At 46.8% G+C, this 71,774-nt stretch overlaps 1 long non-coding RNA gene and 12 other non-coding genes across 13 annotated transcripts; all 13 read right to left on the bottom strand.

The window, feature by feature from the left end:
- Positions 1-5,622: 5,622 nt before the first annotated feature.
- On the bottom strand, positions 5,623-10,870 carry LOC125942504 (uncharacterized). Its single transcript, XR_007465164.1, has 3 exons — positions 10,379-10,870; positions 9,511-9,614; positions 5,623-7,492 (listed from the first exon to the last, which is right to left on the bottom strand). It is a non-coding gene; the product is annotated as an uncharacterized LOC125942504 (long non-coding RNA).
- A 6,407-nt stretch (positions 10,871-17,277) lies between these two features.
- Trnam-cau (transfer RNA methionine (anticodon CAU)) lies at positions 17,278-17,349 on the bottom strand. Its single transcript has one exon. It is a non-coding gene; the product is annotated as a tRNA-Met (tRNA).
- A 17,266-nt stretch (positions 17,350-34,615) lies between these two features.
- Positions 34,616-34,687, bottom strand: Trnai-uau (transfer RNA isoleucine (anticodon UAU)). Its single transcript has one exon. It is a non-coding gene; the product is annotated as a tRNA-Ile (tRNA).
- A 177-nt stretch (positions 34,688-34,864) lies between these two features.
- On the bottom strand, positions 34,865-34,936 carry Trnam-cau (transfer RNA methionine (anticodon CAU)). The gene has a single exon. It is a non-coding gene; the product is annotated as a tRNA-Met (tRNA).
- A 177-nt stretch (positions 34,937-35,113) lies between these two features.
- On the bottom strand, positions 35,114-35,185 carry Trnam-cau (transfer RNA methionine (anticodon CAU)). The gene has a single exon. It is a non-coding gene; the product is annotated as a tRNA-Met (tRNA).
- Positions 35,186-35,362: 177 nt separating this feature from the next.
- Trnam-cau (transfer RNA methionine (anticodon CAU)) lies at positions 35,363-35,434 on the bottom strand. Its single transcript has one exon. It is a non-coding gene; the product is annotated as a tRNA-Met (tRNA).
- A 5,684-nt stretch (positions 35,435-41,118) lies between these two features.
- Trnam-cau (transfer RNA methionine (anticodon CAU)) lies at positions 41,119-41,190 on the bottom strand. The gene has a single exon. It is a non-coding gene; the product is annotated as a tRNA-Met (tRNA).
- Positions 41,191-46,252: 5,062 nt separating this feature from the next.
- Trnam-cau (transfer RNA methionine (anticodon CAU)) lies at positions 46,253-46,324 on the bottom strand. Its single transcript has one exon. It is a non-coding gene; the product is annotated as a tRNA-Met (tRNA).
- Positions 46,325-46,501: 177 nt separating this feature from the next.
- On the bottom strand, positions 46,502-46,573 carry Trnam-cau (transfer RNA methionine (anticodon CAU)). The gene has a single exon. It is a non-coding gene; the product is annotated as a tRNA-Met (tRNA).
- Positions 46,574-46,750: 177 nt separating this feature from the next.
- Trnam-cau (transfer RNA methionine (anticodon CAU)) lies at positions 46,751-46,822 on the bottom strand. The gene has a single exon. It is a non-coding gene; the product is annotated as a tRNA-Met (tRNA).
- A 177-nt stretch (positions 46,823-46,999) lies between these two features.
- Trnam-cau (transfer RNA methionine (anticodon CAU)) lies at positions 47,000-47,071 on the bottom strand. Its single transcript has one exon. It is a non-coding gene; the product is annotated as a tRNA-Met (tRNA).
- A 12,306-nt stretch (positions 47,072-59,377) lies between these two features.
- Positions 59,378-59,449, bottom strand: Trnam-cau (transfer RNA methionine (anticodon CAU)). The gene has a single exon. It is a non-coding gene; the product is annotated as a tRNA-Met (tRNA).
- A 177-nt stretch (positions 59,450-59,626) lies between these two features.
- Trnam-cau (transfer RNA methionine (anticodon CAU)) lies at positions 59,627-59,698 on the bottom strand. The gene has a single exon. It is a non-coding gene; the product is annotated as a tRNA-Met (tRNA).
- Positions 59,699-71,774: the final 12,076 nt, after the last annotated feature.

Genomic DNA, 71,774 nt, shown 5'->3' with positions numbered 1-71,774 from the left:
TTGCCAGACACATTGCTTCGATATATATAGCAAACAGAAGCGGACTGAGGGGGCAGCCTTGGCGCACTGAACGCATGATGTTAATGGGGGCCCCCAGTGACTTATTAACAATTAATCTTGTTGTGCAGTTCTGGTACGCCAAGGCCACGCCCTCAGTGATGATGGAACCGACGTTAACATGATCTAAGATGGCAAACAAAATAACATGAGCGACACAATCGAACGCTTTCTCGAGATCGAGCTGAAGAACTGCAACGCCGCGATAGGTGATGTCAGAGCACTCGAGAACACACCGCATCTTATGGATGTTCGAAAAGATAGTTCGCCCCTTGATACCGCAAGTTTGGTGGTCTGCTACTATATCCTTGATTACGCCTTGAAGTCTGCTTGCTAAAACCTTCATTAATATCTTGTAATCGACGTTTGTTAGTGAGATTGGTCTATATGATGTCACGAACCTCAGTTTATCTGTTTGATCGCTCTTAGGGATTAGTATGGTGTGCGCTTTTCCAAAGGAAGGTGGCAAGGATTTCTGTTCATATGCGTCATTAAAGACGTCTGCTATCAAAGGGGCCAGTTCGCTTTTAAAAGCCTTGTCCCACGCCGCGCTGAGACCATCAGGTCCCGGCGACTTGCCCATGTTCAAATCGTCGATTGCTTTCTCGACTTCCCTCTGGGTTATTTTGCCTTCCAGTCGCTCTTTGGTGTCTTCACCCAATCGCGGCATGCGGTGGAGAAAGTCAGCTTTAAAAGCCTCTACATTTGCTTCCTGAAACGCAAAGAGCGACTGGTAGTAGTCGAAAAAGGCGCGACCTATGCTTTCGTTGTCTTCAACCACAGTGCCATTTATTGAAATCTTATCAACATGGCTTTGTCGTCCATGCGTCTTCTCTAGACTAAGCGCCCTTTTAGTGGGCGTCTCCCCTGCCGCTAGCGCTTCTGCTCGTGCGCGCACAATGGCACCTTGATAACGCTCCTTGTCGAACAGTTCGAGCTTTTCTTTGACGTTTCGCACGTCATCTTGTACGCACCGGGATCTCGACATTCAAGCGTTATCAGCTGCTTAAGCAGTGTCCTCAACCCTTTTTCTTTCATTCCCCTCTCAAATTTTAGGCAGCTCGATCGTTCTAAGGCTTTCATTTTAACCTTTTGTTTAAAACATTCCCACTCATCTGCGATTGTTTCAGCTGTACCTTCGCGTAGTTCAGTAACCATACTGAGTACTGCCTGTACAAATGGCTCATCGTTTAGTAATAACGCATTCATTTTCCACCTATCCCAACCGAAAGCATTTCGCCTTTTTTCTATACCTACATGGCATTTGACTAGGCAGTGGTCGGAAAACGACACTGGTAAAACGCAATAACCATGGCATGTTGGAATCATATCCAACGAGATATACATGCGATCCAGTCACGCATGGCTACTGCCCTGAAAACGCGTAAAGGTCACTTGGCGCCCATCTTCCAGACACTCAAATACATCTTCAAGTTCATTTTCACAGATAAGATTTGATAGCACGTCACTACTTCTGTCACGCATACCGGTATTGCCGACTCTATCTTTAGCGCTCAACACACAATTGAAATCACCTAGCAGGATTACGCGCTTATCACAACGTACACACTGTACAAGGTTCGAAAAAAAAAGTGCACGCTCATCCACTGAATTCGGCGCGTATATGCATATGACGCGGAACTTAGCTTCACACATAACAACATCGCAAAAAACTATCCTGCCAGACTGACAAGAATAAACACTTTCAATCACTAGATTAGGCAATTTTTTCACAAAAAGTATGCACCCGCCCGATGTGCCTATCGCATGGCTAACCACCGCGAAATATCTATTCGTGAACCGCCGCACCATGCTCCCGGTCTTCTCCTCTCCGTCCACCTTAGTCTCCTGGACGGCTAGTACGTCAATGTCTTGTTCAGTGACCAACCGTAGGAGCTGACTCTGCCTACGACTAGCCGCCAACCCTCTCACATTTAATGTAGCAATACTAAGGGACGGAATTTCAGCCATCTTGGACTAAAGAAAAGGTAGGCCCGGAGCATGGTGCTTACCGTTCACGACTAGCCCTTGGCTAGCCGCCTCCGGGTCCTTGCGGCTTCCCGGCGTTGTTCGTCGGTGGCGCATTGTCCCCAGGCTTTTTCTCGGTCGGGACATTCGGCTTAGGCTTGAAGCCCATGCGTCTCCCAAGAGGCGTCTTCGTCGGCGGCCCCTCGCTGGTGCTTCCTGCACCCTCGTCCCGGTTAGTTTCGTCGTGCGGGCGCTTGACTGGGCCACCGGGAGTCGCTGGCCGGTCACCGTCGTTGACGGCCTCGTCCTGCTGCATGGCCACGGTGTTGTCGTCGGGGGCGCCTTCACTACCGCCTCCCGTCACCTGGCCTTCGGCGGTCTCGACCTGTACGCGCTCTCTTGGCTTCTCGGCAGCATCAGCCACCTTGTCTTCCGCACCTCCGGTCGATGTGCCACTGCTTGTCGCGGTGGTCACCAAGCTTCCTGCTCCTTCAGCGGCGTCCTCCGCCTCAACCACGTCCATGACATGCTCTGCCACGACGTCGGTAACTGCTGGACCTGTCGCGGCGGCATACAACTTGACGCAGTCATCGTCAACGTGGCCGAAACGCCTACACCGGGAGCATCGGGGGACCTTGCACTCACGGCGAACGTGTCCCGTGCCCTGGCAGCGCAGGCACTGCATGGGCCTACCAGGAACAACCACCAGTGCCAATATCCCGCCGACGCGGACCTGATGCGGAAGGTCCTCCACCTTGACGCCGCTCTTGAGCTTCAGGAGGACGGTCCGTGTGGTTGATGTTTTGTCCCCCATGCCGTGGACCCGCCACCTCTCCCGGCTCACCTCCTCCACCTTGCCAAAAGCCGCGAACGCCGTCCGGACGTCCTCGTCGGCAACACCGTACAGCAGCCAGTGAAGTCTAAGCTTCACCTGCTGGTCCTGCGGGTCGACGATGACGCACCGTCGTCCCTTCACCTGCAATTCTTTGAGGTCCACCAGCCGTTTCGTAGCGGTCGCATCCTTGAGGGTCACCGCCCAGACGTGATTTATCTGGTACGCCCCTATGCATGCCACGTCAGGTAGCAAGCCCGTCGGCAGTAGGGCGTCCCTGAAATCCTCTACCTTGTAGGGTCTAGCACGCACATCACCGTGCAAAAACACGGTATTAATAGCCACTCGTCCTTTAGGCAGTTGAGGCAGAATAAACGGATATTCTTTGGCATCGTCATTGGTCCTGTTTCCGCGGCCAGAAGTGACCGCTGTCGCTGCCCCGGAAGAGGCGATGATCCTACAACCGTTCAGCTCGGAAGCCGGAAGCAGAATGCGCCACTCTGCTTTACTGTTAATGCGTGTAAATTCGCTCACATTTGTAATAAACGATTCAAGCTTCTTAAAGTGCGGAAAGGAGGCGTCTTGCATGAGTGCGATTCACGGCATACAATATTGCACGCGGACATGAAAAAATTGCACGCGGACATAAAATTACGCGCTGATTAGAAATTTCTGTAAAATGTGAGAAAAATAAAAATATATGTAGCAGAGCGTGGTTTCGATCCACGGACCTCTGGGTTATGGGCCCAGCACGCTTCCATTGCGCCACTCTGCTTTTTTTTTTCTTTATTGCCGGTTATTCAACAACAAAACACGTAGCACACATCACAAATGAGACGTCAAAACAAGGTTACAATAAAGGTTGGTATTGTTGTGCACATAATGCCGTCAGTCACGTGGTGACTGGCGATGTCAATTAAAATTCTTTTAGTGTAACCAAGGGTTCCACACTGGCAATCCAGGGGGAAACACCTTCTTTTGCTTTTTCTACTTCTATTAAACGAGCCATGCTCTCTCGAAAGTACAGCCTTGCCGGTCTTCTATCTGGTTCACAGTAGAAGCCAGCCATTCGTGAGCGCCATATACTGTGCAGGCCAGTCAACATAATCAGATCAAAAGGTACTTCTTCGCTGTCTATTGCAAGGTACCTGATGCCGTGCGTATCTAGCGGGAATTCTTTTTTCATTGTCCGCTGCAACACATCCCAAAAAAAGACCCCCTCCCAACAGTGAAGAAAAACGTGATCGATGGTTTCCGGTTGTTTGCAAATAAAACAGTGAGAACCCCAGGGCATATAAAACCCACGCTCCTCCAGAAAAGTTCTCACTGGTAGCGTCCCGGTATGCAGTTTGAAAAAGAATGATTTTACACTTGGCGCTACTTGCATTCTTTTAACTCTTTTCAGGACATTCTGACCCTGGCCGGCACTGTATATGTCTGTACAAGGGAATTGGCAACACTATGTCACATATGTCTTTATACAATTTTCTTTTTGTAACAGAATACAAATAATCATTGGAAAACCGAACGCACAGAAATCGCACACTTGACACTACTTCCCGAAAGTAACCCTGCACCGTACCCGACATGACATGGGTGCTAATAACATAGTCGGGTAACAGTCGCCCTAACCTTGCCTGGCACACCGTTTGCAGGAATGGGTCGCTTACCTCGCGAAAAAAGAAAAACCGGTTCACTAACTGTTTGAGAAAGAGATGTGCCAGTCCAAGCCCCCCACACTTTACTCTCCTGAACAAGTTTGTGCGACTGCACCTTTCCCAGGTAGATCCCCACACAAAGATCGCAAAAACCCTATGCAATTTTTGCACATTTACCCTAGAACAGTACATAACTTGCATCACATACCATAATTTAGCCACAAAAAACATGTTACACACGGTAGCCCTCGCAAACATGGAGAGATAATTAGCCCTCCAAGCATTCGCCTTTTCACGTAAGAAGTCTGCTTGTTGCTGCCAGTAGTCATTATTATTTTTGTAGTACTGAAGTGGCACACCGAGGTACTTCACAGGCATCCTCTGCCACACGACGTTGGCAAAAATGTCCGGCGTCGACGGCCACACTCCGTGCCAAAATCCCAGGCACTTTCCCCAGTTTACCCGACTTCCTGTAACGTCGCTGAAAATTTTGACAGCTCTAATAGATTCTTCGATGCTTTCGTAATCAATACAACAGACTGCAACATCATCGGCATACCCTTACAAAAATTTTTAATGTGTTTTTTTAGAGAATCTTTTGAACTTGTTCGATAGAATTCTATTGTGTTTATTTTGACTGCTTATAGAATTTTCCTATAGAGTTCCAACAGTTATTTGGCCACCGCATTCTTATAGGAACTCTGAAGACACAATTCTATAGAACATTCCTACGGAGTTCCTTTTAAGATCCTAAAGACAAATTTCTATAGAACATCTCTACGGAGTTCCTTTTAAGATCCTAAAGACAAATTTCTATAGAACATTTCTATGGAGTTCCTTTTAAGATTGTAAAGACGAATTTCTATAAAACATCTCTACGGAGTTCCATTTAAGATCCTAAAGACAAATTTCTATAGAACATTTCTATTGAGTTCCTTTCAAGATTGTAAAGACAAATTTCTACAGAACGTTTCTACAGGAGTTCTTTTAAAGATCCTAAAGACAAATTTCTATAGAACATTTCTATTGAGTTCCTTTCAAGATTGTAAAGACAAATTTCTTTAGAACATTTCTCTGCAGTTGCTTTACAGACTCGAAAGACAAATCTCTATAAAACCTATGTCGATGTTTGTAATGTGCTTGTACTTTGCCGAGGTTCTAGAGAACTGTACTGTAGGCATTAACGATTACAGTAAATGCAGTGGCAAAAATAATTGGCACTACAACCACAAAGTGATCTGTTTTAAACGTTTATTGCACTTCAGACTAGATACATGCATCATACATACTACATACACACTTTAGAACAGTCAGCATACATGCTTCAGCCTAGAACTTGCAACACACAAACTGTAGCTGCCAATGCGCTTCACGGATCAAGCTGGTGGTGCTAACATACGAAACAGGAAAACATTTGTGGCACACTCGACTGGAGTTGACATCTGAGAAAAGCAGGCTTGTCTAAGACAAGAAAGCTTCGCATTAAAACTGCAGAAGGACCTGCTGTTCCAGCAATGCACATTAAACGGTTGGATACTAAAGCCTGAAAGTAGATTCATATCAATGTGCACAGATATATGTGCATTGCAATGTTTTGCGTCAGCTCCACAAAACCACACTAAACTTATAAAACACAGCATTCTGGCCTATTTTGAAGTGTAAAAAGAACACTGGCAGTCCTTGTAAAAATGCAGCAAACAGTGGTACTCCTGGAGAAGTGCATCATATATTGTACAAAGCTTAATAAGCTTGAATGTTGTTATAAGGCAAATTTTGAGATCAGGCTCAATATTCCAAAATTATGCTGGGAAATACAAGCATGACTGACGCACACCAATACCTAAGAAAACGATTTAGCTCAGGAGCTCCTATGCATGTGAATAGTGAAATCGTTTTTCTTGGCAACCACAGGACTGAACTTGATGTTTGTTATTTAAAACATTTTTAATTGGTGTTATTTACATTTAGACGAATTTTTATTAAGAATGGTTGAAAATTGCACAATTAAAAAAAACTTATGTTTAGAACTACAATTCACAAAAAAAAAAACTAGCAAGCACAATTCTGTTCTGCAAATCGGAATTGGCCTCGAGCTTTAGCTAAGGACCAACTCCGATGTCCCTCCTTAAATACGTGTGAAATTCCTAAATGGTTTTGAGACAGCCACGAGGCTATTTTGAATTAAATTTGTAGCATTTGAGAAAGTTAAGGTCTACCGGTTGTTGGAAGAATTTCAATTCAGAGCCTAAAGTAAAAATGATTAAAAATAGGCAGGTTTAAAGAAAAGTAAAAGCATGAAGTTTAATAATCCCCAACTCTGCAATAAAAACACATATCGCAGTTCTGCAGACTGGATCAGCTATGTCTTAAGTCAAGGAATTTGATATATGAATTTACAGCTTGCGTGAAATGTTCCAATGTTTATAAGCATTTTGCACGTCCTACTCACAAATTAATGATTGTATTTTAGAGCAGTATATGATACGTCAATTTCGCCAACTTTAGTTATGGATTAGGTGCAACTAATAGAACGGTGATATCACTGTTTTTTTAGTAAGAGTTGTTAACTTAATAGCTTCGTTTCTTGGAATTTTCGTGGATTTGTATGAAACGTCACTTGAATAAAAAATGTTACATCATGCTTGTGCTATGCGAATGATGCTTTTTTGAATGTGTTTACTTTGATTTAATAATGCTTTCCCATTTTACCTAATTCCTTCCTAGAGGCATGTGAGGCTTTAGTGAGGTATAAACAAATAAATGTAAATTATTTAATACTTAAATAAATAAATAATGTGGTTTGTCTCAGCATTCCAGTTTTTACCACCAGCATGACCTGTATGAAGCTTTGGCTACTGCTCACATGTTGCAAGTTCATTCTTACATGATCGCCCATTACTTCACTTCCTGGAAAGCAGCGAGGAAAGGCTAGCTTTTAACCTCGTTGGTTCCGCCTGGTACTCTGCCACGGTGAAGCCTGCAAAATACAATTGAAAATCATTTTAAAAAGGTGTAATGAACATTTAGCCATGATGTACAGGCAGGCGCAAACATGTCACAAATATATATATCTACAAATGTGGTATAAATATTTATATGTATATAGTTGTAGCACTACACTGTTTCATTTAAGTATTTCAGAAAAAAAATTATAACAAGAAAGTAGCAGAAGTATCTCCGTGAAGAGGGACAGTTCTCAGGCAATCACTTTTGAGAATATTTTCCCTTCCCAAGATTTTGTGACACTAGAACTAGGCCAATGCACCGACACTAGAATGCCATTGCTAGTGACAAAAATAAAGTGTTTCCAAAAGACAGCAGCCCAGTTGCACATTAACGTCATCTTGTAATGACAACACATTTTAAGTTTAACATATGTAAGCAAGCAGGAACACCCATGAACTAAGGCTCCTATATAGACATCGCGCTACGCATAGCAAACAAATTTTTGGAAGAAAAAGAGAATGATCTACTGGCTTCCATTGTTCAGCGGGTGAAACAATATTACATCTGCCGGTCGCCATAGTTCGTATGTGCTATGCGTAATATGGCAGTATTCAATTTCTCACGTGGAGCTTGAGATTTTGAGCAATCATGATAACAATGCATTTAACTATCTGTTGCATGGGGACCAATCAGACTTTTTTAGGGTTGTTTGCAATGAAAAGTTTGCAATGCCAAGTTTGGACTGCTGTCCTCAATTTCGCATTGCTTTCACAGGCAGAGGAAAAAATTGGCTTTATCGCTCAACCCCTGGTCCGTATAATTTTCTCTCCTAGGCGCATGTTGAGGCACCGGCCAGTCTGCGCCATGTACATTTGACCAAATATGCATATGATCACAGAAATAGCACTACCCCTGACAGACACAAGACAAATTTAATAGTATCTTTAATAAAGCAAGTCTCCCTGGCCAGGGTGCCTTTCTTAGTTCACTTGTACACTGCTATGCACATGTATTTCTAGCGAAAAATAAAGCAGGCAGGATATGCATGGCAGCCCGCAAGCGAATTGAGAAAGGCAAGCAGGCAAGGGAGGCTTGCGTCAGTGAGAAATACCACCAAATTTGTCCATTACGTGTCACAGGTAGTGTACTGTACTCCTTTCACATGTGGTCAAACTTACATAGGGCAAACTGGCCGGTGCCTAAACATGTGCCTAAGAGATGACCATATTTCACTCAAAAGACCAGTATGCTTGTCCTACTTGGCCATGCATTGTCACAATAGGGCATAATGTAGGATTAAGATTGTTCATCTGTGTTCACCCACACTGAAAAATTAACTAGAGAAATCAGTGAGGCATACCACATAAATAAGAAGACATGTGTGAGCGAGCTTTCATTAATAATGCACGAAAAAAAGATATCCTTTCTCGATGACAAGGGATCGAAATCAGTCTGCCTATTTATTACTGAAGTAACTTGAGCAGAGCGAATACTGACCTTCATATTTATTTTCAGCAAATTCAAGCTAATCAAATGTGCATTTGCCAGACACAGTTTTTCTGGGAACAGGACAGAAATAACTGGGAAGATATTAATGATAAACAATGGTGTGCACACTACGTGCTTAGACTTGTGACATATGTGGCAAACTACACTACAAATTCTTAGATGCACAGGTAACTGCATGAGCTTGCAGCACAAACAGGAAAAATATGGAAATAAATGCAACAGCATAGGAAACAGTTTTAAGACAATAAAACCAAACTAAAAAGCGATAAACATACTGTGTACTAAACAAAAATAAAATTTATGTTGCAGCCAAACAATTTATGCAGGAAAAAATACTAAACATCAGGACATGTTAGGTCTAGTTTTATACAGAACATGATAATGTGTGCATAAACTTTACGCACACATGTAAGTAAGTTGAATACAGTTGCATAAATATTTATCCTCTTTAGTAAACTGCATAAACTAATGTGTCACTAAACTGAACCATGAATGATACCAAGATCCAACTTTTTTGGAACATGTACACTTCATACATACCTGACATGAGCATCCAGCCATGCTGCTGCAGGCACTCGTATGGGGTCTGCATTTCTGGGGGCTCCTCCTTTTAGTGGACACTGTTGCAGTCCAAGGCCTCGCCACTACAAAATGAGTTGTGTTAGCTTATAGCAGTGGAGCAATAAAGCTGTCATATCGTAAACACATGCAAGGAGCACCTAAAATAGTCAAGAAAACAATGTCTGCCCTAGTACATGATGGCAAGAGAGCAAAAGGTTGAAATTATTGAATGGCTTGATAATATGGACCTCTTCATCAAAGTAAATTTTTGGGCACGTCGCAACTGCACATTACAATGTATTTTAAAATTTTTTTAGAGAGTCGTTTTTTTTATTACTTAGATTAAGCAACTTTCCCCTACCATGTTTATTTATGTGAAAGTTACGTCAGCACAGCTTGTCATGAAAACAAGGCTATACTAGCAAGTAGCAAGCTGTGATTGGCTTACATTTTTTTCCTGCTGCTCGTAAGCCTAAAACCTCGTAAGCAGAGATTACCCACAACGTCGAAGCATTTATAAGCAAGGAAACATCATTGAAAGAATCGGTGAAGAGGCAGGTGGATCGTTACTATGCAACTGCAGCAGAAAAACGGGAGCTCACGAACAGGTGCACAAGATGATTTCCGAACGTAATCTATCTCAGCGGAAGAAAACGCTTATCAGAATTATCAATTCCGCATTGTGGCAACAAATTTGCGTAACTAAATTCTGACAACCAGTGCGCCGCAAGCATCAGCACAGATTTCACTGTTGCCGTGGGTGTTCTATTTCCTACGTCCGCAAGGCACTCTATGCACACGATAAGCACGCACAACACACGTGTAGTTAGCAACTACGATTGCTTACCTTTTGAACAGTACGATGAGATCGAAAAGAGCTCTCCGAGTTGCCAGTGCTGCGTCGACGATGTTGATCCAGCATACATGCCGTTGCGTAATGGACGAGCTGAGGCACGCTAATAATACGCATTATTTCATCGCGACGTCCACAAAACTTTTCACGACCACCCAAGACAAAGGGAACACACTCCACGGCATGAAAATCGTTGGTCCACATTTGCCTGGCGCGCCACGCATACGGCGAGTTTGCAGCGAGACGCAGGCTACCTTCCGGCACTTTCGTGCACACGAACTACACCACATTTCATTACGGCAAACCTAAAAACACACGATCAAACAAAAACATCGAAGCAGCGTGCACTACCGACCGGCACATTCAAGACGGAGGAATAACAACACGACTTATTTTACCGGCCGCGTGGGACCGGCGCCGCCAGCGCCGTCTGTATACTTGTGAGGCTGTTATGACCTCCGTGATGCCAGCAATAATAACCACTACAGCACGTTTTTGTGCCATTTTGTGCCCAATTACGTATATATATATATATATATATATATATATATATATATATATATATATATATGTTGCTAGACAAAAGGAACCATCGACCAGTCTATATTGCACACTACAATTTAGCGCAGGAAGAAATTCCATGACCAATTCTTGCTTTTGAATCACTTATGCCGCAAGTAGCCAACAAAGCATGGCCTTCGAGATCCGGTTATGTGATCCTGAGAAATTCGTGGCTGGGGCGTGATTTGAACGATTTGAACTCCGATCACCTGCCTTAAAGCGCCTAAATGACATTTCCCGCAGCCGTTAGCTGCGCTACTTGGGCCGTAACTTCGTTTTAAGTAGCTTCCTGCTGTCTTCAACATTGAATGTAGCCCAGAAATTTTTGACACAATCTCGGAGGTACACATGGCAGTGTGCGATGTTTCCGTGTACTTTGTAATTGTCCGTCGCAAAGCAACAAATATGCGATGGTTCTTAATTTTGCTCGTGTGGCGCAGGTTATACCCATGTCGTCCGTATCTTGCTTTCGTGTCGGTGTGTTTATCGTGCGCGGATTGCACTCATGTCGTTCGTGCCTTCTCTGTGTATCGTGCGACCTACGAAGATTCCTCGAAAAAAAACGCATGTCTCTGCAGCGTGCATGCGTCGCATTTTAGTGACGTAGGCCAAAATGTGCGGCGGCGTTCTGTGTGTTTGCTGCCAAGTGCTGCAGTCACTGCGTTCCAGCAGATAGACGCGGCTGCTTACGCGTAGTTTTGTTTAGTGTTCCTCGGTCATCTTTGTGATTCACCTGCATGGGCGATAGAAACCACAATGCGCTTCCTTGACGTTACTTTGTGTAATTTCGCTTTTTGTTTTGTTCGCCTTCTTCAGTGATTATAAAGATGCTCTTGCTTGATAGTAAAAACCCATGAAACGGGTTTGAAATAATCAGGCTTTTTATTCCTTGGAAATTGGCGCGAGTGGTAATTTTACAAGAGCTTAGCAACAGCTCTGTACATCGAGCTAAAAAGCAAAATATCTAAACGTGTTACAGTACGTGAATCTTACTATTATGTGTCAATATCTCAGTACGTTCTCTGCTGAGAACGATTGTCCAATTCGCTCTGAACTAGCGTATATAATTTTTTTTCATATCATTTGTTGCAAGTACAAAAATTTGCATGGTTGCACTGTTGTCTTTTTGAGTTAAAAAGACACTTTGAGATATTATTCAGCAGTATTCGACACCTTCTATTGAAACGTTTATAGAGTGCAAATATAGAGCCATTCTATAGAAAGGCCGCACGGTAGCTTCTTTAAGCGTCCTATAAACGTTCCTCTATAGAATTCAGTGCATATGTGAATACACACACTATATAGAACGCTTATAGAGTGGGAATGGAGGGCCAGTCTATAGGCAGCCACAATACAAGTGCTACAAACATTCCATAACATTCTTCTATAGAATTTAATACATATGATGTCAATACACCCTCCATACACGGTGTTTCACGTAACTTGAGCCAAACATTAAAAATATGCAAATGCCACGTTGCTGGACCGAACTATCCAAACCAAGGTAATGTTGTTAGCCGTCGCTTGGAGATACTCACATAATTTTTTGCATTCCCCCTAATTAGATAATTAGTCTTAAATAATTAATCAACTTCTGAAATATTGCCGCGCGACTGGCCGTTCGAGGCACTTTGCGTGTATTCGCGGGATTCTTTCACACTCGTAACAACACTTTTATGCAGCGTGTATTGAGCAACAGAAATATGTGTCGCGAGTATTTCATGTTGCGCTGCAATTTTCTCATTGATAATTTTTATCTAATTATAATACTTGAGAAGTTCAATAATTAATTAAGACTAATTATTGAATTAGGCGGAATGTAAAAATAATCTGAGCATCTGAGGGCGACGGCAAACATTACCTTGGTTCTCTCCAGCTACGTTGCATTTGCATATTTTTTTATGTTTGGCACAAGGTAAGTGAAACACCCTGAAGAATGCTTAAAGAGCGCGAATAGAGAGCCGCTCTATAGACAGACCACATTAGAACTGCTAGAAATTTTCTATAAACATTCTTCTATAGAATTTAGTACATACGATGTAAATGCAACCTCTATAGAACTTTTACAGAGGGCGAATGGAGAGCCAGTCTATAGACAGGCAGCATTAGAAGTGTTAAAAACGTTCTATAAGCATTCTTCTATAGAATTTAGTACATATGATATCGACACACCCTCTATAGAACGTTTATAGAGAGCGAATGGAGAGCTTGTCTATAGACAGGTCACATTAGAAGTGCAAAAAACTTTCTATAAACGTTCTTCTATAGAATTGAGTACGTAAGATATCAATACACCCTCTATAGAACATTTGTAGAGGGCTAATTGAGAGCCAGTCTATAGACAGGCCGCATTAGAAGTGCTAAAAACGCTCTATAAACGTTCCTCTATAGAATTTAGTACATAAGATATCAATACACCCTCTATAGAGCATTTATAGAAAGCCAATGGAGAGCCATTCTATAGAGAGGTCACGTTAGAAGTTCTAAAGACGTTCTTTAAAGAATACTTTATAGAATTCAGTACATATAACGGCAATACACCCTCTATTGCACTTTTATTGTGTGTGAAATGACATGTTTCTATAGACAGGTTGCTTTAGACTTCGTATAGAGATTCAATGCAGACAACTCTATAGAGCGCGAGTTTCTATAGAGTTCCTTTTGACTTCATAGGAACTCATTAGGAGTTCTAAAGGAACTCTAAATTCATTTTCGTAAGGGTACGCAAGCAATTTCACCTCTGACGAATGTAAACGAAAACCGTTAATAGCATTATTTTCAAGTATTGACAGACATAACGTTTCAATGTAAATGCAGAACAAAAGTGGACTGATGGGGCAGCCCTGGCGAACGGAACGCTGGATTTTTATGGGGGCCCCCAATGCCTTGTTAATAATTAGTCTGGTAGAGCAATTCTGATACGCCAGAGCTACACCGTCCATGATGATGGACCCGACATTAATGTGTTCTAATATGGTAAACAAAATAACATGCGCTACACAATCAAATGCCTTCTCCAGGTCCAACTGGAGTATGGCCACACATGCTGCCAGGGAATCGCAACACTCTAGAACGGACCGCATCTTGTAAACATTCGTAGCTATAGTGCGACCCTTAATTCCACATGTTTGGTGCGGACCGACTATGTCTTTAATAACTGTCTGAAGTCTGGCAGCTAGAACTTTCATTAAAACCTTGTAGTCCACATTTGTGAGTGCTATTGGTCTATATGATGTTACTTGCTTCAGCTTGTCCTCATCCTCTGACTTCGGAATCAGCACCGTGTGGGATTCACTGAACGACGGTGGTAATACCTTTCCTTCGTACGCTTCGTTGAAAACTGCTACGAGCACTTCTGACAATTCCTTTTTAAATCGCTTGTACCACGCAGCGCAAAGCCCATCAGGGCCAGGCGATTTGCTGGGATTCAAGTTATCAATCGCGCGTTCCACTTCAAAAACAGTTATCGGTGCTTCTAATGCAGCTTTCGTTTCATCACTCAGTTGGGGCATGCGTGCTAAAAACTTCGTTTTAAAGCGTTCCAGGTCTACCTGCCTATGTGCAAATAGATTCTCATAGTGCTGAAAGAACACACGTGCTATGCTATCGGTACCTGTGACTTCGTGACCGCCCGCTTCGATCACGTCAATCTGATTGCGTCGTGCGTGCGCCTTTTCCAGTCCAAGCGCCTTTTTGTGGGTGTCTCCCCAGAGTAAAGGACTCGGCTCTAGCACGAACAATCGCGCCGCGATAACGCTCCTCGTCATGCAGTTCAAGTTGCTGTTTGATATTCCGTATATCACTTTTGAATGCTCCCGGCTCTTGGCACTCCAGTTCTGTTAACTTTTCCAAGGTTGTTCTTAGTTCTTTTTCTTTCTTTTTTGCTTCATGATTTAGTGTGATGGTACGATCGATGGCTTTCATTTTAATCCGCTGTTTAAACTCTTCCCATCGCTCTGCAAATTTACCGTCTCCGTTCACAAGAGTTTCTGCGATGCACTCCAACACCTCTGCTACGAAACTTTCATCAGTGGTCAGTTTCGAATTCATTTTCCACAGTTCCCAAGAGAATCTGCAACCTTGTGTCTTTCTTCCTATGTCACATTTAACTAGACAATGATCGGTGAAGGAAATAGGACAGACATTGTAACTGTTGCACATCGGTATTGCTGCAAGCGACACGTAAATGCGATCTAAACGCGCATGGCTGTTTCCCTGAAAGTGCGTGAAACGCACATCTCGCGTCCCCATCATGCAGTCAGCCACGTCCTCCAATTCCCATTCAGTAATTATCTCGGCCAAAATGTCCCGACCTTTATCGCTCTTTAGGCCTCGATTTGACCTATCTCTGGCATTGAGAACACAATTAAAATCACCTAACAGTACCATATGCTTATCAGAAGACATGTGCTCATTTAACTTTGAGAAAAAAAGCGACCGATCTTCTGACACATTTGGCGCATAAATACACACCACACGCCATTCAAGTCCACTCAATACAAAATCGCACGAAACTAACCGGCCGGATGAACATGAAAAAATACGTTGCACCGCGAGACCCGATAATTTCTTGACAAACAATAGGCAACCCGCCGACGCCCCTATGGCGTGGCTCACTATCGCGTAATACCGCGACGTAAACCGCTGCACCATGCTCCGTGTCTCCTCGTCACCATCCACTTTTGTCTCTTGCACTGCTAACACGTCAAGGTCATGGTCCACCAGGAGCCTGAACACTTGGCTCTGCTTTCGCTTGGCGGCCAGACCTCGAACGTTTAGCGTCGCCAATCTAAGCGTCGGGTTGGTAGCCATGGCTGTCTAGTGAAATGAGATTGGGCCCGGAGCATGGTGCTTACCTTAGCGTCTAGCTCTCCGCTAGACGCCTCCAGGTCCACCCGGTGGACCGGTGCCACTGGAGAGTGGTGGTGGCTTGTTGTCAGTCTTTTTTTCCGCTGTATTAATGTTGGGACGTGGCTTGTAGCTGCTGCGCCTGCGCACAGATGTCATTGAAGGCGGCCCGTCCTCGCTACTCCCTTGGTTCGCTGCGTTGCTGCCTGCAGGCTGTTCAAGAGGACGTTTGACAGAGGCTCCGACGTTGCTGCCCGTTGCGTCGTTCTTTTCCGACGGGTCTTCCACTGTCTGCATTGGCACACATGCTTCCGCTGAGTTGCTTGTGCTTTCTTCCGTAGTCTTGTCCGTTGTATCTTCTGCCCCTCCATCGGTAGCCTTGTTGTCCACTGGTGCCACCGCCTCGACAGCCGGTGCAAGCGAACAGGCTGCCGCACTTGGGGTTGCCTGGTCTCCTGCCCCTTTTGCCGCGTCCTCGGCCTCGGCCACATCCATCAGCAACTGCGCGGCGTCGTCACCCTCGGCCGGCCCGGTCGCAGAAGCGTACGTGCATATGCACTGGTCTTCCGAGTGGCCAAACCTGCGGCATTGCGAGCACCGAGGGACCTTGCACTCCCGACGTACATGACCAGAGCCTTGGCAGCGCAAGCACTGCATTGGGCGGCCAGGCACGACAACAAGTGCCAGTTCACCTGCGACCCTGCTTTGGTGCGGGAGGTCTTCCAGCTTCACGCCGCTCTTGAGCAACACGGAGCGGGTAGTCGTCCCCTTGTCGCTGATTCCTTGTACCCGCCATCGCTCTCGGGTGACCTGAACGACCTTTCCAAAGGCCGCCAGCGCCGTTCTTACGTCTTCATCAGCCACACCATCTATTAGCCAATGAAGACGCAGCCGTACCTGCTGGTCTTGGGGGTCAACCACGATGCAGCGCCGCCCCTTTACCTTGAGCTCCTTGACGTCCAGCAGCCGTTTCGTGGCGTCGGCGTTGTTCATGGTCACCGCCCAGACGTGGTTGATCTGGTAAGCCCCAAGCGCAAGCACCTCCGGCAGCAGTCCTGTTGGGCCGAGAGCGTCCCGAAAATCCTCAGCTCTGTATGGTCTGGCTCGCACGTCACCGTGCAAAAATACGGTGTTCAACACCACGCGTCCTTTTGGCAGGGGAGGCAAAATAATCTGATAGCCTGTGTCGTCTTCGCAGTTCACCCTGTTTCCGCGGCCAACTAGGGCCGCTGTCGCCGCTCCATTGGAGCCCATGACTCTGCTGACCGTTCAGCTCGGCTGCCGGAAGCAGAATGCTGCGCCACTCTGCTTTACTGTTAATGCGTGTAAATTCGCTCACATTTGTAATAAACGATTTAAGCTTCTTAAAGCGCGGAAAGGAGGCGTCGTGCATGAGTGCGATTCACGGCATACAATATTGCACGCGGACATGAATAACGCGCTGATTAGAATTTCTGTAAAATGTGAGAAAAATAAAATATATGTAGCAGAGCGTGGTTTCGATCCACGGACCTCTGGGTTATGGGCCCAGCACGCTTCCACTGCGCCACTCTGCTTTACTATTAATGCGTGTAAATTCGCTCACAATTGTAATAAACGATTTAAGCTTCTTAAAGCGCGGAAAGGTGGCGTCGTGCATGAGTGCGATTCACGGCATACAATATTGCACGCGGACATAGAATAACGCGTAGATTAGACGTTTCTGTAAAATGTTAGAAAAATATCTGTAGCAGAGCGTGGTTTCGATCCACGGATCCTCTGGGTTATGGGCCCAGCACGCTTCCACTGCGCCACTCTGCTTTACTAATAATGCGTGTAAATTTGCTCACATTTGTAAGAAACGATTTAAGCTTCTTAAAGCGCGGAAAGGTGGCGTCGTGCATGAGTGCGATTCACGGCATACAATATTGCACGCGGACATAGAATAACGCGTAGATTAGAAGTTTCTGTAAAATGTTAGAAAAATATCTGTAGCAGAGCGTGGTTTCGATGCACGGATCCTCTGGGTTATGGGCCCAGCACGCTTCCACTGCGCCACTCTGCTTTACTAATAATGCGTGTAAATTTGCTCACATTTGTAAGAAACGATTTAAGCTTCTTAAAGCGCGGAAAGGTGGCGTCGTGCATGAGTGCGATTCACGGCATACAATATTGCACGCGGACATAGAATAACGCGTAGATTAGATGTTTCTGTAAAATGTTAGAAAAATATCTGTAGCAGAGCGTGGTTTCGATGCACGGATCTCTGGGTTATGGACCCAGCACGCTTCCACTGCGCCACTCTGCTTTACTAATAATGCGTGTAAATTTGCTCACATTTGTAAGAAACGATTTAAGCTTCTTAAAGCGCGGAAAGGTGGCGTCGTGCATGAGTGCGATTCACGGCATACAATATTGCACGCGGACATAGAATAACGCGTAGATTAGATGTTTCTGTAAAATGTTAGAAAAATATCTGTAGCAGAGCGTGGTTTCGATGCACGGATCTCTGGGTTATGGACCCAGCACGCTTCCACTGCGCCACTCTGCTTTACTAATAATGCGTGTAAATTTGCTCACATTTGTAAGAAACGATTTAAGCTTCTTAAAGCGCGGAAAGGTGGCGTCGTGCATGAGTGCGATTCACGGCATACAATATTGCACGCGGACATAGAATAACGCGTAGATTAGATGTTTCTGTAAAATGTTAGAAAAATATCTGTAGCAGAGCGTGGTTTCGATGCACGGATCTCTGGGTTATGGACCCAGCACACTTCCACTGCGCCACTCTGCTTTACTAATAATGCGTGTAAATTTGCTCACATTTGTAAGAAACGATTTAAGCTTCTTAAAGCGCGGAAAGGTGGCGTCGTGCATGAGTGCGATTCACGGCATACAATATTGCACGCGGACATAGAATAACGCGTAGATTAGACTGTTTCTGTAAAATGTTAGAAAAATATCTGTAGCAGAGCGTGGTTTCGATGCACGGATCTCTGGGTTATGGGCCCAGCACGCTTCCACTGCGCCACTCTGCTTTACTAATAATGCGTGTAAATTTGCTCACATTTGTAAGAAACGATTTAAGCTTCTTAAAGCGCGGAAAGGTGGCGTCGTGCATGAGTGCGATTCACGGCATACAATATTGCACGCGGACATAGAATAACGCGTAGATTAGACGTTTCTGTAAAATGTTAGAAAAATATCTGTAGCAGAGCGTGGTTTCGATGCACGGATCTCTGGGTTATGGGCCCAGCACGCTTCCACTGCGCCACTCTGCTTTACTAATAATGCGTGTAAATTTGCTCACATTTGTAAGAAACGATTTAAGCTTCTTAAAGCGCGGAAAGGTGGCGTCGTGCATGAGTGCGATTCACGGCATACAATATTGCACGCGGACATAGAATAACGCGTAGATTAGACGTTTCTGTAAAATGTTAGAAAAATATCTGTAGCAGAGCGTGGTTTCGATGCACGGATCTCTGGGTTATGGACCCAGCACGCTTCCACTGCGCCACTCTGCTTTACTAATAATGCGTGTAAATTTGCTCACATTTGTAAGAAACGATTTAAGCTTCTTAAAGCGCGGAAAGGTGGCGTCGTGCATGAGTGCGATTCACGGCATACAATATTGCACGCGGACATAGAATAACGCGTAGATTAGATGCTTCTGTAAAATGTTAGAAAAATATCTGTAGCAGAGCGTGGTTTCGATGCACGGATCTCTGGGTTATGGACCCAGCACGCTTCCACTGCGCCACTCTGCTTTACTAATAATGCGTGTAAATTTGCTCACATTTGTAAGAAACGATTTAAGCTTCTTAAAGCGCGGAAAGGTGGCGTCGTGCATGAGTGCGATTCACGGCATACAATATTGCACGCGGACATAGAATAACGCGTAGATTAGACGTTTCTGTAAAATGTTAGAAAAATATCTGTAGCAGAGCGTGGTTTCGATGCACGGATCTCTGGGTTATGGGCCCGAGCACGCTTCCACTGCGCCACTCTGCTTTACTAATAATGCGTGTAAATTTGCTCACATTTGTAAGAAACGATTTAAGCTTCTTAAAGCGCGGAAAGGTGGCGTCGTGCATGAGTGCGATTCACGGCATACAATATTGCACGCGGACATAGAATAACGCGTAGATTAGATGTTTCTGTAAAATGTTAGAAAAATATCTGTAGCAGAGCGTGGTTTCGATGCACGGATCTCTGGGTTATGGGCCCAGCACAGCTTCCACTGCGCCACTCTGCTTTACTAATAATGCGTGTAAATTTGCTCACATTTGTAAGAAACGATTTAAGCTTCTTAAAGCGCGGAAAGGTGGCGTCGTGCATGAGTGCGATTCACGGCATACAATATTGCACGCGGACATAGAATAACGCGTAGATTAGACGTTTCTGTAAAATGTTAGAAAAATATCTGTAGCAGAGCGTGGTTTCGATGCACGGATCTCTGGGTTATGGGCCCAGCACACTTCCACTGCGCCACTCTGCTTTACTAATAATGCGTGTAAATTTGCTCACATTTGTAAGAAACGATTTAAGCTTCTTAAAGCGCGGAAAGGTGGCGTCGTGCATGAGTGCGATTCACGGCATACAATATTGCACGCGGACATGGAATAACGCGTAGATTAGATGTTTCTGTAAAATGTTAGAAAAATATCTGTAGCAGAGCGTGGTTTCGATCCACGGATCTCTGGGTTATGGGCCCAGCACGCTTCCACTGCGCCACTCTGCTTTACTAATAATGCGTGTAAATTTGCTCACATTTGTAAGAAACGATTTAAGCTTCTTAAAGCGCGGAAAGGTGGCGTCGTGCATGAGTGCGATTCACGGCATACAATATTGCACGCGGACATAGAATAACGCGTAGATTAGACTTTTCTGTAAAATGTTAGAAAAATATCTGTAGCAGAGCGTGGTTTCGATCCACGGATCCTCTGGGTTATGGGCCCAGCACACTTCCACTGCGCCACTCTGCTTTACTAATAATGCGTGTAAATTTGCTCACATTTGTAAGAAACGATTTAAGCTTCTTAAAGCGCGGAAAGGTGGCGTCGTGCATGAGTGCGATTCACGGCATACAATATTGCACGCGGACATAGAATAACGCGTAGATTAGACGTTTCTGTAAAATGTTAGAAAAATATCTGTAGCAGAGCGTGGTTTCGATGCACGGATCTCTGGGTTATGGACCCAGCACGCTTCCACTGCGCCACTCTGCTTTACTAATAATGCGTGTAAATTTGCTCACATTTGTAAGAAACGATTTAAGCTTCTTAAAGCGCGGAAAGGTGGCGTCGTGCATGAGTGCGATTCACGGCATACAATATTGCACGCGGACATAGAATAACGCGTAGATTAGATGTTTCTGTAAAATGTTAGAAAAATATCTGTAGCAGAGCGTGGTTTCGATGCACGGATCTCTGGGTTATGGACCCAGCACGCTTCCACTGCGCCACTCTGCTTTACTAATAATGCGTGTAAATTTGCTCACATTTGTAAGAAACGATTTAAGCTTCTTAAAGCGCGGAAAGGTGGCGTCGTGCATGAGTGCGATTCACGGCATACAATATTGCACGCGGACATAGAATAACGCGTAGATTAGATGCTTCTGTAAAATGTTAGAAAAATATCTGTAGCAGAGCGTGGTTTCGATCCACGGATCTCTGGGTTATGGGCCGAGCACGCTTCCACTGCGCCACTCTGCTTTACTAATAATGCGTGTAAATTTGCTCACATTTGTAAGAAACGATTTAAGCTTCTTAAAGCGCGGAAAGGTGGCGTCGTGCATGAGTGCGATTCACGGCATACAATATTGCACGCGGACATAGAATAACGCGTAGATTAGATGTTTCTGTAAAATGTTAGAAAAATATCTGTAGCAGAGCGTGGTTTCGATGCACGGATCTCTGGGTTATGGGCCCAGCACACTTCCACTGCGCCACTCTGCTTTACTAATAATGCGTGTAAATTTGCTCACATTTGTAAGAAACGATTTAAGCTTCTTAAAGCGCGGAAAGGTGGCGTCGTGCATGAGTGCGATTCACGGCATACAATATTGCACGCGGACATAGAATAACGCGTAGATTAGACGTTTCTGTAAAATGTTAGAAAAATATCTGTAGCAGAGCGTGGTTTCGATGCACGGATCTCTGGGTTATGGGCCCAGCACACTTCCACTGCGCCACTCTGCTTTACTAATAATGCGTGTAAATTTGCTCACATTTGTAAGAAACGATTTAAGCTTCTTAAAGCGCGGAAAGGTGGCGTCGTGCATGAGTGCGATTCACGGCATACAATATTGCACGCGGACATGGAATAACGCGTAGATTAGACGTTTCTGTAAAATGTTAGAAAAATATCTGTAGCAGAGCGTGGTTTCGATGCACGGATCTCTGGGTTATGGGCCCAGCACGCTTCCACTGCGCCACTCTGCTTTACTAATAATGCGTGTAAATTTGCTCACATTTGTAAGAAACGATTTAAGCTTCTTAAAGCGCGGAAAGGTGGCGTCGTGCATGAGTGCGATTCACGGCATACAATATTGCACGCGGACATAGAATAACGCGTAGATTAGACGTTTCTGTAAAATGTTAGAAAAATATCTGTAGCAGAGCGTGGTTTCGATCCACGGATCTCTGGGTTATGGGCCCAGCACACTTCCACTGCGCCACTCTGCTTTACTAATAATGCGTGTAAATTTGCTCACATTTGTAAGAAACGATTTAAGCTTCTTAAAGCGCGGAAAGGTGGCGTCGTGCATGAGTGCGATTCACGGCATACAATATTGCACGCGGACATAGAATAACGCGTAGATTAGACGTTTCTGTAAAATGTTAGAAAAATATCTGTAGCAGAGCGTGGTTTCGATGCACGGATCTCTGGGTTATGGGCCCAGCACACTTCCACTGCGCCACTCTGCTTTACTAATAATGCGTGTAAATTTGCTCACATTTGTAAGAAACGATTTAAGCTTCTTAAAGCGCGGAAAGGTGGCGTCGTGCATGAGTGCGATTCACGGCATACAATATTGCACGCGGACATAGAATAACGCGTAGATTAGACGTTTCTGTAAAATGTTAGAAAAATATCTGTAGCAGAGCGTGGTTTCGATCCACGGATCTCTGGGTTATGGGCCCAGCACACTTCCACTGCGCCACTCTGCTTTACTAATAATGCGTGTAAATTTGCTCACATTTGTAAGAAACGATTTAAGCTTCTTAAAGCGCGGAAAGGTGGCGTCGTGCATGAGTGCGATTCACGGCATACAATATTGCACGCGGACATGGAATAACGCGTAGATTAGACGTTTCTGTAAAATGTTAGAAAAATATCTGTAGCAGAGCGTGGTTTCGATCCACGGATCTCTGGGTTATGGGCCCAGCACACTTCCACTGCGCCACTCTGCTTTACTAATAATGCGTGTAAATTTGCTCACATTTGTAAGAAACGATTTAAGCTTCTTAAAGCGCGGAAAGGTGGCGTCGTGCATGAGTGCGATTCACGGCATACAATATTGCACGCGGACATGGAATAACGCGTAGATTAGATGTTTCTGTAAAATGTTAGAAAATGAAATATCTGCTAGCAGAGCGTGGTTTCGATCCACGGACCTCTCGGGTTATGGGCCCAGCACGCTTCCACTGCGCCACTCTGCTTTACTATTAATGCGCTGTAAATTCGCTCACATTTGTAATAAACGATTTAAGCTTCTTAAAGCGCGGAAAGGAGGCGTCGTGCATGAGTGCCGATTCACGGCATACAATATTGCACGCCGGACATAGAATAACGCGCTAGATTAGACGTTTCTGTAAAATGTTAGAAAATAAATATCTCTAGAGAGCGTGGTTTCGATCCACGGACCTCTGGGTTATGGGCCCAGCACACTTCCACTGTGCCACTCTGCTTTTTTTTTTTCTTTATTGCCGTCTTCGACGTACAAACTCATAGGTTACAAAGGATAAAACGTGCCAGCCACACTTTGGCTAGCACAGCACTAAAATCTTTTCAGTGACACCAGTTCATCCAGTACAGACATCCATTGTGGTGGATCAGGCAGTGATTTGTAAGCGTCTCTCACGTAAACAACACTCTCAATGAAGTGTTCTCGCACCGGTATTACAACCAAGTCTGCATGTTCAAATTGCATGCGAGTTTTCCACATAGCGTGGAGGCCCAGGACCATAATGAGGTCGTACGGTACTTGCTCTGAGGTATCTATTGGCAAAAAGCGTATCCCATACGGGTCCAGGGGTAACTGCTTCTTCAGCGTTCTCTGCAGAACGTCCCAGTGAAAGATCGGGTCCCAGCAATCTAGGAAAACATGTTCTATTGTTTCTGGTTTTTTACATAAAAAGCAGTTGGTGTTCCAGGGGATGAAAATACCCTTGCTATGAAGCCAGGTCTTAACGGGAAGTGTGTTTGAATGTAATTGGAAGAAGAAGGACTTAGTCGATGGCCGTACTGGCATTTTCTTAACTCTTTTTAGCACGTCCTGTCCGGGGCCTCCACGGTGTGGCGAGCGGTACAAAGGTACGGGGAGCATCGTGTCCACAAGATCTCTGTACAATTTTTTCTTTGTAACGGTGGACAGATACTGCTGTGAGAAACGCACATTTAACATCCTATATGACATCACCACTTCACGCAGGTATCCTTTCACAGTTCCCGGCATGTTCTGAGCCGACGAAACAACGAATCCTGGAAGAAGTCTGCCCAGCCGTACTTGTACTATTGTTCGAAGAAAGAGATCATTTTGATCCCGCAGAAACACAAAGCGTGACACAATTTGTCGCAAAAACAAGTGAACCAGACCCAGCCCACCTTTCTTGACCGGGAGAAACAAGTTTGTTCGACTCGTCCTCTCCCAGGTAGAGGCCCAAATGAAAGTAGCGAAAATAAGGTGAATTTTTTGTACGCTTACCCGCGCAGCACACAACACATTCATAACATACCATATCTTTGAAACTAAAAAGACGTTGCAAACAGTGGCTCTAGAAAACATTGACAATTGCTTTCCTCTCCAACCGTCAGCCTTTTCCTTTGCTCTCGAAGCTTGGTCGAGCCAGTACGGTTCGGCCTCACGGTAACTTCCGAGAGGCACCCCCAGGTACTGTGTAGGTAACTTTGACCAATTCAATCGAGAAAAGGTCTCGGGCGTGTCTTCCCAACTCCCATGCCAGAAGCCATAACTTTTATCCCAATTTATCTGGGCTCCAGCTGAATCGCAAAATTTTTCGACTACAGTAGTTGCCTCTTTAATACTGGCTTTATTTGTGCAGAGAATCGCGATGTCGTCTGCATACGCCAATATTTTAACGTGTGCTGCCTGTAGTCGATAGCCTGCTATGCGGTCGTTGTTCTTAATGGCCAAACAGAGTGGCTCGAGATAAGCAGCAAACAGAAGGGGCGAAAGCGGGCATCCTTGACGCACCGACGAGAGCACACGAAAGCTATCGGTGAGCTCCCCATTAACAATGATTCGCGTTGAGCAGTCTTTGTACGCCATCGTTACGCCTTCCGTTATGACACTGCCAACGTTCGTATGTTCGAGTATGCATAGTAGAGCCTTGTGCGAGACGAGGTCGAAGGCTTTCGCCAAATCTATCTGCATCATCGCGACGTAATCGCCAATCGCGTCGCAACACTCTAGCACACTTCGAACCACGTGTACATTTGTTGTAATACTGCGGCCTTTAATGCCACAAGTCTGGTGAGGCCCTACCAATGTTTTGATGACACTTTGCAGTCGTTTCGCTAAAACTTTCGTGAATACCTTATAGTCAACGTTGGCTAGAGTTATCGGGCGATATGAGCCTGGCAACAAACGTTTCTTTTCGTCATCACTCTTCGGGATTAGCACGATATGCGAGGTTGTGAAAGACAAGGGCAATCTTTTTCGGTCATACGCTTCGCTGATAACTAGATGGAGGACATGAGCCAGCGCTGACTTAAACGTTTTATAGAAAGTAGCCCCTAAGCCATCAGGCCCAGGTGCTTTACCGGGCGCCAACTCGTCTATTGCGCACTCTATCTCACTCAGGGTAATGGGATGTTCTAGCCGTGCCTTAACTTCTTCATCGAGCTTTGGCATCAGTGAAAGGAATTCCGTCTGGTAGCCATCTTTAGGTTCGCGTGGCTGACCTAAGAAGGCTTTGAAGTGATCGACGATCCCTTGTTTGATGTCGGTTTTGTCGGACGTGATGTCATTGCCTTTAGCTAGCTGGCGGATTTCCTTCCGACATGCGTACCTTTTCTCGTCTGAGAGAGCTCGTTTTGTTGGCGCTTCTCCCGCCCACAGCTTCTCAGACCTTGATCGCACAACGGCGGCTTTGTATTTCTCAGAGTCTATCCTTTCGAGTTCGGCTTTCACTTCCTTTATTTCGTTAACATACACACCAGGCTGGACACTTTCCATGCTGATGAAAAATTGCAGTTGCTGGCGAAGGTTCGTTTCTGCCTGTTTCAGGTTATGCCGAAGGACACTGCTTCTTTCAATAGCCATTGTTTTTACTTTCTGTTTAAATTCTTCCCATTTAATGGCGAAGCTTGCTAATTCGACTGAAATCAGGCTTTCAAGTTCTTTCGCAACAGCATCAACGAAGGCATCGTCATCCAGCAACTGCGCGTTCAACTTCCAGAGGTCCCAGTTAAAGGTGTGTTTGATCTGTCTTTTCCCAAAGGTGGCAGTTACCAAGCAGTGGATCGCTATATGCAATGGGTTGCACATCATATTCACTACACAAGGGCACCAATTCGGCTGACACATATAATCTATCTAGCCGAGCGTGGCTATCACGCTGGAAGTGCGTAACTGCGGGTGAGTACCGCTGGCGAAGACACTACCGATATCTTCCAAGTCGTAATCGTGCACCACTGCATTTAGCAATACAGCACTCCTATCGCGTACGTGTGAATATTTTGCGCGGTCGTCAGCAGTGCATACGCAGTTAAAATCGCCCAGCAGTATTACCACCTTGTCACAGTTTACGTACTCTTCAAGACGCTCAAAGAAGGATCGCCGGTCTGTTTGAATATTCGGTGCGTAGACACAAATGACACGGAAATCCTTATCGCAAAAACAAAAATCAGCCACTAAAAGGCGCCCACTTTCACACGAAAACACTGACTGCACACAAATGCCAAAGTTTCTTCGAATGAATACAGCGCAACCACCTGATCCACCAACAGCGTGAGAAACACACACGTCAAAGTGCGCACGAAAATTGGACACCATTCTGTCGGTTAGCTCTTGGCTCTCTATTTTCGTTTCTTGGATTCCCACAAGATGCAAGTCATTATCTAAGAGTAGGCGACTTAGCTGACATTGCCGCCTTCTTGCACCGAGCCCTCGTACATTTAACGTGGCTACACGTAGCGCTCCTTCGATATTAGCTGCCATGACTACACGGTAGAATGGTGCCCGTCACAGTTACGCAGGGACGAGTGTTGATAATGACGCGCCGATAACCGCGTTGAGTGCCACAAAAGGGAACACAACCCGACCTCTCGAAAACAACACTGACATGCAACTCGGGCCCTCGATCCTGACACATATCCAAGAGAATAGCGCTCAGGGTGACGGCCATTGCACTCACGAACCCCCCAACCCGCCTCAAGCAAACCACAGTACAGAACTACGGAGGCGGTTTACCCGCCTGCCGTGGATCGGCCGTAATGTTCGGCCGCAGCTTCAAGGTTGGTCTCCTCATACCTGGCGCTTTGGGCGGTGGCTCGTCTCCGCCGCTGCTGTCCTGCATCGTAGCCAGGCTATTGGTCTGGTCGCGCGGACGTTTCCCCGCCTGCAAGTTGGCAAGCCCGGTATGGGTGTCCATGTCTTCATGTTCAGGGGGGTGGAGGCCGCTCCCGGATCAGGTGGGCTTCTCTTCCTCACGGTTCGGCATGGCTACAGTGCCCTCCACTTGCTCTTGCTGTTCAGTGGTCGACGGCTTCATCGACATGTTGCCCCTGTTTCTGAAGTCGTGCCTCCGACTCTGCCACCTCGCCAGCTGCTTCCTTAGCCGTGGTCGATGTGTCTTCCATATCCGCCTCGTCCATGAGTAGGGCGGAGTTGTCGTCGTTGCTCACGGGTCCGGTCACGCTAGCGTACGTTCCGCTCGCACTGACTCTCTTCGTGACCGAAGCGTCGGCAGGCACCACACCGCGGAATGCGGCAGTCGCGACGAATATGGCCCGTCCCGCGGCAGCGTAGGCAGAGAGGGGCCCTGCCCGGCACAACCACAAGAGCCAGCTCGCCGGAGACGCTCACCTGGTGTGGCAGGTCGTCAAGCATTACGCCCGGCTTCAACTTCAGCGTAACTAGTCTTGTGGTAGAGTTCTTGTCAGCCACGCCATGCACCCGCCACCGGTCGCGGGCGACGTCCGTGACCTTTCCAAACGGCGCGAAGGCAAGTACGCACGTCCTCGTCAGGAACGGTGTGCAGCAGCCAATGCACTTTTAAGCGTACATCCTGGTTGGCGGGGTCAATGACGAGGCATCGGCCCTTCTTGACCTGTAGCTCACCAACACTGACGATCTTCTTCACAGCTTCGTTGTCTTTGAAGGTCACGGCCCAAACATGGCTCATACGGTAGGCCCCGAGAGCCACCACTTCCGGCAGGAGCGATAACGGGGCGAGCGCATCGCGGAAATCTTCCACCCGGTAGGGGCGGGCCCTGATAACAATGTAAAAAACTGTGTTCACAACAAAACGCCCTGTTGGCAAACTCGGCAAACAACTTGGTACTCGTTGTCCGCAGCAAAATTCCTGTTACCGCGGCCGCTCTGGGCCGCTGAAGCCGCTCCTACGGAGCCGTCATCATGCGTCCGTCACGCTCGGTGGCCGGAAGCAGAATAACGCCAATCTGCTTACTGTTAATGCGCGTAATTCGCACACATTTGTAATCAACGATTTAAGCTTCTAAAGCGCGGAAAGGAGGCGTCGTGCATGAGTCCAATTCACGGCATACAATATTGCACGCCGACATGAAATAACGCGCTGATTAGATATTTCTGTAAATGTGAGAAAAATGAAAATATCTAGGAGAGCGTGGTTTCGATCCACGGACCTCTCGGTTATGGGCCCAGCACGTTCCACTGCGCCAATCTGCTTTACTGTTATGCGCGTAAATTCGCACACATTTGTAATCAACGATTTAAGCTTCTTAAAGCGCGGAAAGGAGGCCGTCGTGCATGAGTCCGATTCACGGCATACAATATTGCACGCCGACATGAAATAACGCGCTGATTAGATATTTCTGTAAAATGTGAGAAAAATGAAAATATCTCTAGGAGAGCGTGGTTTCGATCCACGGACCTCTCGGTTATGGGCCCAGCACGCTTCCACTGCGCCAATCTGCTTTACTGTTAATGCGCGTAAATTCGCACACATTTGTAATCAACGATTTAAGCTTCTTAAAGCGCGGAAAGGAGGCGTCGTGCATGAGTCCGATTCACGGCATACAATATTGCACGCCGACATGAAATAACGCGCTGATTAGATATTTATGTAAAATGTGAGAAAAATAATATCTCTAGGAGAGCGTGGTTTCGATCCACGGACCTCTCGGTTATGGGCCCAGCACGCTTCCACTGCGCCAATCTGCTTTTTTTTTTATTACCTGTTTTCTCTTTACAGGGCATAGGAACACAGAAACATGAAAGGTAAAATGAACACGTGGACCGAGCCTTGGTCCGGTGTGTTCAGTTCAACCAACAGAGGCAACCAGACAGGAGGCTCTGGTTGCGCCTTGTACAATTCGCGCATATATTCCATGTTCGCGATGAAGTTTTCCCTGACAGGACGTGTGTGAGGGTCTGCATTACGGACCGCCATTTTCGTCTGCCATATGCTGTGCAGTCCTATTAACATAAACATGTCGTATGGGACTCCGTCTTCATTGTCCACGCACAGAAAACGAATGCCGTAACTTGTGATGGGTAGGTCTTTTTTCAATGTGCGCTGAAGGATGTCCCAATGGAAGACGGCGTCCCAGCAGTAAATAAACACGTGTTCCACAGTTTCGGGCTTCTTACACAATAGACAATTCGTCGTCCATGGGACGTAGAGGCCTTTATCGGCTAACCACTGCTTTACTGGGAGCGTCCCAGAGTGAAGTTTAAAGAAGAAAGTTTTTGCTCCCGGTTTTACGTTCATCCTTTTAACCCTTCTTAACACGTCCTGTCCGGGTCCGACATTGAATAAAGATCTGTATCGCGGCGTTGGTAACAAGCATTCAATGAGGTCTTTGTAAAGTCTTTTCCGTTTTAGAGAGGACAAGTACTCTAGTGAAAAACGTACTTTGAGAAAGTTAAAAGATTGTACAACTTCACGCAGATACCCTGACACATATTGATACATGTTATTCGACGACACAACAAATTCTGGAACGTGGGAGCATAGTCTTAATTTTATTACACTTTGCAAAAATTCGTTTCTTTGGTCGCGAAGAAAAATAAAGCGAGACACAAGTTGCCTAATAAACAAGTGACACAAACCCAAGCCTCCGTTTCGGGCCGATAGGAACAAATTTGAGCGACTTGTTCGCTCCCACGTCGATTTCCATACAAACACAGCAAAAATCCTGTGAAATTTCTGCACATTCACGCGTGACATACAAATGACTTGGCACACATACCATATTTTGGATATCAAAAATAGGTTGCATACAGACGCCCGTGCAAAAATAGAGAGTTCACGCCCTCCCCAGGCGTTTGTTTTTTGTCGGGTTGTTTCTGCTTCGTCTTCCCAGTAGTCGTTGTTGTCACGATAGACCTGAAGTGGTACCCCAAGGTAATTTAGCGGGCGGGTTTCCCATTTTACATTTACGTATACATCAGGTCTCATATCCCAATTACCATACCAAAATGCAGTTGTTTTGTCCCAATTAATCATAATACCTGTCATGGAACAAAATTGTTTGACCGTGTGGACAACTTCAGATATGCTCTGCCTATCTTGACAGAGTACAGCCACGTCATCGGCATATGCTAGAATCTTTACTTCGGTGTTCTGTAATCTAAATCCATGCACATTTGAATTATGAATAATTGATAAACACAAGGGTTCTAGGTACATGGCAAAAAGTAAGGCTGATGCCGGACATCCTTGTCTGATAGAACTGAGTATCTCAATTTCTTCACTGAGCACCCTGTTAACTACCAGGCGTGTTACGCATCGCGAGTATGCCATCTTTAATCCATCAAGAAGCACACTTCCTACTTGCACATGTTCCAACACACTGAACAACACTTCATGGGAAACACGGTCAAAAGCTTTCTGTAGATCTAATTGCATCATTGCGATTCGGTCTCCAAAGTCATCACAAATCTCTAAGACACTTCTTACTATGTGTATATTTGTCGTAATGCTACGACCTCTTATGCCACATGTCTGGTGCGGTCCTACAATGTCTTGAATGATATTCGGCAGTCTCCTGGCCAACACCTTCATGAAAATTTTGTAATCCGTGTTCAATAGGCTAATGGGCCGATACGACGTCACAGACTGGAGTTTGGTGCTATCATCTGTTTTGGGGATTAAAACAGTGTGCGCCTCAGTGAACGAGCGTGGTAGTCTTTTCTTTTTATAACCATCTTCGATAACTTCGAACAGCGCGCGTGCGATCTCTTCTTTAAACATTTTATAGAATTCTGCTCCTATTCCATCTGGACCAGGCGTCTTTCCAGTGCTTAAGTCATCAATAGCTTTTTTAATCTCCTGTACGCTGATAGGAGCCTCCAAACTTTTTTTCGTTTCATTGTCAAACTTGGGCACGAAAGAAAGGAATTCGCCACTAAATCCACTCGCCATCGACAAACGCTTTCCAAGCAATTCGCGATAGTGTTCAACAAATGCTTGCCTTATCTGACTTTTTTCTTTCGTCAATGTGCCATTGTACACTATTTCCTTAACTTCTTTTCTTTCTGCATATTGCTTTTCATCACCTAGTGCCCGTTTTGTAGGTGTCTCGCCCATCCAAAGCTTTTCTGTTCTTGACCTAATAATAGCACCTCTGTACTTCTCTTTATCTAAAAATTCGAGCTTGTTTTTTGTATTTTTGATTTCCTCGGTGAACGTGCCCGGTTTCGCATTCTCTTCCTTTAAAAGTGCTTGCAGTTGCAACTGCAAATTCTTCTCGCCTTGTTTCTTCTCAAAATTAAGCTTCGTCGTTCGTTCTATAGCACTTAGTTTAACGTTTTGTTTGAAAGTTTCCCATCGTTCTTCCCAGTCATCTTTTCATCTTCATACATCATCGTTAACGCTTCTGTTACTTTTTTAGTAAACGTTTCATCTTTCAGAATGCTATGATTTAACTTCCAAAGGTTCCAGTTGAACTTTGTCGTTTTTTCCTTCTTTCCAAGCGTGAATCTCACCAAACAGTGGTCGCTAAACGACACTGGTGTAACCAAGTATTCATCACAGCACATCACAAGGTCAAGTGGAATGTAGGCTCTATCTAAACGCGCGTGACTTTGACCCTGAAAATGTGTGAACTGGGCCCTGCCATTAGACATGCAGAGGGCCACATCTTCTAGTCCATTCTCTGCAATCAGTTCACTCAAAATCAACGCGCTTTGATCGCGGATATTTACACGCTTGGAGCGGTCCTCCATTGCGCACACACAGTTAAAGTCACCCATAAATATCACATGTCTACTACAATCAAGAAAACCACTAATTTCTTCAAAGAAAGCTTTCCTTTCGTTCTCGCGGTTCGGGGCATACAAGCAAATCACGCGCCATTGAAAATTCAGTAGCGAGAAATCACATACTACGAATCGTCCGCTATCACTGCTTCTTATATTTGTCTCCACAGCACCAATAGATTTTTTACGAAAATGGCACACCCTCCCGACAAGCCATTGGAATGTGATACACAAATATTATACGTGGTGCAAAAAGGCAGAACCATTCGATCAGTTTCCTCCTGCCTCTCTACTTTCGTTTCTTGCACGGCAATCACATCTAAATCGTGTTCTGCAAACAGTCTGCTTAATTGGTACTGACGTCTTCTAGCAGCTAACCCGCGCACATTTAGAGTGGCGAAACGAACTGCTCTCTCAAGTCTAATAGCCATTTTTTTTTTGTTAAAAAAGGATGCGCTCACCAAAAACAAGGTGTGCCCCGATTTTCGGGTACACACGTAGTGCGTTAGCTGTGTTGTCAAGTGGGCGGCTGAGCCGCCCTCTTCTCCCCCTCCTTGACGTTTGGCTTTGCAGTGGGCCGCGGCCGGCGACTAGTTGCCGCTTTCGCCGGAGGTTCACTGCTGCTGGCGTCCTTTGACTCTTCACCGCCGTCGTCTCGTGGTCTCTTTACCACCGCACTATTTTCTTCTGCTTCACGGCAATCCATGAAATCCTCTTCGGGAGGCTTTTGGTGAACTTCCGCTGCCTCAGTGTTTGCACTTGTTTTATTGGTGGCATCCTCGGTGACATTGGAGTCCGTACTCTTCGTCTTCGCTTGAATTGGAATTTGCACATGTGCAGTGATTTTCAAACTTTCCTCAGTTTTCGGTGGCTCATTTTCTTGGGTGCTTGTCTCTTGTGCCCCTGAAATTGCTGCTGGACTCACACATTCTTCTGCTTCGGCTTCGTCCATGGTGAGCTCGGATTTCTTCGTGCTCACCGTGGTCATGGAAGCTGCAGCATACGTCCTCGAGCAGTTTTCTGCGGTATGGCCAAAGCGTTTGCAGACGTTGCATCGCGGGACGCGGCAATCCTTTCTGATGTGGCCAATTTGCTGGCAGCGCAAACACCTTGGTGCTCTTCCGGGCACCACGACAAGGGCGAGCTCGCCTCCAACACGAAGCTGATGTGGTAGATCGTCCAACGTTACGTCGGCCTTCAGTCGCACCACAACTGTACGTGTCATGGTGCTCTGCTGGCTGTAGCCGTCAATTCGCCATTTATCCAGTCCTATTTCCATGACCGTTCCGTAGGGGCTCAGCGCGTTTCGCACATCTTCTTCGCGTACGTGGTAGAGCAACCAGTGAAGCTTCAGACGGACGTCGCGGTGGCTTGGATCAATTACGATGCATCGCCGGCCCTTCACCGTCAATTCCGGATCACCCAAAAACTTCTTCGCGCCTTCAGCGGTCTTGCAGGTAACCGCCCACACATGGTTCATTTGACAGGCGCCAAGCGCAAGAACTTCGGTGGGCGGGACACGTTGAAACAATGGTTCACGGAAATCTTCTGCACGGTACGGTCTTCCTTTTATATCAGCATGTAGAAAAACAGTATTTTGAACAACATACCCAGTTGGCAGAGGGGGCAAAATGACTGCATAATCCTGCGACACTTCATTCCTGGTACCGCGGCTTAACTGGGCCGCTACATCCGCTCCAACGGAGCTCATGATAGACACGTCCGTAGGCTTTCGCGGCCGGAAGTGGAATCGCGCCAATCTGCTTTACTGTTAATGCGCGTAAATTCGCACACATTTGTAATCAACGATTTAAGCTTCTTAAAGCGCGGAAAGGAGGCGTCGTGCATGAGTCCGATTCACGGCATACAATATTGCACGCCGACATGAAATAACGCGCTGATTAGATATTTCTGTAAAATGTGAGAAAAATGAAAATATCTCTAGGAGAGCGTGGTTTCGATCCACGGACCTCTCGGTTATGGGCCCAGCACGCTTCCACTGCGCCAATCTGCTTTACTGTTAATGCGCGTAAATTCGCACACATTTGTAATCAACGATTTAAGCTTCTTAAAGCGCGGAAAGGAGGCGTCGTGCATGAGTCCGATTCACGGCATACAATATTGCACGCCGACATGAAATAACGCGCTGATTAGATATTTCTGTAAAATGTGAGAAAAATAAATATCTCTAGCAGAGCGTGGTTTCGATCCACGGACCTCTCGGTTATAGGCCCAGCACGCTTCCACTGCGCCACTCTGCTTTACTGTTAATGCGCGTAAATTCGCACACATTTGTAATCAACGATTTAAGCTTCTTAAAGCGCGGAAAGGAGGCGTCGTGCATGAGTCCGATTCACGGCATACAAAATTGCACGCGGACATGAAATAACGCGCGGATTAGAAATTTCTGTAAAATGTGAGAAAAATAAAAATATATGTAGCAGAGCGTGGTTTCGATCCACGGACCTCTGGGTTATGGGCCCAGCACGCTTCCACTGCGCCACTCTGCTTTACTGTTAACGAGTGTAAATTCGCTCACATTTGTAATAAACGATTCACGCTTCTTAAAGTGCGGAAAGGATGCGTCGTGCATGAGTGCGATTCACGGCATACAAAATTGCACGCGGACATGAAATAACGCGCGGATTAGAAATTTCTGTAAAATGTGAGAAAAATAAAAATATATGTAGCAGAGCGTGGTTTCGATCCACGGACCTCTGGGTTATGGGCCCAGCACGCTTCCACTGCGCCACTCTGCTTTACTGTTAATGCGTGTAAATTTGCTCACATTTGTAATGAACGATTCAAGCTTCTTAAAGTGCGGAAAGGATGCGTCGTGCATGAGTGCGATTCACGGCATACAAAATTGCACGCGGACATGAAATAACGCGCGGATTAGAAATTTCTGTAAAATGTGAGAAAAATAAAAATATATGTAGCAGAGCGTGGTTTCGATCCACGGACCTCTGGGTTATGGGCCCAGCACGCTTCCACTGCGCCACTCTGCTTTACTGTTAACGAGTGTAAATTCGCTCACATTTGTAATAAACGATTCAAGCTTCTTAAAGTGCGGAAAGGATGCGTCGTGCATGAGTGCGATTCACGGCATACAAATTGCACGCGGACATGAAATAACGCGCGGATTAGAAATTTCTGTAAAATGTGAGAAAAATAAAATATCTGTAGGAGAGCGTGGTTTCGATCCACGGACCTCTGGGTTATGGGCCCAGCACGCTTCCACTGCGCCACTCTGCTTTACTGTTAATGCGTGTAAATTTGCTCACATTTGTAATGAACGATTCAAGCTTCTTAAAGTGCGGAAAGGAGGCGTCTTGCATGAGTGCGATTCACGGCATACAATATTGCACGCGGACATGAAATAACGCGCGGATTAGAAATTTCTGTAAAATGTGAGAAAAATAAAAAAATATATGTAGCAGGGCGTGGTTTCGATCCACGGACCTCTGGGTTATGGGCCCAGCACGCTTCCACTGCGCCACTCTGCTTTTTTTTTCTTTATTACCGACTTGGCAAATACACAAAAACAACATGTCAAATAAATACGAGATTAAAATTACCAGTCGTTAAAAGACTGTAGCATCATGTTAAAATGGCTTCAACGAAGCCAAACTGTCCAACACTTGAAGCCATTCCGGTGTGTCACTTTGCATTTTCTACACTTCGCGTGTGTAAACAACATTTTCAACAAAATAGTATCTGGCTGACCTCACATGTACATCAGCATTGTGTACAGCCATTCGAGTTCTCCATACGCTTTGCATACACAATAACATTAACATGTTCGCCGGCACACCGTCAGGTTCGGCGCATGGCAAGAACCTTATTCCAAAAGCACTAATCGGGAGCTCCTTTATTAAAGTACGCTGCAGAATGTCCCAAAGAAAGCGGGCATCGTGACAGTCAAGAAAAATATGTTCAATTGTTTCTTCCTTATTGCATATAAGGCAATTGACGGACCATGGGACAAACAAACCCTTGCTCCTTAGCCATGGCTTAACCGGCAGTGTGTCAGTGTGGAGCTTGAAAAAGAAGGATTTTGTGTTAGCTCTTACAGGCATATTCCTTACTCTTTTGTGAACATCACGTTCAGGCCCTAAGTTGTACATAGAACGATACACTGGCACAGGTACAAAAACGTCAACAAGATCCTTATATAATTTTTTTCGTGACACTTCAAACAAGTACTCCCTAGAAAATCTCGCATTTAGAAGACGAATCGCCGTGATAACTTCCCGCAGATAGCCTTTTAGTGCCATCGGTTTGACTGCGTGCGACGATACAACGAAATCGGGCAAAGCGTCACGTAACCTCACTTGGATCACCGTGCGCAGAAACCCATCACTTTGGTCACGAAAGAAAACAAATCTCGACACAAGTTGCTTGAAAAACAAATGAGTTAAACTGAGTCCGCCGTTGCGCAAAGAGTGAAACAAACTAAACCTGCTCATGCGTTCCCATACAGAACCCCAAATAAATTCCGCAAACAATCTGTGTATTTTTTGAACTGAAGATCGGCTCATGCATAGCACCTGCAAGACGTAAAACACTTTAGCTACTAAAAACATATTACACACTTTGGCTCTTGAAAACATCGAAAAGTTGTGGCCTCCCCATTTGATGGTTTGTTCTTTCATTCTGTCCCTCTCATTCGTCCAGTATTCTACTGGCTCTCGGTAGTTGCCGAGTGGAACCCCAAGATAAGTGCCAGGTAACACACTCCACTGCATTCTGCAAAACAATTCTGGCGTATCTTGCCAGTTCCCATGCCAAAAACCTAGACACTTTGGCCAACTTATGGCACTACCAGAAACACTACAAAAAGATTGGGCTTCCTTCACTACTTCTGCAATGCTTTGCTTATCGCGACAGAACACAGCTATGTCGTCAGCGTAGGCTAACACTTTTATTTCTCTGCCAAAAAACGTGTATCCGCGAATACTGTGGCTATGAAGTATCTTTAGACAGAAAGGTTTTAAATAAAGAGCGAAAAGCAAGGCAGAGATCGGACACCCTTGTTTTATGCTAGACAGTACTGGAATTCGTCTGCTGAGTCTGTTGTTGATAATTAGGTTTGTTGTACAACCATCATAAACCATTTTCACCCCATCCAAAATGACTGTTCCGACATTCATGTACTCAAGAAGCAGAAACAGGATCTCGTGCGACACCCTGTCAATAGCTTTGGCTAAATCCAGTTGTAGCATGGCTACACGATCTTCCATCAAATCGCAGCATTCAAGTATGCTTCGCGCTGTGTGTATATTTGTGAAAATAGTCCTACCTTTTATACCGCATGTCTGATGTGTACCTACTAGTGATTTCACTACACTCTGAAGACGTTGGGCGAGCACCTTCATGAATACTTTATAATCAGTGTTAGCTAAACTTATTGGTCGGTAGGCCTCTACTGATTGAAGCTTTATGGGGTCAGTAACTTTGGGTATAAGTACTATACATGTGTCTGCCGGAAGGAAGGAGGCGTCCATTTTTGTTCATAACACTTCGTTATGACGCGATACAGAGCCTGTGCTACTTCAACCTTGAAAATTTTATATAACGCTGCCCCAAGACCATCTGGTCCAGGCGATTTTCTTGCACTGAGGTCATCGATAGCCTTCTCAATTTCTTCTACAGAAATAGGCCTTTCAAGGGCTTCCTTAAGTTCACCATCAATTCTCGGCATCAGAGGCAAATAATCACTTTTAAACGCCGCGATATCGCTTGCTCTCTTGCTTAGCAGCGTGCTATAGTGGTCCACAAAAGCACGTTCTATCATTTCCTTGTCGTATGTAAGCTGACCTTGATAAACTATTTCTTTTATCTCCTTGCTCAACGCGTGTCTCCTCTCGTCACTGAGCGCTCGCTTGGTGGGCGTTTCACCCAACCATACTCGTTCCGCGCGTGCTCTCAAAACGGCGCCGCGATATCTTTCCTCATCGACGACTTCAAGTTTCGCTTTAAGTTCTTTGATATCGTTTATAAATGTGCCAGCCGCGCCTCTTTCCATGTTCAACAGGTATGCTAACATGCACTGCATTTGCCGTTCCTCTTGCTTTTGTTTGTGCCGCAACACGCATGCTCTCTCTAAAGCAATTATTTTCGCATCGCATTTAAACAGTTCCCAAGCTTCTACAACATTTTCCGCATTTTCTTCTTCTCTTCTTTCTGGGGTTTTGCGTGCCAAAGTTTCCGCATTTTCAAGGAGAACATTTTCTAATTTCTCTTTTATTCTTTGTAGAAACAATTCATCCTGCAAAAGATTGTCATTAAGTTTCCATAAGTGCCAATTAAATGTTTTGTCTTTGCTTTTTGTACCTATCGTAACCATTACCAAGCAATGGTCACTGAAACTGATGCATTCGACACTGTAGCTAGAAAGGAACGGAACTAAATGAAAGGGCACATAAATGCGGTCTAACCTCGAATGGCAGTCTCCTTGAAAATGCGTATATTGCACATCACTGTCAGAACCAAGAACACTTCCAACATCCTCCAGATCAACTTCACACAAAATTTCATGCAGAACAGTTGCGCTTTTATCTTGACTGAGCAGCTTTTTCGATCTATCTATCGGCCGGCACACACAATTAAAGTCGCCAAACACTAGAACGTGCCTGTCACACACCAAGAAAGATCTCAGGTAAACAAAAAATTCTTCACGTTCACGAGCATTATTAGGAGCATATACACACACTGCCCGCCAAAGCATTCCAGAAAAAGAAAAATCACAAATAAGCATACGCCCTCCCTCACATGAAGTAACTTGCTGCTCTGTAATCCCAATACTGTTTCTAATAAAAAGGAGGCAGCCACCAGAAGTACCATTCGCGTGGCAAACGCATACGTTGTACTTCGTTCTGAAAATTTCAACCATTCGATTCGTTTTTTCCTCAGATTCAATTTTTGTTTCTTGGACTGCCATCAAATCAATGTCTTTTTCTAGTAGCATGCGGCTAATCTGACATTGTCTTCGCCTCTGTGACAGCCCTCTAACGTTTAATGTCGCCAAACGAAGCGGAGTGGTGATGTTAATATCGTCTGCCATTGCGTTAGCTACAATTAATGTGTGCCCCTACTCACAATTTTCGAGGAAATATTGCGGCTCTCACACTGATGCTTGGGGAACATATCCCTCTCCTTGAAGGCGACGTCTGCAAAACCACGTCCTCACAGAATCATTCCCGATCAACGATCGGGTGCTGAAAGTTCTTTCCGGGGCACTACCTCCGCTAAGGCGGAGGCTGCGCATGTGACGGCCGTCTGTCTGGCGGCACGTTGGGCTTGACCTTCAGCGTCGATCGTCGGACTGTCGGTGTTTTCGGTGTCGGTCCTTCGGTATCCACACCGTCGGTGTCTCGGCTGTGGTAATCAACCTCGTCACGCAACCGTTTTCCGGCGCCTTTAGCGTCGGAAGTCAGGTCCATGTCGTCGCTGACGCTGACTGGCTCGTCAGCCACTTTGGTCGGAGGTGGCGTGATTTCTGAAGGCGCGCCCGTCGCCTCAGCACCAGCTTGCGTCACTTGAACCTTCGCCGGAGGAGGCGCAGAATCCGGCACATTGCCTTCATCTATCCCCTTCAGGTTCACCTTTGCGGTCTTCGTAACCAGTGGTGCAGACGAAGCTGCCGCCCCTTCAGCTGCTCCTTTGGCGGCCTCTTCGGCGTCCTCCTGATCCATGAGAAGCTCAGACGAGTCCTCGCTCCTGCCTGGGCCAGCAACGTTGGCGTACGTTCTCACGCACTGGGTCTCGTCGTGGCCAAAGCGACGACACAGCCCACAACGTGGAACCCGGCATTCTCGTCGAATGTGTCCAGTGCCACGGCACCGGAGGCAGAGGGGTGCTCTGCCCGGGACAATAACGAGAGCCATGTCTTCCGCAACACGAAGTTGGTGTGGTAGGTCGTCTGCTGTCATTCCGGGCTTGAGTTTCAGGACCACCGACCGTGTCGTGGTTCCTTTGTCGTTGCAGCCCTGGACCCTCCATTTCTCCCTCGTCACTTCAGTTACTCTTCCAAACGGTGCCAAGGCTGTTCTGACGTCTTCGTCAGGAACACCATGCAGCAGCCAGAAGAGCTTGAGCCTGACACCCTGGTTGCACGGGTCAATGACCACGCAACGGTGTTCCTTGACAAGGAATCCTTCTGCGTCCAATATCTTCTTTTTGGCCGCCTCGTTCGCAAAAGTTACGGCCCACACATGATTCATCTGATAAGCCCCGAGGGCCACCACTTCCGGCAGCAGCATGAGTCGCGAAAGCGCATCCCTGAAATGCTCAACACGGTAAGGCCGAGCTTTCACTTCGCCGTGAATAAAAACAGTGTTCAAAACACTTGCACCTGAAGGCAGTTGTGGTAGAACCATCTGGTAGTCCGGGGAAGGTTTTTCCGTTGACCGGGAACCGCGGCCGAGGGCCGCTGTAACCGCTCCTGAGGAGCAAGACATTCCGCGACCGTTCGCTGTGATGGCCGGAAGTGGAATCCCCCCGCCACTCTGCTTTACTGTTAATGCGTGTAAATTCGCTCACATTTGTAATAAACGATTTAAGCTTCTTAAAGCGCGGAAAGGAGGCGTCGTGCATGAGTGCGATTCACGGCATACAATATTGCACGCGGACATGAAATAACGCGCGGATTAGAAATTTCTGTAAAATGTGATAAAAATAAAAATATATGTAGCAGAGCGTGGTTTCGATCCACGGACCTCTGGGTTATGGGCCCAGCACGCTTCCACTGCGCCACTCTGCTTTTTTTTTTTCTTTATTGCCGGTTTTTGAACAACAAAACACGTAGCACACATCACAAATGAGACGTCAAAACAAAGTTACAATAAAGGTTGTTATTGTTGTGCACATAATGCCGTCAGTCACGTGGTGACTGGCGATGTCAATTAAAATTCCTTTAGTGTAACCAAGGGTTCCACACTGGCAATCCAGGGGGAAACACCTTCTTTTGCTTTTTCTACTTCTATTAAACGAGCCATGCTCTCTCGAAAGTACAGCCTTGCCGGTCTTCTATCTGGTTCACAGTAGAAGCCAGCCATTCGTGAGCGCCATATACTGTGCAGGCCAGTCAACATAATCAGATCAAAAGGTACTTCTTCTTCGTTGTCTATTGCAAGGTACCTGATGCCGTGCGTATCTAGCGGGAATTCTTTTTTCATTGTCCGCTGCAACACATCCCAAAAAAAGACCCCCTCCCAACAGTGAAGAAAAACGTGATCGATGGTTTCCGGTTGTTTGCAAATAAAACAGTGAGAACCCCAGGGCATATAAAACCCACGCTCCTCCAGGAAAGTTCTCACTGGTAGCGTCCCGGTATGCAGTTTGAAAAAGAATGATTTCACACTTGGCGCTACTTGCATTCTTTTAACTCTTTTCAGGACATTCTGACCCTGGCCTGCACTGTATATGGCTCTGTACAAGGGAATTGGCAACACTATGTCACATATGTCTTTATACAATTTTCTCTTTGTAACAGAATACAAATAATTATTGGAAAACCGAACGCACAGAAATCGCACACTTGACACTACTTCCCGAAAGTAACCCTGCACCGTACCCGACATGACATGGGTGCTAATAACATAGTCGGGTAACAGTCGCCCTAATCTTGCCTGGCACACCGTTTGCAGGAATGGGTCGCTTACCTCGCGAAAGAAGAAAAACCGGTTCACTAACTGTTTGAGAAAGAGATGTGCCAGTCCAAGCCCCCCACACTTTACTCTCCTGAACAAGTTTGTGCGACTGCACCTTTCCCAGGTAGATCCCCACACAAAGATCGCAAAAACCCTATGCAATTTTTGCACATTTACCCTATAACAGTACATAACTTGCATCACATACCATAGTTTAGCCACAAAAAACATGTTACACACGGTAGCCCTCGCAAACATGGAGAGATAATTAGCCCTCCAAGCATTCGCCTTTTCACGTAAGAGGTCTGCTTGTTGCTGCCAGTAGTCATTATCATTTTTGTAGTACTGAAGCGGCACACCGAGGTACTTCACAGGCATCCTCTGCCACACGACGTTGGCAAAAATGTCCGGCGTCGACGGCCACACTCCGTGCCAAAATCCCAGGCACTTTCCCCAGTTTACCCGACTTCCTGTAACGTCGCTGAAAATTTTGACAGCTCTAATAGATTCTTCGATGCTTTCGTAATCAATACAACAGACTGCAACATCATCGGCATACGCAAGCAATTTCACCTCTGACGAATGTAAACGAAAACCGTTAATAGCATTATTTTCAAGTATTGACAGACATAACGTTTCAATGTAAATGCAGAACAAAAGTGGACTGATGGGGCAGCCCTGGCGAACGGAACGCTGGATTTTTATGGGGGCCCCCAATGCCTTGTTAATAATTAGTCTGGTAGAGCAATTCTACTACGCCAGAGCTACACCGTCCATGATGATGGACCCGACATTAATGTGTTCTAATATGGTAAACAAAATAACATGCGCTACACAATCAAATGCCTTCTCCAGGTCCAACTGGAGTACGGCCACACATGCTTCCAGGGAATCGCAACACTCTAGAACGGACCGCATCTTGTGAACATTCGTAGCTATAGTGCGACCCTTAATTCCACATGTTTGGTGCGGACCGACTATGTCTTTAATAACTGTCTGAAGTCTGGCAGCTAGAACTTTCATTAAAACCTTGTAGTCCACATTTGTGAGCGCTATTGGTCTATATGATGTTACTTGCTTCAGCTTGTCCTCATCCTCTGACTTCGGAATCAGCACCGTGTGGGATTCACTGAACGACGGTGGTAATACCTTTCCTTCGTACGCTTCGTTGAAAACTGCTACGAGCACTTGTGACAATTCCTTTTTAAATCGCTTGTACCACGCAGCGCAAAGCCCATCAGGGCCAGGCGATTTGCCGGGATTCAAGTTATCAATCGCGCGTTCCACTTCAAAAACAGTTATCGGTGCTTCTAATGCAGCTTTCGTTTCATCACTCAGTTGGGGCATGCGTGCTAAAAACTTCGTTTTAAAGCGTTCCAGGTCTACCTGCCTATGTGCAAATAGATTCTCATAGTGCTGAAAGAACACACGTGCTATGCTATCGGTACCTGTAACTTCGTGACCGCCCGCTTCGATCACGTCAATCTGATTGCGTCGTGCGTGCGCCTTTTCCAGTCCAAGCGCCCTTTTTGTGGTTGTCTCCCCCACAGCAAAGGACTCGGCTCTAGCACGAACAATCGCGCCGCGATAACGCTCCTCGTCATGCAGTTCAAGTTGCTGTTTGATATTCCGTATATCACTTTTGAATGCTCCCGGCTCTTGGCACTCCAGTTCTGTTAACTTTTCCAAGGTTGTTCTTAGTTCTCTTTGTTTCTTTTTTGCTTCATAATTTAGTGTGACGGTACGATCGATGGCTTTCAATTTAATCCGCTGTTTAAACTCTTCCCATCGCTCTGCAAATTTACCTTCTCCGTTCACAAGAGTTTCTGCGATGCACTCCAACACCTCTGCTACGAAACTTTCATCAGTGGTCAGTTTCGAATTCATTTTCCACAGTTCCCAAGAGAATCTGCAACCTTGTGTCTTTCTTCCTATGTCGCATTTAACTAGACAATGATCGGTGAAGAAAATAGGACAGACATTGTAACTGTTGCACATCGGTATTGCTGCAAGCGACACGTAAATGCGATCTAAACGCGCATGGCTGTTTCCCTGAAAGTGCGTGAAACGCACATCTCGCGTCCCCATCATGCAGTCAGCCACGTCCTCCAATTCCCATTCAGTAATTATCTCGGCCAAAATGTCCCGACCTTTATCGCTCTTTAGGCCTCGATTTGACCTATCTCTGGCATTGAGAACACAATTAAAATCACCCAACAGTACCATATGCTTATCAGAAGACATGTGCTCATTTAACTTTGAGAAAAAAAGCGACCGATCTTCTGACACATTTGGCGCATAAATACACACCACACGCCATTCAAGTCCACTCAATACAAAATCGCACGAAACTAACCGGCCGGATGAACATGAAAAAATACGTTGCACCGCGAGACCCGATAATTTCTTGACAAACAATAGGCAACCCGCCGACGCCCCTATGGCGTGGCTCACTATCGCGTAATACCGCGACGTAAACCGCTGCACCATGCTCCGTGTCTCCTCGTCACCATCCACTTTTGTCTCTTGCACTGCTAACACGTCAAGGTCATGGTCCACCAGGAGCCTGAACACTTGGCTCTGCTTTCGCTTGGCGGCCAGACCTCGAACGTTTAGCGTCGCCAATCTAAGCGTCGGGTTGGTAGCCATGGCTGTCTAGTGAAAAGAGATTGGGCCCGGAGCATGGTGCTTACCTTTAGCGTCTAGCTCTCCGCTAGACGCCTCCAGGTCCACCCGGTGGACCGGTGCCACTGGAGAGTGGAGGTGGCTTGTTGTCAGTCTTTTTTTCCGCTGTATTAATGTTGGGACGTGGCTTGTAGCTGCTGCGCCTGCCCACAGATGTCTTCGAAGGCGGCCCGTCCTCGCTACTCCCTTGGTTCGCTGCGTTGCTGCCTGCAGGCTGTTCAAGAGGACGTTTGACAGAGGCTCCGACGTTGCTGCCCGTTGCGTCGTTCTTTTCCGACGGGTCTTCCACTGTCTGCATTGGCACACATGCTTCCGCTGAGTTGCTTGTGCTTTCTTCCGTAGTCTTGTCCGTTGTATCTTCTGCGCCTCCATCGGTAGCCTTGTTGTCCACTGGTGCCACCGCCTCGACAGCCGGTGCAAGCGAACAGGCTGCCGCACTTGGGGTTGCCTGGTCTCCTGCCCCTTTTGCCGCGTCCTCGGTGTCGGCCACATCCATCAGCAACTGCGCGGCGTCGTCACCCTCGGCCGGCCCGGTCGCAGAAGCGTACGTTCATATGCACTGGTCTTCCGAGTGGCCAAACCTGCGGCATTGCGAGCACCGAGGGACCTTGCACTCCCGACGTACATGACCAGAGCCTTGGCAGCGCAAGCACTGCATTGGGCGGCCAGGCACGACAACAAGTGCCAGTTCACCTGCGACCCTGCTTTGGTGCGGGAGGTCTTCCAGCTTCACGCCGCTCTTGAGCAACACGGAGCGGGTAGTCGTCCCCTTGTCGCTGATTCCTTGTACCCGCCATCGCTCTCGGGTGACCTGAACGACCTTTCCAAAGGCCGCCAGCGCCGTTCTTACGTCTTCATCAGCCACACCATGTATCAGCCAATGAAGACGCAGCCGTACCTGCTGGTCTTGGGGGTCAACCACGATGCAGCGCCGCCCCTTTACCTTGAGCTCCTTGACGTCCAGCAGCCGTTTCGTGGCGTCGGCGTTGTTCATGGTCACCGCCCAGACGTGGTTGATCTGGTAAGCCCCAAGCGCAAGCACCTCCGGCAGCAGTCCTGTTGGGCCGAGAGCGTCCCGAAAATCCTCAGCTCTGTAGGGTCTGGCTCGCACGTCACCGGGCAAAAATACGGTGTTCAACACCACGCGTCCTTTTGGCAGGGGAGGCAAAATAATCTGATAGCCTGTGTCGTCTTCGCAGTTCACCCTGTTTCCGCGGCCAACTAGGGCCGCTGTCGCCGCTCCATTGGAGCCCATGACTCTGCTGACCGTTCAGCTCGGCTGCCGGAAGCAGAATGCTGCGCCACTCTGCTTTACTGTTAATGCGTGTAAATTCGCTCACATTTGTAATAAACGATTTAAGCTTCTTAAAGCGCGGAAAGGAGGCGTCGTGCATGAGTGCGATTCACGGCATACAATATTGCACGCGGACATGAAATAACGCGCGGATTAGAAATTTCTGTAAAATGTGAGAAAAATAAAAATATATGTAGCAGAGCGTGGTTTCGATCCACGGACCTCTGGGTTATGGGCCCAGCACGCTTCCACTGCGCCACTCTGCTTTACTGTTAAGGAGTGTAAATTAGCTCACATTTGTAATAAACGATTTAAGCTTCTTAAAGCGCGGAAAGGAGGCGTCTTGAATGAGTGCGATTCACGGAATACAATATTGCACGTCGACATGAAATAACGCGCGGATTAGAAATTTCTGTAAAATGTGAGAAAAATAAAAATATATGTAGCAGAGCGTGGTTTCGATCCACGGACCTCTGGGTTATGGGCCCAGCACGCTTCCACTGCGCCACTCTGCTTTACTGTTAACGAGTGTAAATTCGCTCACATTTGTAATAAACGATTCAAGCTTCTTAAAGTGCGGAAAGGAGGCGTCGTGCATGAGTGCGATTCACGGCATACAATATTGCACGCGGACATGAAATAACGCGCGGATTAGAAATTTCTGGAAAATGTGAGAAAAATAGAAATATATGTAGCAGAGCGTGGTTTCGATCCACGGACCTCTGGGTTATGGGCCCAGCACGCTTCCACTGCGCCACTCTGCTTTACTGTTAAGGAGTGTAAATTAGCTCACATTTGTAATAAACGATTTAAGCTTCTTAAAGTGCGGAAAGGAGGCGTCTTGCATGAGTGCGATTCACGGCATACAATATTGCACGCGGACATGAAATAACGCGCTGATTAGAAATTTCTGTAAAATGTGAGAAAAATAAAAATATATGTAGCAGAGCGTGGTTTCGATCCACGGACCTCTGGGTTATGGGCCCAGCACGCTTCCACTGCGCCACTCTGCTTTTTTTTTTATTGCCGGTCTTTGACAATGTACAATGCACACAGTATAGAAACAGATATCACAAAAAGAACACCTACAAAACATACTGAAAAACATGAAAGCCATCCGCCCAACATGGACTGGCGTTGTCAAACTAAAATTCTTTTAAAGCTGTCAGAGGTTCTATCCTCGACAGCCAATCGGGTACAATATCTTGCATTTTCTTAATTTCAATGAAACGAGACATATTTTCTCGAAAATAAATACGAGCAGGCCTAGCATCTGGGTCGCAATGGTACCCAGCCATTCGTGCCCGCCATAAACAGTGGAGGCCATTGAGCATAATTAGGTCGTATGGATCCCCGTCCTCATTCTCAATCGGTAAGTACCTGATCCCATGCGGATTCAACGCAAACTCCTTCTTGATTGTGCGTTTTAGGACGTCCCAGAAGTACACCCCTTCCCAGCAATGCAAAAAGACATGATCTACAGTTTCAGGTTGTTTGCAAATCAAGCAGTGTGGGCCCCATGGTACAAGGAAGCCTCGTTCTTCCATGAATGTCTTCACTGACAGTGTTCCTGTGTGTAGCCCAAAAAAGAATGTTTTTGCCCCAGTAGGCACCTCCATTCTTTTCACCCGTTTAAGGACATTTTGTCCTGGTCCTCCACTGTATATCGCTCTGTACAATGGCACTGGAAATATATCGCATACATCTTTATATAATGCCTTTCTTTTCACGGCAGATAAATACTCGAAAGAAAAACGCACAGAAAGAAAGCGCACACTGTCGACTACTTCTTTAAGATAGCCGCGAATCGTTCCTGGCATACTATTAGTACTAATAATGAGTGCCGGCAAGGCGTCTCTTAACCTGAGCTGTAATACCGTACGCAGAAATGGATCACGCACATCTCGAAAAAACAAAATCTATTGACAAGCTGTCGTACAAAAAGATGCGCCAAGCCCAGGCCACCTTCCTTCACCCGCCTGAACAGATTTGTTCGGCTACATCTTTCCCAGTTAGAGTCCCAGATAAAAACGGCTAACACTCTGTGCAATCTTTGCACATTTACCCTTGAACAAAACAACGTCTGCATGACGTACCACAACTTCGTAATGAAAAACAAATTACATACAGTTGCCCTTGCGAAAATGGACAGGTTGATGCCTTTCCACCTGTCTGCTTTCTCTGTTGTTTCTTTTATTTGGTTCGTCCAGTATTCCTCGCTATGTTTGTGACTGTCCAAGGGAACACCGAGATACTTGGTAGGGGTTTTCACCCAGCTCACATTCGCAAAGTTGTCCAGGGCCGAGGACCACACTCCGTGCCACAAACTGAGGGACTTATCCCAGTTCACTCTACTGCCCGTAACATCACAAAACTGTTTCACCACGCGTATTGTTTCCGTTACGCTTTCTCTGTTTGTACAACACACGGCGATATCATCGGCATATGCTAGGAGCTTGACTTCTGTGGCTGCCAAGCTATAACCGCGTATTTGATCATTCTCAGTTATCGCCAAACATCGTTTCAATGTAAACTGCAAACAAAAGAGGACTGAGGGGGCAGCCTTGACGCACAGAACGCATGACGTTAATGTGGGCCCCCAATGATTTATTCACAATTAAGCGTGTTGTGCAGTTTTGATACGTTAATGCCACTCCCTCAGTGATGATGGCACCTACATTAACGTGACCCAGAATGGCAAACAAAATATCATGAGACACACAGTCAAACGCTTTCTCTAGGTCAAGCTGGAGCACTGCGACGCCATCGTAAGTGATGTCACAGCACTCGAGCACGCACCGCATCGTGTGAATATTCGAACAAATTGACCTCCCTTTGATCCCACACATTTGGTCGTCTGCGACTATTTCTTTGATGACGCTTTGAAGTCTGGCTGCCAAAACCTTCATGAAAATCTTATAGTCGACATTGGTTAAAGATATCGGCCTATAAGATGTCACGAGCCTAAGTTTCTCCGCTTTGTCACTCTTAGGTATCAAGATGGCATGCGCTTTACCAAAAGAAGGCGGCAAAGCTTTGTTCACATACGCTGCGTTAAACAGGTCTGTTAGCAGGGGCGACAGTTCTTTCTTGAAGGTTTTATAAAAACACGCGTTCAGACCGTCAGGTCCGGGTGATTTGCCATTGTTCAAATCATTTATTGGTTTTTCGACTTCGTGTTCTCTTATATTGCCTTCTAATAGGTCCTTCGTATCGTCACTCAATCGCGGCATGCGACTGAGAAAGACCCTTTTGAACTCATCTACATTGGCTTCTTGATATGCAAACAGTGACTGGTAATACTCTAAAAACGCTCGGCTTGTGCTCTTATTATCGTCGACGAGTGTGCCATTCCACAAGATCTTATCGACATGATTACGTCGACCATGAGCTTTTTCAAGTCCAAGCGCCCTTTTGGTGGGCGTCTCCTCCGCTACTAATGCGTTTGCTCTTGCGCGCACAATCGCACCTTGATAGCATTCTTTGTCCAACTGTTCGATTTTTTCTTTGATGGTTCGAATATCTTGCTTATACGCCCTTGGCTCTTCGCACTCCAGCGCTATCAGCTGATTAAGTCTCTTTCGTAAGTCTTGTTCTTTCATTTCCCTCTCAAACTTTAAGCAGCTCGATCTTTCTATTGCTTTCATTTTTACCTTCTCCTTGAACCATTCCCATTTCTCTGCTATTGTTTCAATGATGATGATATATGTTGTTTTGTGGCGCAAGGGCCAGCTATGGCCAAAGAGCGCCAAGACGTGGTGTACTGAGTGAGCAATGGTATGATCAGTGACAGTGGATAGGTGTAGGGCGGCTGTAAAGGGGCCTAAAATCCTGCGCACTAAAGGTGCGTAAAATACAAAATACTAAGATCATGACAATGACGTGATAGGGGCGCAATGAATATAATATAGTATAAAAAAGTTGCAAGGGATACAAGGCACTACTGCCTCACAGGGACCCTTAGAAGCAAGGGCCTGGAGGAGGGTGCATTTCAAATATGCTGTCGCAGCGGCGTCCTCTGAAATGATGATGTATGTTGTTTAATGGCGCAAGGGCCAGGTATGGCCAAAGAGCGCCAGGCCGGTGTTAATAAGTTGACAATGGAGCAATGAATTGCGAAAGGTAGATGTGTCGTGGCTGTAAAAGGGCCTAAAAACAATCGCTGTAAAATGCGTAAAATATATATGTAATAAAATTATGGCAATGGCTAATGAGGTGCACTATGAAACGAAAGAACAAATTGCAAGATAATGATGATAAATGAGAATTTATCACTGATAAGTCTTTCAAAAAGCATTACTGCCTCTTCAGGCCCTTTGAAATGCAAGGGCCTGGAGACGCGTGCTATACAAAACTACTATCGCAGCGGCATCCTCTGGAGAGAGGATGCGCTATGAAACTATTGGGCAAATAACATGCAATGTAACATCGCTAAGAAAACCCAGGACAGCTTTGGTGTTAAAGAGGGGTTTGTCACCCAGAAACATAGCGGGATGGAGAGGGAGACAGTACCGGTACGCTAGAGGAAAGTGCCTTTTTCTCTCTGTTTCGGCTTCCCTGCACTCCACGAGGGCGTGGAGCACGGTAAGCCTCTTTCCACATCTACCACAGGTTGGTGGGTCATTTCCGGTTAAAAGAAAATTGTGGGTGCCGTATGTATGTCCTATTCTCAAACGAGAGAATAGGACATTAGTTCTTCGTATTTTCGTAACGGGATGCCAGGGACCTATCTGTGGCTTAACTAAATGGAGCTTATTGTTCGTTTCGGCATCCCACAAGCGCTGCCAGTGGCTTCGAAGATTATTTCTTAAGTAGGGCTTGAGGTCTGCGGCAGGGATAGAAGCTGTAGGGTTAACGGCTCGCGATGTAGTTGATGAGGCCATTTGATCAGCCAGAACATTTCCCTCGATGCCTCTATGGCCAGGCACCCAGCACAAAATAATATGCTGGTTAGCCATATATGCTTTGCACAGAGCAGAATACAGTTCAATGAGTACGGGGTTTTTGTGTCTGTGTAGAGTCATGATAGCTTTTACAACGCTTAGGGAGTCTGTAAATATTATTGATCGTTTGAGTTTTGACTTGCCTATATTCTTCACGGCTGATAAAAGTGCATAGGCTTCAGCCGTAAAAATGCTTGTTTCCGGGTGCAGTACATCGGACTCGGAGAACGATGGGCCGACTACTGCATAAGAAACCCCTGCATGTGACTTGGAAGCGTCAGTGTAAAACTGAGTGCAGGACGAGTACTTGAACTGGATTTCTAAAAAATGCATCTGGATATGTGCCTCTGGAGCGTCTTTTGTGACCTCTACAAACGAAGTATCACACTCTATGAGTTGCCACTGCCACGGTGGCACTGGATTTGCTGGGGCCATCAAATTATTTTCAAGTAGTGGGATATCCATTTCTGCACTAATTTTTCTTATACGTAGTGAAAAGGGTTCTCTTACTGTCGGCCGGTTATTAAACAGTGTGGCACTGGTCATATCATTTATGATTGAGAAGGACGGATGTTCCGAGTTCGAATTTACTTTTAGGAAATAGGCAAGGCTTAAGTATGAACGTTGCATGTCAAGCGACCACACGTCCGCTTCTACGTACAAGCTTGACACAGGACTTGTCCTGAAGGCACCAGTGGCTAAGCGGATGCCGAGATGGTGTACAGGATCCAGCATCCTTAGGGCGCTTGGCGTAGCGGAATGGTACACTATGGCGCCGTAATCTAGTCGTGTGCGTATGAGGCTCTTATACAGATTTAAAAGGCACTTTGTGTCACTACCCCAAACGGTGCGTGACAACACTTTTAGAATATTCATTGTTTTCATGCACTTGTTTCTTATATACTGTATGTGTGCCACAAATGTAAGTTTCGTATCTAGAATCACACCTAAAAATTTATGTTCTGTTTTTACGGCCACACGTTGTCCCTGCAACTCAATGTCAGGATCGGGGTGCAGACCCCTCTTCCTGGAGAACAGGACGCAGGTGGTTTTTTGTGGGTTAAGGCTAAATCCATTCTCGTCTGCCCACTTAGACACCTTGTTCAGACCAAGCTGAATCTGCCGCTCACAGACTGCAAGATTGCACGAGGCGAAACCTATCTGTACATCATCGACGTATGCAGAGTAAAACATGTTTCTTGGGATGTAAAGACGCAAAGAACTCATTTTTACGATGAAGAGAGTGCAACTCAGCACCCCGCCCTGTGGCACTCCAGTTTCCTGCACAAATGGTCTTGATACAGCATTTCCCACACGAACACGGAATGTGCGATTAGATAAATAACTTTCTATGACATTTAACATGTTACCACGTATACCAACGTGTGAGAGGTCTCGAAGTATTCCAAACCGCCACGTGGTATCGTAGGCTTTTTCCATATCAAGGAATACAGACAGAAAGAACTGTTTATGGACAAAAGCTTCACGAATTTGCGTCTCAATACGTATTAGATGGTCGGCGGTGGATCGACCCTCTCGAAACCCGCATTGGTACGGGTCAAGCAATTTGTTTGATTCGAGGAAGTGTATTAGTCTGCGGTTTATCATTTTTTCGAACAGTTTGCAGAGACAGCTTGTTAGTGCTATAGGCCGGTAACTTGAAGCAGACGAAGGGTCCTTGCCCTGCTTCAGTATAGGAATGACAATGGCCTCTTTCCAGGCAGAGGGGATCTTGCCGGAGGACCATATAGCATTGTAAAGGCAGAGGAGCGTTTTCTTTGTTTCTTGGGGAAGGTGTTTTAGCATTTGATAAACTATGCGGTCAGAGCCTGGGGCAGACTTGTTGCAACAACTAAGGGACGCATACAGCTCAGCGATGCAAAATGGCCGGTTGTATGCCTCGTCTCCGGTGCATTTTCTTTCTATTTTCTGTTTTTCTATGGTAGCCTTGTGTCTTTTAAATGTTGGCGAATAATGGGATGAGCTGGACACATGTTCAAAATGTGCTCCCAGGCAGTTAGCTTGTTCTTCCAGACTGTCGCCTTGTGTGTTTACCAACGGGAGTGAATAAGTTTGTAGCCCTTTTATCTTATTAACTTTCTTCCAGACTCTGCCCTCATCTGTATACGAGTTGATGCCTGATAAAAACTTCTCCCAACTCTCTCTCCTGGCCTGTCGACGCGTTCTTCTGCCCTGCGATTTTATCTTCTTAAAATTGACAAGATTCTCCGCAGTTGGGGAGTCCCGTAGCAAGCCCCACGCTTTGTTCTGTTTTCTACGTGCGTTCCGACATTCGTCGTTCCACCATGGGACACGGCGTTTGCAGGTCGCACCACTTGTTTTAGGTATACATTCAGAGGCGGCATCAATTATAAGAGATGTAAGATACTCGACAGCAGCATCAATTCCCAGCGAAGATATGTCAGACCACGAGATACTACTTGTCAGACTTTGGAATTTCTCCCAATCTGCTGTATCCAACTTCCAGCGAGGTGCCTGTGGTGGTTCGTTTTGTAGTGGTGATCTCAGCAGTATCGGGAAGTGGTCACTCCCGTAAGGATTTTTTATAACTTCCCATTTAAGCTCAGCAAATATAGACGGGGAAGCTACACTGAGATCAATGGAAGAAAACGTTTTGTTTGCGAGATTGTAGTAGGTGGGTTCCTTCTTATTCAGGAGACACGCACCAGAGGAGAAAAGAAATTGTTCGATTAGGCGTCCTCGTGCATCGATACGCGTGTCGCCCCACAAGCTGCTGTGTGCATTGAAATCGCCAAGAACGAGGTAAGGTTCTGGTAATTCATCTATAAATGACTGAAATTCATGCTTGTGTAAAGGATAATGTGGGGGTATGTAGAGAGAGCATACGGTTATGAGCTTACCCAGAAGTACAGCACGAACGGCTACCGCCTCAAGTGCCGTATTGAGTGGAAGTTGCTGACAGGCTACACTTCTGTCAAGTATGATGGCCACACCACCAGATGATGAGGCAGAATCCTCGCGGTCTCTTCTGAAAACAATATTTTGACGTAGGAAGTTGGTGTTTCTGGAGTTTAGGTGTGTTTCTTGAACACACAGCACCTTTGGATTGAATTTATTGATAAGTTCTTGGATGTCGTCTAGGTTGTGGATTAGTCCCCTAACATTCCACTGCATTATTGTGTTCATGTTTGAGGAAAATGAAAGGTGCTGTGTGTCTCAAAAGGGAGGAGAGTAACTTACTTTACAGAGCCTTTGTTAGGCCCTGTAATTGGTGTTTTGTCTTTTTTGGAGCGGTCGAGAGAACCTCGCCGCTCCATCGACGCTACTAGCGCCGTTTGGCTTGGACTGGTGTCCATAGCCTCTTGCGAGGCACTGGACACCCGCTCCAGAGAGCGATGTGTGCGTCGCGTAGACTTCATCTCGAGCGACGAAGTCTTCGTCCTCACCGGACCGGAGGTCGACAGGACCCCTGGGGCCTCTGCGGTGCCCTGGCTGCTGCCGGAGCTTGTAGAGGCCACTGGTGTGGACAATTTGAGAGATGGCAGGGCAGCGTTGGCTGCTCCCACCTTAGGGGCGGGTGGCGTTGGCCTCGGCACGCTAGGCGTGGTCCGGGCTGCCGCCAGATGCCGTTGTGGTGCCGCCCCCCGTTGCACCACTTCGGCGAAAGATGTTTTGAGCAAGAATAAAGAGGAGATACGTTGTCGTGCTTCACGGAATGTTATGTTCTCCTTCACTTTTACAGTAATTATTTCTTTTTCTTTCTTCCAGGCTGGACAAGCTCTGGAGTATGCAGGGTGACTGCCATCGCAGTTAGCACAATGTACCTCGTCATTATTGCAATCGTCAGAAGAGTGACCGGTTGTGCCGCACTTTGCGCACATAAGCTGCCCTCGGCAGCTCTGGGATGCGTGACCAAATCTTTGACATTTGAAGCAACGTCGCGGGTTCGGAATGTATGGTCGAACATTAAGTTTTACGTAGCCGGTTTCAAGAGTCTCGGGTAAAGTAGTTGAACTGAAAGTTAGTATTAAATGCTTTGTTGGGATTTCGTTGTCATTCCGTCTGATTTTGATGCGCTGCACATGGATTACCCTTGGTCCTTCCATCCATCCAGGAGTTCTTCTTCATTCAATGTCATTAGGTCTTCGTCTGATACTACACCTTTTACTGTGTTCATTGTTCGATGTTCGCTTACAGAAACAGGGATGTTACCAAAGGCTACGAGGTGTGCGAGTTTGTTGTATTGTTCCTTGTCTTTTAGTTCGAGGAGCAAATCTCCGGTTGCCATTTTTGTTGCCTTATACCCAGCTCCAATGGTCTCTTTTAGGCACTTGGCCACAAGAAATGGGGAAATTGCTCTAGCTTTCGTAGATGGTTGCTCACAGTGAAGGACGTGAAATTTCGGGAAAGTTTCTTTATTTTTGGGCCAGAATAGCGAGGTTGCGTCGGTGCGTACCCTTTTCGAGGCACGATCGGTTGTAAACGGGTTTGAGGATCCCATGGAAAGAAGTGGTTTATTCGGCAACGGCGTCTGCCACCCACCACGGAGCCCAACAAGGGGACGTGGCAGAACATGTAAACAAGTCTGCACAGCGCCAGCAGTATGCCGTTACTATAACCTAATATGGTATACCCAAGGTAGGACAGCCACACCAGGTTAACCCTTGCCGCCAGGAAAAGTTGAAGTGAATGGAAAAGATGAGAAGACAGGAAAGATTAAAAGTGATAGGGAAAGACGAAGATTGGAGAGAGAGACAGGAAAAGGCAACTACCGATTTCCCCCGGGTGGGTCAGTCCGGGGGTGCCGTCTACGTGAAGCCGAGGCCAAAGAGGTGTGTTGCCTCCGCCGGGGGGCCATAAAGGTCCAAACACCCGGCTTCGGCTCAACCTCCAGGATCCCCTTTTCCCCGGACACGGCTAAGCCACGCATGGTTAAGCGCGGGAGGGCCCAACCCTCTTGTGCTCGGGTACGTGGTGGCGCAACTCACCAAACGCCTGCTTGCGCAGACGCCCCTGCGGGGTGCTATTGTTTCAATACATTCATCGCTTACTTCCATAACGGCCTCATGAAATGCGTCTACAAATGGGGGCGTCTTTTAGTAGTAAGGCATTCATTTTCCATTGGTCCCAGTTAAAAGATTGACTCTTCTTCATTCCTATGGTACACATCACCAAGCAGTGATCTGAGAACGACACAGGTGCAACAGAATAACTGTGGCACTTTGGAATCATGTCCTGTGACATGTACAAGCGGTCTAACCGCGCATGGCTACTGCCTTGAAATCGCGTATACATCACTTCCCGCTCACCCTCCAGACACTCACACATCGTCTAGTTCACTTTCGCTTATCAGCCTATACAATATATGACTGCTTTTATCGCGGATACCACCATTATTGCATCTATCCAGAGCACTCAAAACACAGTTGAAATCCCCCAACAAAAGCATGCACTTTTCACTGCTAATATACTGAAAAAGATTCGAAAAAAAATAATGCACGTTCTTCTACCCCATTTGGCGCATATATGCGTATAACTCGGAATTCAACTTTACAAAACACAATATCGCAAATAACAATCCTTCCCGACTGACATGAAAACACACTTTGAACAACCAGCTCTCGTAACTTCTTAACCAACAGGACACATCCAGCGGACGTCCCTACCGCGTGGCTCACGACTGCATAATATCTAGTCGTGAAACGCCGCACCATGCTCCCGGTCTCTTCCTCCCCGTCTACCTTGGTCTCCTGGACAGCTAGAACGTCTATGTCTTGGTCAGTGACCAACCGCAGGACTTGACTTTGCCTACGGCTATCCGCCAAGCCTCGCACGTTTAGTGTGGCAATACTGAGAGACGGGTCAGGTGCCATACTGTACTAAAGAATGAAGTAGGCCCGGAGCATGGTGCTTACCTTTCACGACTAGCCCTCAACTAGCCGCCTCCGGAGCCGCCCGGCTTCCCGGCGTTGTTCGTGGTGTGCTGCGCTTTGTCCCCAGGCCTTCTCTCGGGCGGAACATTCGGTTTGGGTTTGAAACCCGAACGCCTCCCAAGAGGCGCTTTTGCCGGCGGCCCATCCCCGGTGCTGGATGCTACGTTATCCTTGTCTCCAGCGTCGTCTCGGGGGCGCTTGAAGGTTCCACCGAGACTAGCAGCCCGGTCACCGTCGTTGGCAGCCTCGCTCTGCTCCATTTCTGAATCGTCGTCATCACTTTCGCCTTTACTCGCACCTTCCTTTCCAAGGACAGCTTCCATGTCGACCCGTGCCGGTCCAGTCACTTGCTCATCAGCTTCGACCACCTTGGCTTCAGCGCTCTCCGGCACTGTCACGGTACTTGTTTTCGCTGGCGGCACTTGGTCTCCGGCTCCCTTAGCGGCGTCTTCAGCCTCGGCTGCATCCATCAGATTTTCGGCTGCCGCTTCACTCACTGCTCGGCCTGTCGCTGTTGCGTACGTCTTCACGCAGTCGGCGTCGACGTGCCCAAAACGTCTGCAACGGGAGGAGCGCGGCACCTTACCCTCTCGCCGGACGTGCCCAGTGCCCTGGCAACACAAGCACTGCATGGGCCGACCGCGACCGACCACCAAAGCGAGCTCTCCGCCGACGCGGACCTGATGTGGAAGGTCCCCTACTTTGACGCCGGTCTTCAGCTTGAGGAGCACGGTCCGCGTGGTAGAGGTCTTGTCCCCCATACCTTGGACACGCCACCTCTCCTGGCTTACCTCGTCCACGTTGCCAAAAGGCGCAAACGCCGCCCGGACGTCATCGTCGGCAACGCCATACAGCAGCCAGTGAAGCCGAAGCTTCACCTGCTGGTCCTGTGGGTCGCCGATGACGCACCGTCGTCCTTTCACTTGAAGTTCCTTCAGGGCCACCAGCCGTTTCTTGGTGGCCGCATCCTTAAGGGTCACCGCCCACACGTGATTGATCTCGTACGCCCCTATGCATACCCCGCAAGGCAGCAAGCCCGTCGGCAGTAGGGCGTCTCTGAAGTCCTCGACCCTGTATGGTCTCGCACGTACATCCCCGTGTAAAAACACGGTGTTAGTAGCCACTCGTCCTTTAGGCAGTTGCGGCAAAATAAAAGGGTAATCCTTCTCTTCGTCGTTGGTGCTGTTTCCGCGGCCAAAAGTGAGCGCTGTCGATGCCCCGGGAGAGGCCATGATTCACGAACCGTCACGCTCGGTGGCCGGAAGCAAAATGTCTGCGCCACTCTGCTTTACCGTTAATTCGTGTAAATTTGCTCATATTTGTAATAAACGATTTAGGCTTCTTACAGCGCGTAAAGGAGCCGTCGGGCATGAGTCCGATTCACGGCATACAATATTGCGCGCCGACATGAAATAACGCGCTGATTAGATATTTCTGTAAAATGTGAGAAAAATGAAAATATCTCTAGGAGAGCGTGGTTTCGATCCACGGACCTCTCGGTTATGGGCCCAGCACGCTTCCACTGCGCCAATCTGCTTTACTGTTAATGCGCGTAAATTCGCACACATTTGTAATCAACGATTTAAGCTTCTTAAAGCGCGGAAAGGAGGCGTCGTGCATCATAGCGATTCACGGCATACAATATTGCACGCCGACATGAAATAACGCGCTGATTAGATATTTCTGTAAAATGTGAGAAAAATGAAAATATCTCTAGGAGAGCATGGTTTCGATCCACGGACCTCTCGGTTATGGGCCCAGCACGCTTCCACTGCGCCAATCTGCTTTACTGTTAATACGCGTAAATTCGCACACATTTGTAATCAACGATTTAAGCTTCTTAAAGCGCGGAAAGGAGGCGTCGTGCATGAGTCCGATTCACGGCATACAATATTGCACGCCGACATGAAATAACGCGCTGATTAGATATTTCTGTAAAATGTGAGAAAAATGAAAATATCTCTAGGAGAGCGTGGTTTCGATCCACGGACCTCTGGGTTATGGGCCCAGCACGCTTCCACTGCGCCAATCTGCTTTACTGTTAATGCGCGTAAATTCGCACACATTTGTAATCAACGATTTAAGCTTCTTAAAGCGCGGAAAGGAGGCGTCGTGCATGAGTCCGATTCACGGCATACAATATTGCACGCCGACATGAAATAACGCGCTGATTAGATATTTCTGTAAAATGTGAGAAAAATGAAAATATCTCTAGGAGAGCGTGGTTTCGATCCACGGACCTCTCGGTTATGGGCCCAGCACGCTTCCACTGCGCCAATCTGCTTTACTGTTAATGCGCGTAAATTCGCACACATTTGTAATCAACGATTTAAGCTTCTTAAAGCGCAGAAAGGAGGCGTCGTGCATGAGTCCGATTCACGGCATACAATATTGCACGCCGACATGAAATAATGCGCTGATTAGATATTTCTGTAAAATGTGAGAAAAATAGAAATATATGTAGCAGAGCGTGGTTTCGATCCACGGACCTCTGGGTTATGGGCCCAGCACGCTTCCACTGCGCCACTCTGCTTTACTGTTAAGGAGTGTAAATTAGCTCACATTTGTAATAAACGATTTAAGCTTCTTAAAGTGCGGAAAGGAGGCGTCTTGCATGAGTGCGATTCACGGCATACAATATTGCACGCGGACATGAAATAACGCGCTGATTAGAAATTTCTGTAAAATGTGAGAAAAATAAAAATATATGTAGCAGAGCGTGGTTTCGATCCACGGACCTCTGGGTTATGGGCCCAGCACGCTTCCACTGCGCCACTCTGCTTTTTTTTTTTATTGCCGGTCTTTGACAATGTACAATGCACACAGTATAGAAACAGATATCACAAAAAGAACACCTACAAAACATACTGAAAAACATGAAAGCCATCCGCCCAACATGGACTGGCGTTGTCAAACTAAAATTCTTTTAAAGCTGTCAGAGGTTCTATCCTCGACAGCCAATCGGGTACAATATCTTGCATTTTCTTAATTTCAATGAAACGAGACATATTTTCTCGAAAATAAATACGAGCAGGCCTAGCATCTGGGTCGCAATGGTACCCAGCCATTCGTGCCCGCCATAAACAGTGGAGGCCATTGAGCATAATTAGGTCGTATGGATCCCCGTCCTCATTCTCAATCGGTAAGTACCTGATCCCATGCGGATTCAACGCAAACTCCTTCTTGATTGTGCGTTTTAGGACGTCCCAGAAGTACACCCCTTCCCAGCAATGCAAAAAGACATGATCTACAGTTTCAGGTTGTTTGCAAATCAAGCAGTGTGGGCCCCATGGTACAAGGAAGCCTCGTTCTTCCATGAATGTCTTCACTGACAGTGTTCCTGTGTGTAGCCCAAAAAAGAATGTTTTTGCCCCAGTAGGCACCTCCATTCTTTTCACCCGTTTAAGGACATTTTGTCCTGGTCCTCCACTGTATATCGCTCTGTACAATGGCACTGGAAATATATCGCATACATCTTTATATAATGCCTTTCTTTTCACGGCAGATAAATACTCGAAAGAAAAACGCACAGAAAGAAAGCGCACACTGTCGACTACTTCTTTAAGATAGCCGCGAATCGTTCCTGGCATACTATTAGTACTAATAATGAGTGCCGGCAAGGCGTCTCTTAACCTGAGCTGTAATACCGTACGCAGAAATGGATCACGCACATCTCGAAAAAACAAAAATCTATTGACAAGCTGTCGTACAAAAAGATGCGCCAAGCCCAGGCCACCTTCCTTCACCCGCCTGAACAGATTTGTTCGGCTACATCTTTCCCAGTTAGAGTCCCAGATAAAAACGGCTAACACTCTGTGCAATCTTTGCACATTTACCCTTGAACAAAACAACGTCTGCATGACGTACCACAACTTCGTAATGAAAAACAAATTACATACAGTTGCCCTTGCGAAAATGGACAGGTTGATGCCTTTCCACCTGTCTGCTTTCTCTGTTGTTTCTTTTATTTGGTTCGTCCAGTATTCCTCGCTATGTTTGTGACTGTCCAAGGGAACACCGAGATACTTGGTAGGGGTTTTCACCCAGCTCACATTCGCAAAGTTGTCCAGGGCCGAGGACCACACTCCGTGCCACAAACTGAGGGACTTATCCCAGTTCACTCTACTGCCCGTAAAATCACAAAACTGTTTCACCACGCGTATTGTTTCCGTTACGCTTTCTCTGTTTGTACAACACACGGCGATATCATCGGCATATGCTAGGAGCTTGACTTCTGTGGCTGCCAAGCTATAACCGCGTATTTGATCATTCTCAGTTATCGCCAAACATCGTTTCAATGTAAACTGCAAACAAAAGAGGACTGAGGGGGCAGCCTTGACGCACAGAACGCGTGACGTTAATGTGGGCCCCCAATGATTTATTCACAATTAAGCGTGTTGTGCAGTTTTGATACGTTAATGCCACTCCCTCAGTGATGATGGCACCTACATTAACGTGACCCAGAATGGCAAACAAAATATCATGAGACACACAGTCAAACGCTTTCTCTAGGTCAAGCTGGAGCACTGCGACGCCATCGTAAGTGATGTCACAGCACTCGAGCACGCACCGCATCGTGTGAATATTCGAACAAATTGACCTCCCTTTGATCCCACACATTTGGTCGTCTGCGACTATTTCTTTGATGACGCTTTGAAGTCTGGCTGCCAAAACCTTCATGAAAATCTTATAGTCGACATTGGTTAAAGATATCGGCCTATAAGATGTCACGAGCCTAAGTTTCTCCGCTTTGTCACTCTTAGGTATCAAGATGGCATGCGCTTTACCAAAAGAAGGCGGCAAAGCTTTGTTCACATACGCTGCGTTAAACAGGTCTGTTAGCAGGGGCGACAGTTCTTTCTTGAAGGTTTTATAAAAACACGCGTTCAGACCGTCAGGTCCGGGTGATTTGCCATTGTTCAAATCATTTATTGGTTTTTCGACTTCGTGTTCTCTTATATTGCCTTCTAATAGGTCCTTCGTATCGTCACTCAATCGCGGCATGCGACTGAGAAAGACCCTTTTGAACTCATCTACATTGGCTTCTTGATATGCAAACAGTGACTGGTAATACTCTAAAAACGCTCGGCTTGTGCTCTTATTATCGTCGACGAGTGTGCCATTCCACAAGATCTTATCGACATGATTACGTCGACCATGAGCTTTTTCAAGTCCAAGCGCCCTTTTGGTGGGCGTCTCCTCCGCTACTAATGCGTTTGCTCTTGCGCGCACAATCGCACCTTGATAGCATTCTTTGTCCAACTGTTCGATTTTTTCTTTGATGGTTCGAATATCTTGCTTATACGCCCTTGGCTCTTCGCACTCCAGCGCTATCAGCTGATTAAGTCTCTTTCGTAAGTCTTGTTCTTTCATTTCCCTCTCAAACTTTAAGCAGCTCGATCTTTCTATTGCTTTCATTTTTACCTTCTCCTTGAACCATTCCCATTTCTCTGCTATTGTTTCAATACATTCATCGCTTACTTCCATAACGGCCTCATGAAATGCGTCTACAAATGGGGGCGTCTTTTAGTAGTAAGGCATTCATTTTCCATTGGTCCCAGTTAAAAGATTGACTCTTCTTCATTCCTATGGTACACATCACCAAGCAGTGATCTGAGAACGACACAGGTGCAACAGAATAACTGTGGCACTTTGGAATCATGTCCTGTGACATGTACAAGCGGTCTAACCGCGCATGGCTACTGCCTTGAAATCGCGTATACATCACTTCCCGCTCACCCTCCAGACACTCACACATCGTCTAGTTCACTTTCGCTTATCAGCCTATACAATATATGACTGCTTTTATCGCGGATACCACCATTATTGCATCTATCCAGAGCACTCAAAACACAGTTGAAATCCCCCAACAAAAGCATGCACTTTTCACTGCTAATATACTGAAAAAGATTCGAAAAAAAAATAATGCACGTTCTTCTACCCCATTTGGCGCATATATGCGTATAACTCGGAATTCAACTTTACAAAACACAATATCGCAAATAACAATCCTTCCCGACTGACATGAAAACACACTTTGAACAACCAGCTCTCGTAACTTCTTAACCAACAGGACACATCCAGCGGACGTCCCTACCGCGTGGCTCACGACTGCATAATATCTAGTCGTGAAACGCCGCACCATGCTCCCGGTCTCTTCCTCCCCGTCTACCTTGGTCTCCTGGACAGCTAGAACGTCTATGTCTTGGTCAGTGACCAACCGCAGGACTTGACTTTGCCTACGGCTATCCGCCAAGCCTCGCACGTTTAGTGTGGCAATACTGAGAGACGGGTCAGGTGCCATACTGTACTAAAGAATGAAGTAGGCCCGGAGCATGGTGCTTACCTTTCACGACTAGCCCTCAACTAGCCGCCTCCGGAGCCGCCCGGCTTCCCGGCGTTGTTCGTGGTGTGCTGCGCTTTGTCCCCAGGCCTTCTCTCGGGCGGAACATTCGGTTTGGGTTTGAAACCCGAACGCCTCCCAAGAGGCGCTTTTGCCGGCGGCCCATCCCCGGTGCTGGATGCTACGTTATCCTTGTCTCCAGCGTCGTCTCGGGGGCGCTTGAAGGTTCCACCGAGACTAGCAGCCCGGTCACCGTCGTTGGCAGCCTCGCTCTGCTCCATTTCTGAATCGTCGTCATCACTTTCGCCTTTACTCGCACCTTCCTTTCCAAGGACAGCTTCCATGTCGACCCGTGCCGGTCCAGTCACTTGCTCATCAGCTTCGACCACCTTGGCTTCAGCGCTCTCCGGCACTGTCACGGTACTTGTTTTCGCTGGCGGCACTTGGTCTCCGGCTCCCTTAGCGGCGTCTTCAGCCTCGGCTGCATCCATCAGATTTTCGGCTGCCGCTTCACTCACTGCTCGGCCTGTCGCTGTTGCGTACGTCTTCACGCAGTCGGCGTCGACGTGCCCAAAACGTCTGCAACGGGAGGAGCGCGGCACCTTACCCTCTCGCCGGACGTGCCCAGTGCCCTGGCAACACAAGCACTGCATGGGCCGACCGCGACCGACCACCAAAGCGAGCTCTCCGCCGACGCGGACCTGATGTGGAAGGTCCCCTACTTTGACGCCGGTCTTCAGCTTGAGGAGCACGGTCCGCGTGGTAGAGGTCTTGTCCCCCATACCTTGGACACGCCACCTCTCCTGGCTTACCTCGTCCACGTTGCCAAAAGGCGCAAACGCCGCCCGGACGTCATCGTCGGCAACGCCATACAGCAGCCAGTGAAGCCGAAGCTTCACCTGCTGGTCCTGTGGGTCGCCGATGACGCACCGTCGTCCTTTCACTTGAAGTTCCTTCAGGGCCACCAGCCGTTTCTTGGTGGCCGCATCCTTAAGGGTCACCGCCCACACGTGATTGATCTCGTACGCCCCTATGCATACCCCGCAAGGCAGCAAGCCCGTCGGCAGTAGGGCGTCTCTGAAGTCCTCGACCCTGTATGGTCTCGCACGTACATCCCCGTGTAAAAACACGGTGTTAGTAGCCACTCGTCCTTTAGGCAGTTGCGGCAAAATAAAAGGGTAATCCTTCTCTTCGTCGTTGGTGCTGTTTCCGCGGCCAAAAGTGAGCGCTGTCGATGCCCCGGGAGAGGCCATGATTCACGAACCGTCACGCTCGGTGGCCGGAAGCAAAATGTCTGCGCCACTCTGCTTTACCGTTAATTCGTGTAAATTTGCTCATATTTGTAATAAACGATTTAGGCTTCTTACAGCGCGTAAAGGAGCCGTCGGGCATGAGTCCGATTCACGGCATACAATATTGCGCGCCGACATGAAATAACGCGCTGATTAGATATTTCTGTAAAATGTGAGAAAAATGAAAATATCTCTAGGAGAGCGTGGTTTCGATCCACGGACCTCTCGGTTATGGGCCCAGCACGCTTCCACTGCGCCAATCTGCTTTACTGTTAATGCGCGTAAATTCGCACACATTTGTAATCAACGATTTAAGCTTCTTAAAGCGCGGAAAGGAGGCGTCGTGCATCAGAGCGATTCACGGCATACAATATTGCACGCCGACATGAAATAACGCGCTGATTAGATATTTCTGTAAAATGTGAGAAAAATGAAAATATCTCTAGGAGAGCATGGTTTCGATCCACGGACCTCTCGGTTATGGGCCCAGCACGCTTCCACTGCGCCAATCTGCTTTACTGTTAATACGCGTAAATTCGCACACATTTGTAATCAACGATTTAAGCTTCTTAAAGCGCGGAAAGGAGGCGTCGTGCATGAGTCCGATTCACGGCATACAATATTGCACGCCGACATGAAATAACGCGCTGATTAGATATTTCTGTAAAATGTGAGAAAAATGAAAATATCTCTAGGAGAGCGTGGTTTCGATCCACGGACCTCTGGGTTATGGGACCAGCACGCTTCCACTGCGCCAATCTGCTTTACTGTTAATGCGCGTAAATTCGCACACATTTGTAATCAACGATTTAAGCTTCTTAAAGCGCGGAAAGGAGGCGTCGTGCATGAGTCCGATTCACGGCATACAATATTGCACGCCGACATGAAATAACGCGCTGATTAGATATTTCTGTAAAATGTGAGAAAAATGAAAATATCTCTAGGAGAGCGTGGTTTCGATCCACGGACCTCTCGGTTATGGGCCCAGCACGCTTCCACTGCGCCAATCTGCTTTACTGTTAATGCGCGTAAATTCGCACACATTTGTAATCAACGATTTAAGCTTCTTAAAGCGCAGAAAGGAGGCGTCGTGCATGAGTCCGATTCACGGCATACAATATTGCACGCCGACATGAAATAACGCGCTGATTAGATATTTCTGTAAAATGTGAGAAAAATGAAAATATCTCTAGGAGAGCGTGGTTTCGATCCACGGACCTCTCGGTTATGGGCCCAGCACGCTTCCACTGCGCCAATCTGCTTTACTGTTAATGCGCGTAAATTCGCACACATTTGTAATCAACGATTTAAGCTTCTTAAAGCGCGGAAAGGAGGCGTCGTGCATGAGTCCGATTCACGGCATACAATATTGCACGCCGACATGAAATAACGCGCTGATTAGATATTTCTGTAAAATGTGAGAAAAATGAAAATATCTCTAGGAGAGCGTGGTTTCGATCCACGGACCTCTCGGTTATGGGCCCAGCACGCTTCCACTGCGCCAATCTGCTTTACTGTTAATGCGCGTAAATTCGCACACATTTGTAATCAACGATTTAAGCTTCTTAAAGCGCGGAAAGGAGGCGTCGTGCATGAGTCCGATTCACGGCATACAATATTGCACGCCGACATGAAATAACGCGCTGATTAGATATTTCTGTAAAATGTGAGAAAAATGAAAATATCTCTAGGAGAGCGTGGTTTCGATCCACGGACCTCTCGGTTATGGGCCAAGCACGCTTCCACTGCGCCAATCTGCTTTACTGTTAATGCGCGTAAATTCGCACACATTTGTAATCAACGATTTAAGCTTCTTAAAGCGCGGAAAGGAGGCGTCGTGCATGAGTCCGATTCACGGCATACAATACTGCACGCCGACATGAAATAACGCGCTGATTAGATATTTCTGTAAAATGTGAGAAAAATGAAAATATCTCTAGGAGAGCGTGGTTTCGATCCACGGACCTCTCGGTTAGGGGCCCAGCACGCTTCCACTGCGCCAATCTGCTTTACTGTTAATGCGCGTAAATTCGCTCACTTTTGTAATAAACGATTTAAGCTTCTTAAAGCGCGGAAAGGAGGCGTCGTGCATGAGTCCGATTCACGGCATACAATATTGCACGCCGACATGAAATAACGCGCTGATTAGATATTTCTGTAAAATGTGAGAAAAATGAAAATATCTCTAGGAGAGCGTGGTTTCGATCCACGGACCTCTCGGTTATGGGCCCAGCACGCTTCCACTGCGCCAATCTGCTTTTTTTTTTCTTTATTGCCGTCTTCGACGTACAAACTCATAGGTTACAAAGGATAAAACGTGCCAGCCATACTTTGGCTAGCACAGCACTAAAATCTTTTCAGTGACACCAGTTCATCCAGTACAGACATCCATTGTGGTGGATCAGGCAGTGATTTGTAAGCGTCTCTCACGTAAACAACACTCTCAATGAAGTGTTCTCGCACCGGTATTACAACCAAGTCTGCATGTTCAAATTGCATGCGAGTTTTCCACATAACGTGGAGGCCCAGGACCATAATGAGGTCGTACGGTACTTGCTCTGAGGTATCTATTGGCAAAAAGCGTATCCCATACGGGTCCAGGGGTAACTCCTTCTTCAGCGTTCTCTGCAGAACGTCCCAGTGAAAGATCGGGTCCCAGCAATCTAGGAAAACATGTTCTATTGTTTCTGGTTTTTTACATAAAAAGCAGTTGGTGTTCCAGGGGATGAAAATACCCTTGCTATGAAGCCAGGTCTTAACGGGAAGTGTGTTTGAATGTAATTGGAAGAAGAAAGGACTTAGTCGATGGCCGTACTGGCATTTTCTTAACTCTTTTTAGCACGTCCTGTCCGGGGCCTCCACGGTGTGGCGAGCGGTACAAAGGTACGGGGAGCATCGTGTCCACAAGATCTCTGTACAATTTTTTCTTTGTAACGGTGGACAGATACTGCTGTGAGAAACGCACATTTAACATCCTATATGACATCACCACTTCACGCAGGTATCCTTTCACAGTTCCCGGCATGTTCTGAGCCGACGAAACAACGAATCCTGGAAGAAGTCTGCCCAGCCGTACTTGTACTATTGTTCGAAGAAAGAGATCATTTTGATCCCGCAGAAACACAAAGCGTGACACAATTTGTCGCAAAAACAAGTGAACCAGACCCAGCCCACCTTTCTTGACCGGGAGAAACAAGTTTGTTCGACTCGTCCTCTCCCAGGTAGAGGCCCAAATGAAAGTAGCGAAAATGCGGTGAATTTTTTGTACGCTTACCCGCGCAGCACACAACACATTCATAACATACCATATCTTGAAACTAAAAAGAGGTTGCAAACAGTGGCTCTAGAAAACATTGACAATTGCTTTCCTCTCCAACCGTCAGCCTTTTCCTTTGCTCTCGAAGCTTGGTCGAGCCAGTACGGTTCGGCCTCACGGTAACTTCCGAGAGGCACCCCCAGGTACTGTGTAGGTAACTTTGACCAATTCAATCGAGAAAAGGTCTCGGGCGTGTCTTCCCAACTCCCATGCCAGAAGCCATAACTTTTATCCCAATTTATCTGGGCTCCAGCTGAATCGCAAAATTTTTCGACTACAGTAGTTGCCTCTTTAATACTGGCTTTATTTGTGCAGAGAATCGCGATGTCGTCTGCATACGCCAATATTTTAACGTGTGCTGCCTGTAGTCGATAGCCTGCTATGCGGTCGTTGTTTTTAATGGCCAAACAGAGTGGCTCGAGATAAGCAGCAAACAGAAGGGGCGAAAGCGGGCATCCTTGACGCACCGACGAGAGCACACGAAAGCTATCGGTGAGCTCCCCATTAACAATGATTCGCGTTGAGCAGTCTTTGTACGCCATCGTTACGCCTTCCGTTATGACACTGCCAACGTTCGTATGTTCGAGTATGCATAGTAGAGCCTTGTGCGAGACGAGGTCGAAGGCTTTCGCCAAATCTATCTGCATCATCGCGACGTAATCGCCAATCGCGTCGCAACACTCTAGCACACTTCGAACCACGTGTACATTTGTTGTAATACTGCGGCCTTTAATGCCACAAGTCTGGTGAGGCCCTACCAATGTTTTTATGACACTTTGCAGTCGTTTCGCTAAAACTTTCGTGAATACCTTATAGTCAACGTTGGCTAGAGTTATCGGGCGATATGAGCCTGGCAACAAACGTTTCTTTTCGTCATCACTCTTCGGGATTAGCACGATATGCGAGGTTGTGAAAGACAAGGGCAATCTTTTTCGGTCATACGCTTCGCTGATAACTAGATGGAGGACATGAGCCAGCGCTGACTTAAACGTTTTATAGAAAGTAGCCCCTAAGCCATCAGGCCCAGGTGCTTTACCGGGCGCCAACTCGTCTATTGCGCACTCTATCTCACTCAGGGTAATGGGATGTTCTAGCCGTGTCCTTAACTTCTTCATCTAGCTTAGGCATCAAGTGAAAGGAATTCCGTCTGGTAGCCATCTTTAGGTTCGCGTGGCTGACCTAAGAAGGCTTTGAAGTGATCGACGATCCCTTGCTTGATGTCGTTTTGTCGGACGTGATGTCATTGCCTTTAGCTAGCTGGCGGATTTCCTTCCGACATGCGTACCTTTTCTCGTCTGAGAGAGCTCGTTTTGTTGGCGCTTCTCCCGCCCACAGCTTCTCAGACCTTGATCGCACAACGGCGGCTTTGTATTTCTCAGAGTCTATCCTTTCGAGTTCGGCTTTCACTTCCTTTATTTCGTTAACATACACACCAGGCTGGACACTTTCCATGCTGATGAAAAATTGCAGTTGCTGGCGAAGGTTCGTTTCTGCCTGTTTCAGGTTATGCCGAAGGACACTGCTTCTTTCAATAGCCATTGTTTTTACTTTCTGTTTAAATTCTTCCCATTTAATGGCGAAGCTTGCTAATTCGACTGAAATCAGGCTTTCAAGTTCCTTCGCAACAGCATCAACGAAGGCATCGTCATCCAGCAACTGCGCGTTCAACTTCCAGAGGTCCCAGTTAAAGGTGTGTTTGATCTGTCTTTTCCCAAAGGTGGCAGTTACCAAGCAGTGATCGCTATATGCAATGGGTTGCACATCATATTCACTACACAAGGGCACCAATTCGGCTGACACATATAATCTATCTAGCCGAGCGTGGCTATCACGCTGGAAGTGCGTAAACTGCGGGTGAGTACCGCTGGCGAAGACACTACCGATATCTTCCAAGTCGTAATCGTGCACCACTGCATTTAGCAATTCAGCACTCCTATCGCGTACGTGTGAATATTTTGCGCGGTCGTCAGCAGTGCATACGCAGTTAAAATCGCCCAGCAGTATTACCACCTTGTCACAGTTTACGTACTCTTCAAGACGCTCAAAGAAGGATCGCCGGTCTGTTTGAATATTCGGTGCGTAGACACAAATGACACGGAAATCCTTATCGCAAAAACAAAAATCAGCCACTAAAAGGCGCCCACTTTCACACGAAAACACTGACTGCACATAAATGCCAAAGTTTCTTCGAATGAATACAGCGCAACCACCTGATCCACCAACAGCGTGAGAAACACACACGTCAAAGTGCGCACGAAAATTGGACACCATTCTGTCGGTTAGCTCTTGGCTCTCTATTTTCGTTTCTTGGATTCCCACAAGATGCAAGTCATTATCTAAGAGTAGGCGACTTAGCTGACATTGCCGCCTTCTTGCACCGAGCCCTCGTACATTTAACGTGGCTACACGTAGCGCTCCTTCGATATTAGCTGCCATGACTACACGGCAGAATGGTGCCCGTCACAGTTACGCAGGGACGAGTGTTGATAATGACGCGCCGATAACCGCGTTGAGTGCCACAAAAGGGAACACAACCCGACCTCTCGAAAACAACACTGACATGCAACTCGGGCCCTCGATCCTGACACATATCCAAGAGAATAGCGCTCAGGGTGACGGCCATTGCACTCACGAACCCCCCAACCCGCCTCAAGCAAACCACAGTACAGAACTACGGAGGCGGTTTACCCGCCTGCCGTGGATCGGCCGTAATGTTCGGCCGCAGCTTCAAGGTTGGTCTCCTCATACCTGGCGCTTTGGGCGGTGGCTCGTCTCCGCCGCTGCTGTCCTGCAACGTAGCCAGGCTATTGGTCTGGTCGCGCGGACGTTTCCCCGCCTGCAAGTTGGCAAGCCCGGTATGGGTGTCCATGTCTTCATGTTCAGGGGGGGTGGAGGCCGTTCCCGGGTCAGGTGGGCTCTCTTCCTCACGGTTCGGCATGGCTACAGTGCCCTCCACTTGCTCTTGCTGTTCAGTGGCGACGGCTTCATCGACAAGTTGCCCCTGTTTCTGAGGTCGTGCCTCCGACTCTGCAACCTCGCCAGCTGCTTCCTTAGTCGTGGTCGATGTGTCTTCCATATCCGCCTCGTCCATGAGTAGGGCGGAGTTGTCGTCGTTGCTCACGGGTCCGGTCACGCTAGCGTACGTTCGCTCGCACTGACTCTCTTCGTGACCGAAGCGTCGGCAGGCACCACACCGCGGAATGCGGCAGTCGCGACGAATATGGCCCGTCCCGCGGCAGCGTAGGCAGAGAGGGGCCCTGCCCGGCACAACCACAAGAGCCAGCTCGCCGGAGACGCTCACCTGGTGTGGCAGGTCGTCAAGCATTACGCCCGGCTTCAACTTCAGCGTAACTAGTCTTGTGGTAGAGTTCTTGTCAGCCACGCCCTGCACCCGCCACCGGTCGCGGGCGACGTCCGTGACCTTTCCAAACGGCGCGAAGGCAAGTCGCACGTCCTCGTCAGGAACGGTGTGCAGCAGCCAATGCACTTTTAAGCGTACATCCTGGTTGGCGGGGTCAATGACGAGGCATCGGCCCTTCTTGACCTGTAGCTCACCAACACTGACGATCTTCTTCACAGCTTCGTTGTCTTTGAAGGTCACGGCCCAAACATGGCTCATACGGTAGGCCCCGAGAGCCACCACTTCCGGCAGGAGTGATAACGGGGCGAGCGCATCGCGGAAATCTTCCACCCGGTATGGGCGGGCCCTGATATCACAATGTAAAAAAACTGTGTTCACAACAAAACGCCCTGTTGGCAAACTCGGCAAAACAACTTGGTACTCGTTGTCCGCAGCAAAATTCCTGTTACCGCGGCCGCTCTGGGCCGCTGAAGCCGCTCCTACGGAGCCCGTCATCATGCGTCCGTCACGCTCGGTGGCCGGAAGCAGAATAACGCCAATCTGCTT

The sequence above is a fragment of the Dermacentor silvarum genome, chromosome 1 (genome assembly GCF_013339745.2).
Source record: "Dermacentor silvarum isolate Dsil-2018 chromosome 1, BIME_Dsil_1.4, whole genome shotgun sequence".
Taxonomy (NCBI): domain Eukaryota; kingdom Metazoa; phylum Arthropoda; class Arachnida; order Ixodida; family Ixodidae; genus Dermacentor; species Dermacentor silvarum.
The sequence above is the reverse complement of the archived record's forward strand: the minus strand, read 5'-3'. Positions and strand labels throughout refer to the sequence as shown.